At 35.0% G+C, this 72,089-nt stretch overlaps 4 protein-coding genes across 4 annotated transcripts; 3 read left to right on the top strand and 1 right to left on the bottom strand.

Annotated features, from left to right (window-relative positions):
• The first annotated feature begins 15,155 nt into the window (after positions 1-15,155).
• Positions 15,156-26,695, top strand: LOC149940295 (nose resistant to fluoxetine protein 6-like). The gene is made up of 8 exons (XM_090179211.1): positions 15,156-15,171; positions 16,025-16,121; positions 16,189-16,301; positions 18,587-18,748; positions 18,828-18,921; positions 25,101-25,266; positions 25,427-25,506; positions 26,566-26,695. Exons 1-8 carry the CDS (start codon positions 15,156-15,158, stop codon positions 26,693-26,695), a joined length of 858 nt encoding a protein of 285 aa, XP_090035337.1.
• A 2,633-nt stretch (positions 26,696-29,328) lies between these two features.
• On the bottom strand, positions 29,329-30,140 carry LOC149940294 (uncharacterized). The gene is made up of 4 exons (XM_090179210.1): positions 30,032-30,140; positions 29,719-29,979; positions 29,499-29,664; positions 29,329-29,438 (listed from the first exon to the last, which is right to left on the bottom strand). The coding sequence occupies exons 1-4, from the start codon at positions 30,138-30,140 to the stop codon at positions 29,420-29,422; spliced, it is 555 nt and encodes a 184-aa protein (XP_090035336.1). The 3' UTR covers positions 29,329-29,419.
• Positions 30,141-32,661: 2,521 nt separating this feature from the next.
• On the top strand, positions 32,662-33,382 carry LOC149940293 (nose resistant to fluoxetine protein 6-like). Its single transcript, XM_090179208.1, has 3 exons — positions 32,662-32,733; positions 32,802-33,131; positions 33,194-33,382. The coding sequence occupies exons 1-3, from the start codon at positions 32,662-32,664 to the stop codon at positions 33,380-33,382; spliced, it is 591 nt and encodes a 196-aa protein (XP_090035334.1).
• Positions 33,383-59,321: 25,939 nt separating this feature from the next.
• Positions 59,322-66,668, top strand: LOC149940292 (E3 SUMO-protein ligase ZBED1-like). The gene is made up of 6 exons (XM_090179206.1): positions 59,322-60,767; positions 60,825-60,948; positions 61,080-61,485; positions 64,160-64,163; positions 64,240-64,296; positions 66,273-66,668. The coding sequence occupies exons 1-6, from the start codon at positions 59,322-59,324 to the stop codon at positions 66,666-66,668; spliced, it is 2,433 nt and encodes an 810-aa protein (XP_090035332.1).
• The last annotated feature ends 5,421 nt before the right edge of the window (positions 66,669-72,089 follow it).

Here is a 72,089-nt window from a genome sequence, read left to right as displayed (position 1 = left end):
TTAACTATCATCACATATTTTATTTGAATTTAAAAATCGACTTGATGTGGCCCCGTCAGATCGATTTGTGGGCCCCTATTTGAACACAAAAGTAGGCTATAGCTCGTGTTGCCTACCCCTAACGCCGCTCCTGACTACCTACACCGGGATTTTAATCACAGTGAACGACGACAGAGTTCGTTTACGGTAAATCGCGAAGAGCAAACATTTTAAAAATTAAACTTCACATTTGACGGTATGAACAAGTTAATAATAAGATTATTTTTAATGTATATGTAAAATATAATACAATATCTTTGCATATAACCATCTTCGATTTTGTCCATTGTTTATGACATCGACAAAAATAACCATATCATCAAATGATCAAGCTAATTGCGAAGATTCACGGTTTTTAAATAATAGTTTTTTTCAGAAAAAAAGGGAGCGGTTGGAATTAATATAATGGCCAGCCTGTGCCAATATTAAAACTGTTTTAGTTCCAAATTGAGGTAACTCGATTTACGCGAATTTTCTTTTTTGCCGTTTTTCAAACTTCTTTTACACTAGAAATATAAATATTACAAATGGCGGCCAATGTATAGTTACAAAGTTATCGATTATTTTCCATTTTTAAAAGCATTACGTTATAATTTTTTTTCAAATTTAAATAATATTTTTTAGATACCTGGTTTTGAAACTAATAGCGTTCTTTTCGTTTTTATTTCACACCGAATTTTAGTAATAATAAAAATGTTTGAATAATTCTAATGTCTAGTTTGTGCGGGTAACAAAAATCAACAGTGAAGAAGTTGTCAACGATCACCGTCAAGCTCAGCATGTGGGGAGTGGGGACCCGCTGGCTGCCGGTGAGTATGAACAAGGAGGGAGGGGGGTGGCATTACCAAGGTAACCTATTTAAAGTTACTATAGACAGTAGGCTATAATCACTATGCTGTAAACATCTGTGTCGCGCGAAAGCGATCCAAATGTAACGACTGACGATTACGATAAAAATTACATCAAACTTCCGAACTTCAAAAGGGCGTTATTTTATTTCTTGGGGGGGGGGGGATTTCTATTTGAACTTGTAATAACTTACACACAAATATTTTCTTTACATTTTTCTGTTTTTATTGCTTACGATGTTACACTTTATATACAATATTGGAAATATTTCCATAATTATTTAAATCTTCGCTCTTGCTTGATACCTACAAAGATTCTCAAAAAAAATTGTGTGGAGCGTGTCATTTTCGCCTAATTTGGTTTGCACATGTTTCTTAACAATGAAACGAAACTAAAATTAGTTACCGCCATACGCCAAACGAGGAGGCAATGAACACCACTAATGCCCCACAATGGAACATTTTGAAAAAAAGGATCCACCGTGGAACTTCGTATGTCATTAGAAAGTGTTCATCTTGTAAAATACGGAACAATTAAAACAGCGAATATATTTTAGTTTCAATAGTTCAGCATTTTAGAATCACACAGTCTAATGGCCTTTAAAAGGCCTTTTTTTTTGCCGACTCTAGCGTGCTCCAATGGTAAATTGTCCACCTGCGTAAAATAGTGAAAAATATATAATATACGCAAAATGTTTTAATTTCGCGTGTTTTCGGAGTACTTACATATTTGGCTCTCCAACAACCTATACACCCTGTACGTTAGTAGCTGGGCAACATGTTCCAACGTAATATTGCCCCGCCGATATCGAAGAATGGCTCCCGCGATAGAAAACATTATTTCGACATCGGCGGAAGAAGCTGGAATGGAAAGCACGCGCTTTGCCAACTTCGCCAGGGTGGGGAAACGCTTCTGGTTAAGTCGCCAGAAGTCCAACACGCTGACATCTTCCTGATCGCATATTTTCTCATCTAAATACGCGACTAATTCTTTCTCATATTTAGATGAGTTTCCTCGCTTTTCGTAGCTATTAGCCGGCGCCATCAGCAGCGGAAAGCGAACGGATTTTTTCTTGGCCGTTTCGATTTGGAGGCTTTCGTCCACGATGGTGTCTTCCGCCGAAATTGATTTTATAAACTCCAAAACAGTGTCGGTGGCTCTCTTTACAAACCAATTGAGTTTCTAAATCGGGCAATTCTGCCGAATCATCCGAAGGATTGCTGTAGATTTCTGTATACCAACAAAAACGTTTTACATAATGGTTTAAAAATTTGAACGAGAAAAATTCTAATCATAAATATACCTTGAAACACGGTGGTTTTTTGCCAAGGGTCCAAAATTGCGGCGGCGATAAACTCCTCGTCACTAATTTCTTTTTTAAATCGAGAAACCAATTCCTGGAGTAATTTCATTTGAAATTCCTTCGGGGAAGGCTCCTCGATCGCTTGTATTTGAAGGAAGATAGTGATTAGTTGTCCTATAACTAAATGCGAACTTGGCCCGCTAGTTTGAAACATTTCAGTGGCCACTTTGACTGGTTTTAAAAGAACCAAAATGTCTCTCATAACTTTGGCGTGAGCCAACGATGGTATTTCGAGACCCTTGGGGCATTGTTTCGCCTCTCGAGCGTCCAAAATAGTCTCCCGTAAAGCTTTAAGCATTCCGTCCTAGAATATGAAACAAAAATATGGTAACTCTCACATAAAGCGGTTACCGCCGTTTTTAACTTAGGTAACTTTAATGGTTTCCAATGGGCTTAATGGAATGATTTGAGGTTTCGGTAAAGAAAAAGCCATTTTTAAAAAATGATTTTATTTACCTCAGCCAAACGCTCCATCGCTAAATAAACCGCGTTCCACCGAACGCCACCGATGCTTTTAACATCCATGTTTTTGGGTGAACGGCTCTTGAATGAAAAGTTCCCCCAATTCAACCGATTGCTCTGCTTCGGGCAACGAGTCTACCAAATATTGTTCGGGGTTGAAAATTTGGTTTAGCGAGTTCCAGCCTGTAGGAGTATATAAAATATCTAATTAAATTTATGAAAAATGTAAGTGAAAAAAAAATGAAATGAAAGCTACCATCATCTAAAATAGGAGCGTAATTGGTAGCATTCAGCTGACTGTCGCTATCGTCGTCGCTGCTGCTTATTAGGTCATCGGCGAATTGGGCCTTTTTTCCAGCCTCGGCTGACGGCTTCTCAAGAAGCCCCGTGACGGTCCAATTTCCATTGACCACGTCCGTCATATTCAACGCTTTAGTGATATTCTGCGCATTGTCGGCACATACGCAGGATATCTTAAAATAAGTGTAAATTAAAATGAGTATTAAATCAAAATGAAATAAGTACAAAACGTGTACTAACCAAGGAAGGTTGGAGGCCAACCTGATTTAAAATTTCCAAAATCTTCTTCTTGATATTTTCGGCGGTATGACTACCGGGAAAATGACCGAAAGCGAGGAGAAGGTTTTTAAGGGACCAAGCAGCGTCAATAATTTGTACTCTAATGCCCATGACGCATTGCCGCATTCTGCTACTCCAAAGGTCCAAGGTGAGGTGAACCTCTTTTGGTTTCAAGCTACTTAGCAAGGTCTAATAATAGATTTTATTACTACCTATAATATTTAGATTACTGTTAATTTCGAATGATTCCAACTTACTTTCATTTTGGGTAGCAGAGTGTTTTGGACGGTTTTCTCCAAACCTCTCACCAACGTCCCTTTTCCCTTCCTGACCCAAAATCGGTCCTACAGCTGGGAGCGGCGGCGGCGGCGGCGTGACCCTATCTAATATTTCATTGCCACATATGTGAGGCCGCGCCGTAAGCGAAGCTGAGGTTAGAGAGAAAACACTCTTCGTAACGAGAGCGAACCGCCCCAAAGTGACATGGCTCTCGCTCGCATTGAAAACGCTCTCTTAAAAATCGACTACTCATGTTCACGCGAACTTTTAGGATTATTGTAGTTTTCGCTGTTAGCAAGCTAAGTAAAATATATTTTTGTTTGCTTACTTTTTGAGTAAACGTGATAAGGATAAGATTTTTTATCTTAGGGCCTGGTGCAGAGACGTTTTGAGATTCCTGTTAATTTTAACAGGATCGCAATTTAGCGATTCAGATTTAGCGAGCTGTTTATTTTGCGATCCTCGCAATCGAAATCGCGGTGCAGAGACGTTTTAGCGATTCCTGTTAATCGACGACGCTGTTATTTTTACCAATTTTTATTTCCAAGTGACGGACCAATAGGAGAGCTCGATTTTTGACGCAAAAAGCTATCACGTGGTTATGGTTGGCTTGACGATGAAATCCTGGCTCTTCTTATTAATAATTTTCTTACTCTAATTTTATTATTAGGTTTTAGAATTTTTATAGTTTAATCCGTTATTTTATTAAAATATATTTGTATAATATAGCCACGAATGGAAAGCAAATCAGTTTCTGAAAAATGAGAGGTTATCCAAAATCTTTTTTAAAGCAATAAAATGGTGCACGAAAATTAGTATCTTCTGATGATATAATTTTCTTACTCTTATTATTTATTAAATTTGTTGCAGTTTAATGATTTTGTTATTTTAAAAATATATTTTTATAATATGGTTGGTACACCAATAAATTAACGAATGAAAATAAGATTCATTACTATTAAAGGTAACATTTTCCGAAAATAATTCTGTGTTAGAAAATGAGCCGTATCATTTGGTTTTTAGAAAAATATTTATTTCAAAACTTAGCTTATAGCAATTAAAATAAATCTAGTTATAACATACATCAATAAATAAAAAAACAGCAATTTCTAGAGTGTACAAAAATTGGTAATAGTCTAAAGCAATTTCTAGCGAAATATCCTATATTGATCACACTTAAAACAATGGTCCTGCTTTTTGATATAAATTGTTGTTCTACCTAATTATCTGGCATTTAAATAGCCTAGTCCAGGTATAAATTGTAACAAATGATATAAGCGTGTAGAATTAACTGACAAACACTTTTAAGGTAATACCGAGGGGTCGGACATTTACCAAAATCAAGTACTTTGTCTAAAATATCTCATGAAATCCCAAAATCACTTCAAAATGTAATGATAAAATCGCCAAAATCTCTACAAAATCCCACCTCTGGTTGAAAAGAGCCTAAGCTATAAAAAACCCGCCAATTAAATCCGTACAAATTGCATACGTGCTTCTTCAAAGACGACCTTCTCTAAACATTCTCAATTCGATGATCCCTGCGATAAAAATAAATATCGCTTCATTTTTCACGACAGCAGCAAAAAAATTCTTTTTTGCTTCTTAAACCAAGAACGTTTATCGATCAAGGTTATCTTTTATATATTTATATGTTTTTATCAAAAGACAGACGTTTCCCGGCGCAGGCTTAACCTCTTTATTATTTCAGTAGTTAAAAATGATTTCATTCGATACAAAATGTTCCAAACACGCACACACACTGACCTTGCGCTTCAAATTCCGAAATTTATATTGAACAAAGACTGACATTTTTTTTCTAATAATATGAATTCCTTCCGAGATAAATCCAAAAGGCAAAGTTTAATTTCTTCTCTAGCTATAGCCATAAGAGTATAATATTGTTTAATAAGTGTGACACTTCCTATTCTTCACATGCAAAAATTTTACTGAGAGCTATTCACAAGACAGACTGCATTACGGGCTTCGTCGCCGTTTTGCGTTCGCTTGCTCCCGCGTCACATGTAGCTTTGACAGTGCTTCGCTGGGGGGAGATTTTCGTCTGTTGATGACGTCACTTCGTTACTAGCTCTCGGTAAAATTTTCCCCAAACTTATGGAACAATATTATAGACTTATGTTATAACTTTTTATATCTGAAATATTTTTAAGTATCAAATTTTGAGCCATCAGTTTGGTCGTGATGTATCTTGCATACTAATTTTTTTTAAAGAAAAATTAAATAATAATTAAATTACTAAAACCTGTTTAATTTTTTCCCGAACTACTTTTCTTTTGATTTTACAAAAATTCTGCCATAAAACGTTTGCCCAACATTAATTTCAGAAATTAACGGTTCGTTCTCTATGTTAAAGGTGGAATGTGTTGAAAACTGACTTACGTATGTTTTATATTCGTAACTCTGTAAATGTTTCATTTAAAATTTTATCTAAATGGAATAAGAATCCAATAATTTCTTGAACAACACGCGGGACAAAAAACTCCCTAAATTTTTTTCTTTATTATCAGTATATTTAAACTTGTAAATTTTAAATTTTCAGTAGGAACTTGACCATCGTTTGTAATGTTGTTGTAAAATGTATTTCTATTTTATTCATTGTTTTTTAGTTTTGGGGGTTCTCTCCGAGTTTACGGTTAGCTTAGAGTTGGCTAGTAGGATTAATAATACCAACTTAAGAAACACTTCGCAAAATGTTCTCGACAACACAAGTTTGCTATTTACTGACTTTGTGAATGAAGCGAAAGAGCTGACTGTGTTGGGAATGTTGTTGAAGAGTGCGGGTTCGTCCCAAGTGCCGGAGATATGTCGACTTTCATTAGGCCTCCTGGTGGCGGGGCTTCGAGAGGTTAATGCAAACGCTGTAAAATGTGAGTTAAGATGCTTTTGAATTACTTATCATAAAGAGGTTTTGTTGGGTTACTTGGTAAAAAAGTATTTGTAATAACGCTTTCGGCTGCTTCAAACTGGAAAAGATTTCTTCCAGCAAATCCGTTGTTGTGTACATCCATAATATAATAAATCAAATGAAAAAAATAAAAAATAAATATATATTAATCTTAGCATTTACCATAATTACTTAAATTTATATCAATTTCACTATCCGTCCATTTTTTCTCTTTAAAAACAAATTCCCTGTCAATGTTCCTCTCCGGGGAAAAAACATAATACTTTTAATAAAAACGATTTTAGAAAATTCAAATTTTAAAAATAAAAATAAAGAAGTGTTTTAAAACTTCGGTAGAAAATATTTTATTGAAATTTTTATTATAAAATAATTCCATTCATTTGAAAATTTCTATATTCGATATCTTATTCAAAATGTAAAAAAGGTAACCGAGCTAAAGCTAAGAAGCTTATCCATTATTGAGCCTGATCTCTTTTACCCTGCTGTTGAATTGTGTTCGATTTCACGTAACTACCTTTCTTTACCTCAGCTCATAAATAGTGGTAGGCGTAAGCAATTAAGCATAGTATGATAATTATGTACTTTCTTAATATCGAATCGTTCTTGAAGTTGTGGATGCAACAGGGAAGATTCCGGCGGGAATTGCGCTGGGCCATTTCACTTTCCTTGGATCTTTCGATGAGTGTCTCGATGTTGATTATCCTGGCGGCTCAACTTCCCAATTCCACGGGAAATACTGTAGTGTTTACTTCGAAACTGGATACAAAATCGCCGCCATGGTAAATTAAATGTTATTATCTCCTATTGACAAGATTAAACGTTTAAGTCTTACCGGACCGTCGATTCGATGACTGCTTTTGACGTGTGTTTTATTTAACTTCATTAAAACGGCTAAAATAACAACTACTAGGTTTCTGTACCAAATTATAACCTTGGTGAAATTTTCAAATGTCGTTGGAACTCTAACAATATAAGTATAGAATCTTTACACTAAAAGAATCACGTAAAAATATCTGAGCATAAAAGCGGGATTTCAAAATTTGAACTGTTGATCATGGGAACGCCATCTATATTTTGGGAAAAATACTGACTAAATAGATATTATATTCAATCCGCTCTGTATGATAAAATTTCTAATGCTTGTAGCTGTAACATTAATAAACTTATTTGCTTGAATTTCGATATCAGATCCTCTCAAAAGGATTCTTTTCGAATAGCCAAGATTACCTGAAGTTCCGATGGGACGTGTGCGTACCCAGCACGTGCCAAGAAAAAGACATTGACATTTTGCTTTCCACTTATTTCAAAGGTTAGACCATATTATTGATAATTATTCCTATAAATAATTTCAATTATATGAAATAAAAATAACGTATTCATGTAGATATAAACTTTATTTATTTGTTTGCTTCACATATATAATCAGGAAACTATAGAGATATACACTTTTAATGTCTAAGGTTACGAAAGCGCGTCGAGAAAAAGGCGGTGCTTAACTACGTCAAGCGTAAGAGCATGGAACAAGTAGAGAAGGAACGGTGGCCAGAATAGGAAAGCCTGTACCGATAATGTTGTTGTCTTCCCTCATTTCAACCCCTTTTTGGTTAGGGCCCTCCGTCCTTAATGCGCATTATTCGACGCGCACGACGTTACGAGGCGGAGTCTAGTCAGCTGTAATCATTACAATATATCTTGCGTGTGTTTGTGACTTTGTGTTGAGCTTCACAAGGCGCAAAGGCCTAATTTATTTAAAAAAAATGAAATAGTTTTAAGTTTAGCTTATAAATAATTATCTACAATGGTAAACTCTAAACAAAATATACCTCTCCTCGGAAGAGTTTTTAATTTTCGGTGAAGCATAACTGTATCCGTGGTTCTGCGGTAGAACGCTCACCTGTCGTGCAAGAGGGCTCGGGTTTGAATCCCGGCTGATTTAAAAATTGTACTACACCCAATGACAAAAAGAGGGCGCTTTTGGAAAAACCTTTTCCCTGATTCTAAGAAACTGGGTAAGCAGTGATTACCCTTTGCCCCGAAAATGCGAACGCGTTCGCAGGCCTGACAGACAGACCCACCCACAGACAGACAGACAGACACGGTGGTTGTATAACCCCTCCTAGGGTACAAAGTCCCCTCGGAGAGGTAAACATGTTGTTACACGGGTTGTAAAAATAGCAGTAAGTTTTACAAAAAAAACTTATATGAAGAACGTTTCCTTTTTAACATTCCCTAAACCTAAGACGAAATATGAGAAATGCAAACTATGGATTCAATTTTCACCCTACTTTTAGAATTGATGTTTCCTTCTTATATATTTATTAAATATAATTTATACATATTATATATAATTTATACATATTAAATATAATTTATACATATTAAATATAATTTATACATATTAAATATAATTTATACATATTAAATATAATTTATACGTATGAAATATAATTTATACATATTAAATATTTTATATTTAGATATAATATATTTTAATATATATTCGTATTTTGTATGTTTTTGCATTTTGATTTAAATCAGAAATTTAATTTGTCCTAAACTACCTAAGCCATACACATGAAAAATATCCGTTAAAATTTTAAAAACAGTACGCAGTAGATGACCAAACAAATAAGTTGTACCGTACTAAAAAGCATTGAATACGGACATTCAGACCAATAACATAAGGTAGGTTGCGCGTGAGGGTTGCGCAAACGAAACTTGATGCCTGGTAAAAGTATGGGGGAATGAACAACAAGTCAGCCCAGGCCGTAATATTTGTTCCGCATCAGTGTATTCGAGTGGGCAAACCCATACACCCTTAGTAGACACAGGTAGGCTAACTAATACAAAAGCTGTTGAAGCTATGTGATTTCTTATCGTTTGATATATAAATTGCCATCCTAAGTTAAAGAGTGGATGCCGCCCACCATCGGGAGACCCGGGTGGGAAAACTGATATAAAAGCTGTTGAGCACATGTGATTTCCTATTGCTTGATATATAATTTACCATCATATGTTAAAGAGTTGGCACCGCCCACCCTCAGGATACGCGGGTGGGCAAACAAATACCAAAGATGTTGAGGCTATGTGATTTCCTATCGTTAGATATAATAAATACCATCCTAAGTTGAAGGATTAAAACTTGGGCGCCACCCACCCTCAGGATTCGCGGGTGGGCAAAGCAATACAGAAGCTGTTGAGGCCATGTGATTTCCTATCGTTTAATATATAATTTCCCATCCTATGTTAAAGAGTAGCCACCACCCACCCTCAGGATACCCGGGTGGGCAAACCAATACAAAAACTGTTGAGGCCATGTGATTTCCTATCGTTTGATATATAATTTACCATCCTATGTAAAAGAGTAGCCACCGCCTACCCTCAGAATACCAGGGTGGGCAAACCAAATTATCCAATACAAAAGCTGTTGAGGCCATCTGATTTCCTATCGTTAGATAGACGGAAAGTATCAAAGGTGAAATAGGTAAGCAAAACACGACAAACATAATTCTTTTAAATTATTGAAATTAGTGGAAATATGATTTAAAGAAATTCTTAAACTGCCATTCAAATGTGTTTATTTTAGGAAATTTAAATCAAACCTTTGGGTAGTTTAGGCACCAAAAGTCATGTAAATTCGGAAATTCATAAAAAAAATACCCATTAATGTAATTTTGCAGAACAGAAATTAATAGAATATGTCATTCTCGAATTTTATATTATCTCGGTGACTAAATTGGTATATTCTTAGAGCTGATATTTAAAATGGATTATTAACAACTGCATGAATCAGATTATTGCAAGAATGTATTTATGTACTAAGAATATGGCAAGACGGAGATTCTGTCCCCATGGTCGCATACTTTGCAGCTTAAGGGCCTGTTGCAAAAGCCCTAGCCAAAGTGCTAGCCCATTGAATTTAACATGTGCGATTCTAGCAAAGCAGACTTTTGCAACAGGCCCTAAGTTTCGCTGCTTTGGGTTTTTTGGTCTCACTCTTTCACGTAGACGCGAGCGTAGACGATTCCAATCTTTTACTTTTATTGTTCTATCGAATGAGACCAACTTTTTTTTCGGTCACTCTCCCTTTAATAAGAAAGTGCCACACTTGTTTATTACTTCTGGCCACACACGGTTTCGATAAGAAAGTGCCACACTTATTTATTACTTCTGACCATACACGGTTTCGATAAGAAAATGTATAGATATGGTGAATATATCACTAGATTGGCAGACGGGTAGTTTTTTCGTATATAAATTGTAGATAAATAACTAGGTTGGAAAAGTGTTAAGCTTTACGTTGTGCTTACGTAGATATATGCCTAACTTACACGTGCTCCTGCTATACCGTATATATTTGCAAACAATATCAGTAGATTGGTAATTGAAGTTTCAAAAAGTGGACAAATAACCAGTGGCGTAGACAAGTGAATGGTTCCTTTTAACCCTCCCTTGGGCGTATCTTTGACTACGCAAAATTTGTATCACCTTCCTTACCCCCTCTTTACTTTCAGCGGGTATTTTTGAATTATGCGTACTTACTGATTATACAATGCGCTTATTAAGTTTAAATTACATTAAATCATATGGTATTAAGCTGGTATATGGAGTGTAGTAAGGAGTTATTTTTCGTGTATTTAGAGGTTAAATTCCATGCATTAAAAAATTATTTCGGGTACATTATTTTTTTTTGTTTGTCAAACGCTTGTTTTTCGTGCACTAATTGGTTATTTTGCGTGAATTAATTGGTTATTTTGCGTGCATTAATTGGTTATTTTTCATGTAGTTAGGGATATTTGCCGTGAATTAATAAGTTACTGTCGTGCATTAATTCGTTATTTTGTGTGAACTATTTCGTTATTTTCCTTGTAATAAGCGATATTTTCCATGAACTTATTGATTATTTTCCTTGTATTAAGCGATATTTTCCATGCATTTATAGGTTATTTGTCGTAAATTATGTTAGTAGTTTTCGTGTATTAAGCGGATATTTGGCATACAATAAGAGGTTATTTTTCGAGTAATAAGCTTTTATTTTGCGTGCACGAAGATATTATTTCGAATACATGAATCTATTATTTTGCATGTATTAAGCTTTTTTTCGTGTATAAAGCGGTTTTTATTTATGGCGTACTGTTTTCCGAAGGATTGTTTGACTTTCAAACGCTGAAAAGGTCTCCATTTCAAGATTTCAAAAGCATTTTATAAATATATTTTTGAAAATTTCTTTTCTTAGGTATATTTATTAATTTAATGAAATTAACTACAAGTATATCTTTAATATTAATATAGAATTTCGTGGCGTATGTCCTTCAGATACATTTTGTAAGATAATTGGGCAGTATTATAGAGAATGGAGATCTATTGAATGAATACTGCATTGAAGAGATAAAAATCGTTCCTTCGTCATATGTCTTTCATATTCTCTAAACTATCTTTTCCCGTCTTATGCATTCTAGTCCTAAAGAAAATGGAAGTTAAGAAATGCACTATTGAAAAAAATATTTATCATTAAAACACATAATCAATAAATGTATTGTATCCCAAAAAATTTATACTATCTAGTGTTAGAGGAAACCTCATCGTGCAATGTGTACCTTTTCATCACATAACTAAAAAATAAACAATTAATGCACGCAAATAGCCAATTAAAGCACCCAAAATAGCTAATTAATGCACCCAAAAAAGATAACTTTTGCACCAAAACCAACTAATTAATGCACGCAAAATAATTAATGTATGCACGTAAAATAACCAATGACTGCACACAAAATAACCAATTAATGTACTCAAATCAAACAATTAATGTACACAAAATAACCAATTAATGCAACCAAAATAGACAATTAATACACAGAAACTAACTTATTATTGCACACAAAATAACCGATTGACACACAAAAATTTGCAATTAATGTACACGAAATAATACCTGGATTCACGGAAACTAACCGCTAAATACACAAAAAAATAACTCCTTAATACACGCAAAATCGCTGATTAATACGGTATAATTTAAATAAAAAATACGGTTATTGTTTTCAAACTTAATAGGCTCTTTTTTAATCTAAATGTACGCCTAATTTAATACTTAAAAACTACGTGGTGAAACACGTACTAACTGGTGACATGATCATCGTTTACCAAACGTGTTTCGTATACGTTTTAGAAACCTCGTAAAACACGTAATATGTACGTGATGGTGCTACCTGGGAAAGTGCCACACTTATTTATTACTTCTGCCCATACACGGTTTCGATAACAAAGTGCCACACTTATTTATTACTTCTGACCATACACGGTTTCGATAAGAAAGAGCCACACTTAGTTATTACCTCTTACCATACACGGTTTCGATAAGAAAGTGCCACACTTATTTATTACTTCTGACCATACACGGTTTCGATAAGAAAGTGCCACACTTATTTATTACTTCTAACCATACACGGTGGCCCTTAATGGGTCAGGGTGTGCAATAACTGATGGCTTTACCGGTGATTCGGGATCCGGCTCTCGTAACCCATAAGTGCGGTGGCGCACTGGGAGATGTTAGCTCTGGTCAAATGGTCCTATCTCCACCTCCGACTTCGGTCAGGAAGGGGCTGGATACTGGGTTTCAGCCCAGGCTAACGGAGAAAGAAAGTGCCACACTTAATTCTTACTTCTGACCTTTGCGACCGCTACGAGGTAACTGATTTCTAGTTTTCTTCGCCACATCTCTTTCAGAGAGGTTACCCTTAGACTTCTCTGCAATCAGAGAGCATATAATAGTATATGCTCTCTGCTGCAATGTCGAACGGTTCTCTACCGTTTTTACGGGTACTACTAGCTTGTACCGCTATTGAGTAAACGCAAAATTTCGTTGCGACCCCCATGAAAGAAATGCGCCCCCCTATAGGGCGGGCACAAAATAAAAAGTGTTCAAGGCTAAAAGTTCAAGCGTAGAGCTCGAAGAGGACGGCGTAGCTCGGTTGGTAAAGGTATCGGTTTTGGAGATTACGCGGCTAGCAGCTATCTGGGTTCGAATCCCGGTGTCGTCATTAATATAAATTATATAAATTATTTTTCGCAGCTCCATCTACCATGTCGTCGCTTTTCCACGTCAAGCAAACAATAACAACAACAACAACAACAACAACAACAACAAACACTTAACGACAAACCGTGCGTAGCAATAGTCCCACTTCGATATACAGGGTGTCCACTAAAAAATTAACCAGGGCAAATATCTCAAGATCTGTTTTAGGTACGATTTTGAAATTGTCAAATCGTATAAAAGATGTAGGGGGAAACCTAATGCGAAAATGTCGATGACCTGGAACCATGTCTTCAAGTTCACCCAAAAACTAACTCGACAACCGTTAGTGTTAGAAAGTTGGTTCCAATTATAAAAGTGTTCCATGTGCCGTTTTAAGTACAAATAGGTTTGACCTGATTGGATTTGACCAATAGGAAGCCGAGAAATGCTAGATGAAAAACAAGAAGGTCATTAAGTTGATAACGTGTCGAAAGCGAGGTTCGGGAGCTGATAACTCTAAAGATACTCGTGTTAGAGTACTGAAATTTGCTACACATCCTCATCAAGATTAAAGGTTTTTAGTTTAAAAATTTCAATGACCTTGAACCATGTCTTCAAGGTCATCCAAAAACTAACGCGAGAACCGTAAGTTTAAAAAGTTGGTTCCAGTTAGAAAAGTGTTCCACGTCACATTGTAGGTCTAATTAGCTTTGATTCGATCGAATTTGACCAATAGGAAGCCGAGGAACTGTTTTTCAAAATCACAAAGGTCGTTAAAATGAAAATTGAAAGAAAACGCACATAACTCGAAACCAATTCGTGTTACATCGAAATTTGCTAGACAAACTCATTATGGTGGAAGATTTTCAAGTTTGTAAAATTGGATGTCCTTGAAGACGTGGCTTAAGCTGATTCAGGTTCAAGTTATTTCTCAGGGTAATTTTTGAATGTCTTTGAAGACATGGTTCAAAACTACTTTGACGAGAGAGTGGTGATTAGCAAATTTCCTATTGAAACCTAGTTTCTAAACCCAATGGATCGTCTTCAAAGACCTACAATGTGACATGGAACACTTTTCTAATTGAAACCCATTTTCTAACACTTACGGTTCTCACGTTAGTTTTTGGATGACCTTGAAGACATGGTTCAAGGTCATTGAAATTTTTAAACTAAAGACCCTTAATTCTGATGAGGATGTGTAGCAAATTTCAGTACTCTAACACGAGTATCTTTAGAGTTATCAGCTCCCGAAACTTGCTTTCGACACGTTATCAACTTAACGACCTTCTTGTTTTTCATCTAGCATTTCTCGGCTTCCTATTAGTCAAATCCGATCAGGTCAACGCTATTGGTACTACGAAAGTCACGTGGAACACTTTTCTAATGGGAACCAACTTTGTAACACTTACGGTTCTCGAGTTAGTTTTTGGATGACCTTGAAGACATGGTTCAAGGTCATCGACATTTTCGCAGTAGGTTTCCCCCTACATCTCGTATACGACTTGAAAATTTCAAAATCGTGCCTAAAACAGATTTTGAGATATTCGCCCTGGGTCATTTTTTAGTGGACACCCGGTATATATCTCGATGTGGAACTAAAAAGGGGAATTTCTAAAGCTTTTTGCAACAGGTTTTTTAACATGAGGCCGCCGTATGGTAAGACGAAACACGACATTTCAAATCCAATGGCGCGAGGTTTGACGCGAAAAGAATGCGTCGTCATGGTAACAAAAAGGTGATCTTCCCGTGCAAAAAGGGGTTATAAAATGACGGATTTGAAAACCTCAATTTGTTATCGTACTTAATATTTTTAAGTAATAATAATGTTCTTCGCGAGGTTTCCTTTATTTTTATGGTTATTAAAGCGATAACCAGTTAAGCTAATAATATAATAACCATGACTAGGCTTAATGACGAGTTTTCGTCGAATAAGGGTATCGAGTTTTCCCGCTTTAAGACACGCCCATTTCTACGAGCCTCATCACGGCCGTAAAAAACCTTCCTTAGACATTCCAAGTGTATACCTATATAGTTTCCTGATATAATCTATTAAAAATAACATTAAAAATATAATCTAAATTATGTAAATAAATTTATAATTTAAAATGTATATTATTATAGATATAAAATTTATAATTTAAAATGTATATTATTATAGATATAAACTTTATAATTTAAAATGTATATTATTATAGATATAAACTTTATAATTTAAAATGTATATTATTATAGATATAAACTTTATAATTTAAAATGTATATTATTATAGATATAAACTTTATAATTATAGGTATTATTTTAAAATTTATTGTAATAATAATCAATTTTAGTTATTTAGTTTATAATTAATAATGATAACAATAATTATAAATTTAGATATATTTTTGATAATTAATAATTATTAAATAAAATTATCTAAAAATAAAATACATTAACTTAAAAAATATTAATCTGAGAAGTATTGCTAAATATTTAAATAAGTTATTATAAATAGTTCATTTTTATACAGATTTTTTAAATTTGGATGAAACCGAAATTAAAGTCTTGGTTGGAAAGTGCACATCTGAAGGTGCTCCGAATTTGACAGTAAACCAGAAAACAGCCTTGTAAGTTATAAAGCCCTACATGGACTATAAAGTAGAAATGTGGCTCCATCTTTTCATGCATTTCTAGGGTAATATTTGCTCTGTTAGGAATTTTGTTAATCGGAGGAACACTGTTTGATATTCTTTCCAAAATTACCATGATGAGTTCTAAATCATCCCATCAGTCAGACATTGGAAAAGGTTTGGAGTTTTCGAAAAACTATACTAAAACTATAGCAATAAAATAAATCTACAGGGTTGTAGCTTCTTAGCCGTTGATCTAAGATCAAAGTGTATTATTACTATTAGCAATAGGTTTACTCCATTTTACCTGAAATGCGGTGCGATTAAACATTTTTGTATTAACCGTGGCGTATTAGAAGTTCTACTATTGCCGAACATAATTTATCTCCCAGACAAAAATTGCCATCTCAATATTCTTCTAATGTTCTTCGCTTGAGACATGTATCAAGAAAAATTGTGCGAAGTGAAATGAATTAGATATGTTCAGTAACAGTCATCCGATAGAATCCGGTTTCGGAGATAAACAAGATGTCACGACCATTTAAGAACACACAAACCCCCGATATATTATATATTAATTTAAATATTTAATTTAAATATTTTTTTCAATCATCTTGTACATAATCCTTATCTCAATCACTTTTTCCTTTAAATTAACAAAGGCCGTAACCATTCAAAAGCCAAAGGTAATTATAACTCACAGAAAGACCCATGACCACTCTTTAGTAATCTCCCTGTCGCTTAACATCAACAACAATTTATAACCCTGTTCATTAATTTGACCAATATTTAAATCCCCCTGTACATTAAATTTACAAGCCTACTCAGGAATCCATACCTCTACTTGGAATGCTTATCCTTACGTATCGCTCATGGTAAGATAAATCTGACGGCCTTGGCCCTGCCTACGAGAGACAAAATCCCCTCTGTGCGTGCTCCTTTCCCACGTAGTTGTTTGTTAAGTTAACATAGTGACGTCAAAAAACCGAGAGCCACGTCGAGACGAAAATCTGCATTCCAAGTAGAGTTATGGATTCCTGGCGTACTAGAACAACCCAATTGTAAATTTCACCAAAATACCAACCGCCCTGTAATGTAACTTAATCACCCTGGCCTTTAACATAACCAGGGAACTATTTCTTAACGACCTAAGTGTTACTTTACCACAAAAACTTTAATTACAACGCTCTATCAATCACCTTTCATTATGAACAATATTTGAATAACCCTGTACATTAACGTTATAAGCGCGCTATAACAACCTGAAAGAGTTTAACTAAAAGCAGTGTGACGTCCAACCGGAAACGCGAAAAAGCGCTCAGTAAGAAACCGACATCAGCGCTTACCCATCCGTTAGAGTGATTCAATGTTAGTTTAAAGTTCACGCTCACGTTGCAATCGCTTCTGTTTTCAAGAACACTTGTATTTTGCGCTTGGAGTGTGCGCTAGTGAAAACAGATTGGAACCCGCTTCTAGCACTGATCAAATCCAACTAGATATTTTTACGCCAAAGCGAAAATTTCGCGCGTGACGTCGGTCCATGTGACTTCAGTCAGCCAATGGGTATGTAGTATGTGGTAGTGTTGGTACCGAGGCTTATCACACTATTGTACGCTGTTCGAAACAAATAACAATGAGTTCCACCACCACCAAATTAACAAAAAAGCAACAACAAATTGATGGCAATCAGGATAATTGTTCAAAATTTGGAGAATACATCGCTGCTATGGAACGTCGATAAGCAATTAGTGAAATAGAGGATTTTTAATTTGAAATAATTTCAGCATTGATTGTTTTTATACCTTCTTTTATTGTTTTTGGCTTTGATATTAACAAAAGTTTAAGTAATAACATTTTTTTCTTAATCAAAAGACGTCTGCGATTCGGAACCGCCATATTTATTTCGGCAAAAAAATGGAAAAATCTCAATCTTTTCTTTTTCAAGCTACAAAGGTCCATGAAAACCCGGCTTTAGGGCTCGCGGTGGAGTTTTCTTTCACGTGGTTTTCAGTTGAAAAACGTTCACGCATAGCTTGTAAGCATTCACAATGCATTTCGCGAAATTTATTTCAGAAATGCGTAGTTGAGAACATAACCACTAGGAGGTGCAGATTTTGAATACCTACCTCTTAATAAAGGGTATGTGATCGTAAACAATTTGGCCTAGACCTTTGCTTAGATCACAAATTAGAGTAAAAACTCCAATTGATGCCAGGAATACGTTGCTCAGCCAATTAAAAAATATTGCATTATCGCGTATGATATACATACATATTCCTAGCTCAGCTAAGCTAATACCCAAGAACCCCTTTAACCTGAAGGTTGAGAGCCAGCAAACTCAACGCACAAAGAGTGCTTCAAAGTTTTTACCCAGTGCCATAAGCTGGGATCGTACCGGTTAACAGAAGTGCTAACCATACTGGTTATTTTGAAAGTTGTAATAATAATTATTTCCAAATCAGCTGCTCAAGTTCTGTTGTGCTTCTCTCTTTATTCGAATGGCTTGAAACTGTTGAACACCAGTTCACCGTCTACTCATTTGTCGGCAATAAACGGACTTCGGTTTCTCAGTATTTCTTGGATTATTGCGGGACACGTGGTTTTCTTTTCGACACCTTCAATTGGTTCGTATCTAATCTCCCAAATCTTTACTTCCTTCTTTTTTATTTCTAAAATCATTTTATAAATTATGAAAATTAACAGGGAATCAGAAGAGAAGTGACCAGTTGGAGAAAGAAATAGTTTTTCAACCATTGGTCAATGGCAGCGTAGCTGTCGACACTTTCTTTTTCATCAGGTAAAGCTCGATTTAGAATACGTGAATAACAGTAGCATTTGTTTGTGCTGTTTGAAGATAAGTGAGCGAAGCTTCCTTATCTCCAACTGAAATAAAGAAATGTTCGTTCGTTAGTTGGTAATTTAGTAATTTACGACCGTCGGCAAAGAAAACGTTAAGAGAAATAAATCAAATTGTAACTATAGCTAGGCCTACACAAAAGCTGCGTCCCGACTAAGCCCCAAATTTAAAATTCCACCTCACCTGTTGTCCGAGATATTTAAGGATAATAGCACGCAAGTAGAGGGGAACCTTAAAATCCGCAGTCACCACTCGTTAAATAAAGTCGTAATTTTCGTGAAATATGATGTTAAATCTAGAAACAATCAATCTTTGAATGTTCACGTGCAATTTTGTTGGTTTTTGAACTGATCTGAGTGCTAAATATGCATTCTGCGAGCCTATAAATAATTTCAAATCAAATTTCGTAGTAATTCATTACTTCGTTAAGCGTATATATTTAAATGGATTCGACAGTTTCAACTTACAATGCTACCCATAGCACTAAAACGACACCGAGGTCTTTTTAGAGACAATTACACACTTAAAAACAGGGTAAAAATAGTCAAAAGTCATATTACCATTTAATCCTTTATTATTCATTTTTCAAAGGGAAGCCAACTTTATAATAATCTATGAACTTCATAGCAATATTAGTACATTCACAGGTGTGAAAAGGGTGTTACTAGCACCCACTGCGGGCGCTCAGAAGGTTATAAATTTATTTACTTCAGCAAAGGGTTGCTAGAGACAATTTAGTTCAAGTTACGGTTCTAGATCTTTAAACAGCATTTGCTCTATACAAATTTGTTAACAGTTGAAATGTTTTCAGTGGTCTTCTGGTAACTTATGTGGTAATAATTCTACACAAGAAATACGGTTACATCAATTGGGTTCTATTTTATGTACATCGAATATTCAGGTGAGTATGAACAATTACTTAATTATCTATTCTCTCAAACCAACAAAAGTGGTTTTAAAGACCTAATTTTGATTATATATTTTACCAAACGTTTTATATAATGTAATATAATATAAGAAAATATAATGTGATGTAATATATATATATATATATATATATATATATATATATATATATACAATATATATTTTTATATATATAGATATAGATATATAGATATGTATATATAGATATATAGATATATATAGATAGATAGATAGATATATAGATAGATAGATAGATAGATAGATAGATAGATAGATAGATATAGATTATAGATAGATAGATATTTATATATAGCGAGATAGATAGATATTTATATATAGATAGATAGATAGAGAGAAAGATATATCGAGAGATAGATTGATAGAGAGATAGATAGATAGATATTTATATATACATAGATAGAGAGAAAGATATATAGAGAGATAGATTGATTGAAAGATAGATAGATAGATATATGTAGATAGATAGATAGATATAGATTATAGATAGATAGATAGATATTTATATATAGATAGATAGAGATATAAATTGATAGAAAGATAGATAGATATTTATATATAGATAGATAGATAGATATAGATTATAGATAGATAGATATTTATATATAGATAGATAGAGATATATATTGATAGAAAGATAGATAGATAGATATATATTTATATATAGATAGATAGATAGATAGATATAGATTATAGATAGATAGATATTTATATATAGATATATAGAGAGATATATTGATAGAAAGATAGATAGATAGATATTTATATATAGATAGATAGATAGATAGATAGATAGATAGATAGATAGATAGATAGAGAGAAGGATATATAGAGAGATAGATTGAAAGAAAGATAGATAGATATATATCAATATATAGATAGATAGAGAGAAAGATATATAGAGAGATAGATTGATATATAGATATATAGATAGAAAGATAGATAGAAAGATATTTATATATAGATAGATAGACAGAAAGATATATAGAGAGATATATTGATAGATTGATAGATTAATAGATAGATAGATTGATTGATAAATAGATAGATAGAGATAGATAGATAGATAGAAAGATAGATATAGATAGATTTGTATATATATATATAGATACATATACATTTTACAGTTTATATTACATTTTACAGTTTACAGTTTTTTACATTTTAAAGTTGAGCTGTAAAATGTATTATCAACTGTAAAAGGTAATATAAACTGTAATCTGTAAAATGTAATATAAACTGTAATCTGTAAAATGTAATATAAGCTGTAATTTATAAAATGTAATATAAGCTGTAAAAGGTAATATAAACTGTAATCTATAAAATGTAATATAATCTGTTAAATGTAATATAATCTGTAAAATATAATATAAACCGTAATCTGTAAAATGTAACATAATACATTTACTGATTACTGATTACTGATTACTGATTATATAACAGATTACTGATTATATAACAGATTACTGATTATATAACAGATTACTGATTATATAACAGATTACTGATTATATAACAGATTACTGATTATATAACAAATTACTGATTATATAATAGATTACTGATTATATTACAGATTACTGATTATATTACAGATTACAGATTATATTACAAGTTACTGATTATATTACAAATTACTGATTATATTACAGATTACTGATTATATTACAGATTACTGATTTTATTACAGATTACTGCTTATATTACAGATTACTGATTATATTACAGATTACTGATTATATTACAGATTACTGATTATATTACAGATTACTGATTATATTACAGATTACTGATTATATTACAGGTTACTGATTATATTACAGATAACTGATTATATTACAGATTACTGATTATATTACAGATTACTGATTATATTACAGATTACTGATTATATTTCAGATTACTGATTATATTAGTTTATATTACATTTTACAGATTATATTGCAGTTAATATTACATTTTACAGATTATATTACATTTTACAGATTATATTACATTTTACAGCTTATATTACATTTTACAGATTAGATTACATTTTACAGATTATATTACATTTTACAGATTATATTACATTTTACAGATTACAGATTATGTTACATTTTACAGATTACAGATTGCGTTACATTTTACAGATTACAGATTATGTTACATTTTAAAGATTATATTACATTTTAGCGGTTACAGTTTATATTACATTTTACAGATGATATTACATTTTACAGATAAAATTACATTTTACAGATAATATTACATTTTACAGATAATATTACATTTTACAGATAATATTACATTTTACATATAATATTACCTTTTACATTACCTTTTACATTACATTTTACAGATTACAGTTTATATTACATTTTACAGATTACAGTTTATATAATATTTTACAGATTTGTTTTTTTCATAATAATCAGCTAGGCTAATACCCAAGGCACCACCTTAGGCCTAAGTCATCATGCGACTTTTGAAGCCCTTAATTCAGGTGGCAGGGTTACAATGTATAGGAGGGTGGTGGCAAGCCCTGCATGCCACGAGATCGAGCCAACAGCTCCCTACACTAACTATTACCGTTAACCTAGACAAGTTTTTATGGAAGGGGAAACCGAAGAACTATGGGGAAAAGCCCTTAATTCAGTTGGAAGAGAACTTGCAAACTCAACGCAGAAGGAGTTGTTCCGAGTTTCCACCCAGTGCCACAAGCTGGGATCGAACCCGGCTCCTCTTGCTGCGAGGCGAAAGTGCTAACCACTCCGCCACTCCACTAAAAGATTACAGCTTATATCACATTTTACAGATTACAGTTTATATTACATTTTACAGATTACAGCTTATATTACATTTTACAGATTACAGCTTATATTACATTTTACAGATTACAGTTTATATTACCTTTTACAGATTATATTACACTTTACAGATTACAGATTATGTTTCATTTTAGAGATTACAAATTATATTACATTTTACAGATTACAGTTTATATTACCTTTTACAGATTATATTACATTTAACAGATTACAGATTATATTACCTTTTACAGATTATATTACACTTTACAGATTACAGAGTATGTTTCATTTTACAGATTACAAATTATATTACATTTTACAGATTACAAATTATATTACATTTTACAGATTATATTTCATTTAACAGATTACAGATTATGTTACATTTTACAGATTACAGATTATGTTACATTTTAAAGATTACAAATTTTATTACATTTTATAGATTACAGATTACATTAATATTTACAACTACTAAATTAGCCTTTTGAGAGAAAATATTAAAATTAACTATGAAAACAAATATATATATAAATATTGGGGTTCTGAGAACTTTGTATAATTTCGAAACAGAACAGCACTGATCTCGTGAATTATGCGTCGTTTGAAAACAGCAATATTTAAAATAAGATAGCTGAAGTGCAAATCGCTAACAGCTTGCCCAAGCGAATACGTTTCTTCTACTAATAAGTGTGTTGTACATGGGAACAACTTGACAAGTCATTTTCTACGGCAATACACACGTTTAGCCAACCCTGGAAATCGTGTGGGATTAACTTGTAGGTGTGTAGACGAACGTTTATTCTGTACAATATTCACTCCTACAAGTTCCCCGTTCACGTTTTCGAAAGGATGGCTTAACCTGTCTATTGACTTAAGGAATCACATCAGGTTTATTTCAGTTTAAATTACATTTTACAGATTACAGTTTATATTACATTTTACAGATTACAGTTTATATTACATTTTACAGATTACAGTTTATATTACATTTTACAGATTACAGTTTATATTACATTTTACAGATTACAGTTTATATTACATTTTACAGTTTAGTTTATTTTACATTTTACAGTTTATATTACATTTTACAGTTTATATTACATTTTACAGTTTAGTTTATTTTACATTTTACAGTTTATATTAAATTTTACAGATTATATTACATTTTACAGATTATATTACATTTTACAGATTATATTACATTTTACAGATTACAGCTTATATTACATTTTACAGATTACAGCTTATATAACATTTCACAGATTACAGCTCATATTACATTTTACAGATTACAGTTTATATTACATTTTACAGATTACAGTTTATATTACATTTTACAGATTACAGTTTATATTACATTTTACATATTACAGTTTATATTACAATTTACAGATAATATTACATTTTACAGATTACAATTTACATTACATTTTACAGATTACAGTGTATATTACATTTTTCAGATTACAGCTTATATTATATTTTTCAGATTACAGATTATGTTACATTTTACAGATTACAGATTATGTTACATTTAACACGTTTTCGAAAGGAAGGCTTAACTTGTCTATTGACTTAAGGAATCACATCAGGTTTATTGGGTGCTTGATCGTAGCTTCGTAGGTATACGTCATAGCTAAGCCCCGCCTTGAAATGGCCGGCATGACAGTAATTTCACATCACAGAAGAGGTTAACAGCAATATTTAGTGTAGGGAGCTGTTTGCTCGCGTGGTATGAAAGGCTTTCTACCACCCTCCTACACATTGTAACCCGGACACCTTTTTATGGCATTAAAAATCGCTAGATGACTTGGGCCTAAGGTGGTAAATTGGGTATTAGCCTAGCTAGCTGATTATTTTCTATGATTTATTTACGTTCTTTGAAAAGGCTATATTTCCCATTCTAGTTTGGAAGGTTTTTGATAATTTCAAAATGTGTACGTCTGCGACTGACATATGGCCCCAAAGATGATACAAATCTAATACTCGAAAAGTTGTAATTTACAAAGTTATGTTTTCATCTATAGTCCTAAAACTTGTTTTGGCCCAAAAGAGTCTTTATTCTCAGACAGCATTCTAAATCAATAGACATCAGGGTCACCGTTAAAAAGTTGGTAGCATCATTTAGTCTTTTTATTTTATATTTACATGGATTTTTATTGGCTACCATAGGTACCCCATTTCTTTTCTCCATTGTACGATAGATAGTGCCTAGTTAAAGAGCGAATTTTAAACTTTTAATATATGATTCACGGTATCTTCGACAGACGTCGCTTCCGACGCAAAAATGTATTTGTGAACTAAATGGCAATCGAATAATCCTAGCTTCATACATTCTCGCAACTAAATTAAAACCTTATTTTCCCTTTTATGAATCAGGTTGGTTCCTGCACTCGGTGCCGTGATTTTGTTCTCTTTCATATTCCCGCTGCTTGGTTCTGGTCCAATGTGGCACGATGCGGAACTCAACAAGTACATCGACTGCGAAAACAGCTGGTGGCAGATGCTGTTCTTCGTCAACAACTTTAACGAAATCGGAAACATGGTGGGTATCAGAATGTTCTCTGGCGTTATTATAACGTAAATAACATAAATTTGGGCTTTTTTGACCAATTTTCTAAGCGTTAATTTTCAATCATTTCCATGATATTATTTTTATGCGCTATTCCGGTTTCAAATGAAATGATTTAATTTCTTGTTCTTAGTGTTTAGTACACGGATGGTACATTTCAAACGATATGCAGTTCTACATCATTTCCCCAATAATTCTCATTTTCCTCATAAGGTAAGTGTTTCAATGTTACAAACGAACAAAAAGACGCTATTTATAATATTGGATCAATTAGGCCTGAGTCACTATTTGTCGAAAGTACATCTTTTAATTAAGATTTTGTTTATCACCGATCTATAAGTGGAACGTCAAAAGGTGGGGGAAAACATTTTAACTTTAGGAATCAATCTATTCGATCTTTTAATATAATGAACCACCGATGATCTGAAATTAAAAGCGAAAAGGTAGTGACCTCCATCATGTTTTGTGGCAGAACTGCGGAACCCTAGAAGTATTTAAAGATATTACTAATGTTACGATTAATTGAGACCAAATTAGCTTTAGTTAGTAAAAGAAAGAGGCGAAACTCGGACTGAAGACCCTTTTTAGTCAAAAACGAATTATCAAGTACAAAAAATAATCACAATTTTGAACTGTAGACCGGTTTCACCCTATTTAGGCATATCACTACGGTGAAGGAAATCTGGCCTGCAACTGAGATTAAATTGAAAACTAATGTTTTTAATTCTTTTCCGATTTGAAGGCGTATTAGGTCCGAGTAACTCTTAAGTTTTGTGATACCTTAAATTCTTCCGCATTTAAGATTTTGGCTTCTTATAGGATGCACTTTTCAATTCGATCTTAGGCATGGAAACACTTTCATCTGCCGGTACTTCTAGTTGCAGAGATCAGGCAGACAAAGACCGCGTTAAAACCTTGAGTTTCGAACAGTGCTGTCAAAGAAAAGAGCTTCAAAGATTGAATTGACGTTATCCATTATTTAAAATATGAACTAAATGACAGAGGCGACTTAATGTTTTAAATGGCAGAAAAGTCAATAGAACGCCAAAAATTTAGTTTCTAACTTTTAAAAATTTTTGGAAAACATAGTTTACGCCAATTTTTCGAAGTAGTTATTTTAGATGTAAAATCGGCATTTATACTAGAATTTACAACGAGCTGAAAATTTTCAAAATTAGCGTTTACTAGGTTTATCTTCAATAGAAACCTGATTTTAAATTTCAGTGGTAACAAAATTTTACATGAAATCCATTTGGCTAAAACATATTTCAGGAAACCTAAATTGGGTCTTGCGTTGAACTCCGCTTTCCTTTTGGCCACAACTGCGACGCCGGCAGTTTTGGGAGCTTACGGCTTCTACCCACCGACTTTTTTGATCCTCGATCCAACTGACGAAGGGTGAGTACCTCCACATATATTGGCAACGTTTGCTCAAAAGAAAAGATGTAAAAGCCTGTCATTGTCCTGCGAGTACACTTAAAAAGGCCGAATTGAACATCAATAACTATAAAATTATCGCAGATATTCTTTTTCCGTTTTTTTTTAATGTGCACCGCACCCAAATGGTTTGGAATAGAGGGGGTACTCGATTTTGCCTATTATAAGAAATATTTTTGAAAACTACAAATAAATGGTGGAAAATAACAACGAATCAGAGGGGACGGTTGTCTCCATAGCAAGGTCCGGGAAAGTGACTAACTTGAGCTAGTATTATCCTGAAGCAACTAAGGGCCGATTTCAGCCCCTTGTATCTTCTCAACCACTAGGAGCAGGGCCGTGCAGAGGGGGAGGCAGGGGGGCAAAATCCCCAGGGCCCGTAGCTGTAGGGCCCATCGAAGAAGCTTAAGGGGGGGGGTGCAAATCAAGATAACTTGGGGGAAGTTTTCAGGGCTCAAGGGGGGGTGCAAATCGAAGGGGCCCGCGAGTAATTTTGCCCCGGGCCCCAATATACCTCTGCACGGCCCTGTCTAGGAGTAGAGAGACAAGCAATATACCATTGGAAAGACCAGGCGCATACGACAAACATACAATAAAACTATAAATCTAGGGCTATAAATAAGTCTCAGTGCCTAACCGTCGTCGAGTTGATGAGGATAAACCTTAGCCCCAACCACAATATTTTATAAAAATTTTGAATTGCGTCCAAACAGAACCTGTTTGTTTCCGTGGTTTCGTGTCTCCGCTATATCTAAAAATGTATTAACAAAACGATTTAGACCTAAACTATAGAACGCTTCGTCACGTTTCAATTTAAAATAGTATTTACGGTTTTTAAAATATTTCATTTGCTTTCACCGAAATTGTAAGAGAACCGGAGAATTTTCCCATGTTCGACTATTGGTTGTCTGTCTGCTATTCTGTTTATAGTGCAAAGGCTTAAGTGCCGCTCGTTTGTAAATCAGCGTTTAAAATGTCAGATAGTGATTCTAGCTCAGAATCTTCTTATCCGGAAATAAGCTATAATGATTCAGTTGAGGCATTTGCAATTTATGAACCTGAAATGGACGATGAAGATGGAGTTGGGTTTAGTGGAGAATCTGATAGTTCTGATTCGGGTAACGAAGCCGAGGAAGTATTTGGAATTATATCAATTTGAACCACTTGTCCCTGAAGAACAACAATATAATCATGGTGATGAAAATCAGGGAATTGCACAAGTATTAGTCGATGTACAACATCCTTTGAACAATTCAAACTGGTGAGATTTTACATTTCTCAATATTTAAATTAGAGTTACCTTAAAGCTTGTTACCAGAAATCTCCAGTTTTAATACTCTTGTAAATTTATAATTTGAGATTCTCAGAACGCTGATTTTTATACTTCATTTGCACTATTGAACTAATTCAGTCTACATAACAGGTGTAATTGTGAAAACTGCTTCGTAATGCCTACGATTGAAGAAAGTTTTTTTGTCGAGAATATCCACCAAATCCAAAAATGATGGCCAAGATTGGTGATAATCAATCGAGGGACTAACCACTCTTAGAAAATCTGTACACCGGATTACGCTTAGATTACCACTGCCAAAGGCAGGGACTTCAAAGATTACGCGTAATCCCATTAGTACAGTCAAAGGTACGGCTCTGTACACCGATTACGCGGAGTGATCAGCCCCTCGTAATCAACGCATTATTGAAGTGGAAACATTAGAAGATATTTTAAGGCGAAATATCTTGGAAATTTTACGAGACGAGTTTGCGGAAAATAATTTTGAACCAGATCCAAACAATGTAAACAAGTCAGTAACCATAATATATAATCTCAACGCGATGTAATAATTTATTATTTAAATGTATTGATAGAACCTACAGATATATTGTATACAGACTTTTTATACGATGGGTATACAGAAAATTAGGACGTAGAGTACGAAGACCCATACCTAGCTGCGTCGTAAACAGGGTTCGTTGAGAATTTCCATCAGATGCTTACCATGGATACAGAGAAGGCAATGTACCTTAATAGTTCAAATTTAAATACTCAGAGTATTTTAATTTTACTCCCAACTACTTTGAAAATCAAAGATATGATAGAGATTCATGAGTGAACCAGACTTTATTTTAGTTGATTCAGAAGATTTATTTTGTGTGAAAACTAATATTGGTGAAAATACCACAACGAAAGATTGTAAATAATGATGAGTTATTTTTGTTATACAATCAATTTGACTAATTTATTAAAAATGTGCAAATTTTAAATGAAAATAATATTTTATAATTTAAATAACAAAAATTTAATATCTTTCAAAACTGAAGAGTCAGCAAATCTATTTTGCGAATCTTCTTGCACCCTGGTACGCCTTCACAGCTTCTTGTTTGTCCGGATGTTTAAATTGAGAGGCTAATGGTTTTGGATCAGATGGTTTGCTTTCAAATGATTCTCTGCGAGCATCTTCATATGATTTGGAGGACTTTTCAATTAATTTAACAAAGAGCTTGTCCACATAAAAATTGTAACATTATTTAATTACTTTCAAAATTAGACGCCCATCTCACCATATGTCGATACATCCATAATTGGTTTGACGAAATATTCCCCCTTATTGGCTTTAGGAAAATAAACATTCCATTTGAGACTGCCATCTGCTTTTGTAGCTTAAACTTTCTCAGAGATTTCATTGTAATGTTACGCTGCTAATAACATTCTGCAATTTAGAAAAGTAATTAAGTTTTCAGAGTTTCCACAAAAATTGATTTTTGATTACCTGGCCTGCATTCCGAGATATGAATTATGTGTATTCTTTGGCGCAAAATGAATAACAACTGAATTGTAAGCTTTTACACTTGATGTTTGTGTTTCAGGTGATATTTGAAGTATATCCTTTTTGTATCCATTGACAATTTTTGAAATTTTTTCAAAAACAGGAGTTCCTAAAAAAATTGTTTTTAATAATCAGTACCGGAAAATTAATTATCTATCCGTACCTGGAATAAGCCAATTTCTCTGTTTGCCATCTGTTTCAACGTTACCGTGTATGCATTTGGAAAATGGTTCACCGTGTCCAGAATGATTATTTGTGACATGACGCAACACTGATAAATATTTCGCTTGAATCAATTGCGCAACTCCATCACTTGATGTTGCACTCCAGTACATATGATTTTGAATGCTTTTGTTCCACTGATTAAGTTCCGAAAAGTTCTTGATTTTGGCCGCAGTATTAATTTTTTGTTTTAAAGGTGAAACTATTTAAATGAGAATACTACGAAGTAGAATTTAGGAAAAAATTAAACTTACATTTACCCATATGCCAACAATCAAAAAGGTGGCTTATATTGGGATAATTCTTCTTTAAAAAATAACGGACTTGAACATGGCGGTCTGTAACTATAGATTCAATATCCATCTCATTTTCCACCAGATATTTTAAGCCACGAGTTAATCCCTCCAATTCCATAGCCACACTATTTTTTACTTCATTGCTCTATCAAAATTTAAAATAAAATATGTAGAGAAATCTATACGATTCTACACAGTTTATGAATAAACCCCTGGAAGTACACTGGAGTCAGCCGACTTCCAGTAATCAAAACAAGCACGTATCCATAGACTAATAAAGCTACGCTATGTAGATAGTAATGTCGAATACGGCGAATCGTTCGCCGCGATGCCAGCGCCCCTATACTGTCTAGCTCTGGAAATTATTAGTTTTTTTTTACAATAAAATAAGTTTTTCGATTATGTTGAAATTTTTTCAAAAAAGGACTAATTGTTTAGGCATATTAATACATATAAATGTAAGTCTATCCTAGATTTTAAGCTTCTTTCATTTAAAATATGTGTAGCAGTGACAAGCTCTATAAAAGTTGATCAGGTCTGACCGATAGATAGCGCCACCGCCGAAAACAATCAACACTTTTTTAACATTAGCATTCCTATCTATATAACGTAGACTTATCAGTCTATGCACGTAATAAGACATAGGAATTCGAAAAAATTTCTTCACTTAAAATCTGTTTAACTTCTTCGCTACAATTTACGCTTGATATTGGAGAGTAAAAATCTGTTTGACAACCTTTATCACACATAGGTATGATTACTTGACAAGCTATTGGTTTAATTTAACCAATAATTAGTACCTATTTTATATGCATACCCTAAAATAAATACTAACCTGTGTTTTTTAATCTTACGGCAACCTGAGTTACTCTGTCCTTGTAAAATCCCAAAATTTTAGGAGGAATTGTTTGAGTTTGAATATTTTTGTGGAAATCTGTTCCGTGTCAATAAATAAAAGCGACAACGTTTTTTTAGTTGAAATAACGCGAGAAAACTCTGGTCAAAAACAGGGGAATGTGGAAACGGAAATAGCTCAAGAAAAACAGAAGTATAACTACCATTTGGAATAAATCTTCTATCCCTTTTTTTTCTCTTCACGAGAAACGCCCGTAGTTTGACTCGGCATAGGTGCTTCGTAAAACGTCCTGAAGGTGGCTCGTCGACAAAATTATTGATTTTATAAATTAAATTCAAATTTGATAATTAATATGAATATTTGATATAAATACATTTTTGGAATGATAATTTTAAGGTCTACATATGAAAAAGAAACATATTATTATTATATATGGAATTAACCCTTTAATATACATTATCATGTAATAAGAAAAGCTTGTCATAACTCCCCCAATATTTATTTAGCTGAATAATTTGAATACATATTCAATATTACTTTTATTTAGCTGAATAATTTGAATATTCAATATTATTATTGAAATACTACAAGACGTGCCAGGTAAGAAATTGTAAAATGGTTAGCGTACTTTGAGAATCTAAAGTCATACAATTTACCCCTACACGTTTGTTTAGTATAGTATAATTTTAACTATAAATCTACCGGGATGGAATAGTGGTTAAGGTGGGGTGGCAGAGTAATAGTTCTGGAACTACAAAAATATATGAAATCTGGCCAAAAACCTGAAGGTTTAAATTCGCAAGATCCTCTGTCCAACACTACGTCCGAATGTCTCAGCCAATGAACGTAGTGAAATCAAGCAAGGTCTTAATTTAAAAATATGGACTAGTTCTATATGGGCCTGTTCATAACTCACAAAAACTATTTTGCAAGAGCCTCTCCTCCCAAAAAGATTTCTCGGTGTCTGAATCGCTTGTGTACCACGTTCTGGGAATCATTAAAAAATTAAAATTATTATCAGTTTATTTCAAAAAAAGAAAAAACTGTTCAAGAAAATATTACTCAAAATTGTTAAATCTGTTTTCATTTAGACACTAACAAGGAGACTACCCAAGGTGTTACACACCAATTTTGTTCAAACCCGGGGGATTGGTAGACCTTCATGTAACTTGAAAAATCCTAAAGGGATTTTATTCAATGGGCAACGGTTTTGCCATGGCAACGAAAAATGTTTTTGACAACATAAAATAACATGGGATTTTGACCGGTTTCCCTGTGAAAAACCATTAAAAAATTGATTTTTATCAATTTTTTTTTATAATTTTGGTATTTTATTTTTTTTTTTCAATTTTGTAAAATGTTTCACAGGGAATCGGTCAAAATCCCATGTTATTTTCAATGGGAAAATTTTAATTTTAAGTTGTCAAAAACATTTTTCGTTGCCCATTGAATAAAATCCCATTAGGATTTTTCAAGTTACATGAAGGTCTAAAAATGCCCCGAGTTTGAACAAAATCGGTGTGTAACACCTCGGGTAGTCTCCTTGTAAGTACACTAATTGAATTTATGAATATTCTGTTTTTCTCGAAAAATTCTTTATCCTCGGATTTGTCATATTCAAATATTTCTTCAAAACAAATAATAACGTTCAGAATTACAAGTTACTCTTTGCTATAGGTTTAAGGAAGCTGAACGCTATATTTATGATATATATTTCAAACCATATTGCCGAATGGGTCCTTACTGCGTTGGAATATACGTCGGTTATTTCTTGACCAGAAAAACGACCTTTCAATTTAATACGGTAAAATATAATGGCATGAACTGTTATTTTAGTTTTCCGTAGTGTAATTGCCATTCCATGTTGAACAGAAAACGAAAGTCATTCTTTGGTGCTTGACAGCGGTTTGCAACGTGTCCGTCCTGTTCGGGACCTACGAGTGGAGCGGGGGAAGCTCCTACGCCAACGCAGCCAGCGTCCTCTACATGGCCATTCACCGAACTGTCTGGGCTGCTGGCTTGGCCTGGCTCGTCGTAGCTTGCGCCACCGGAAACGGCGGAGTCATCAACTCGTTTCTCTCCTGGAAGCCATTCGTGCCTCTCGGCCGACTGACTTACGCGGTTTATCTCACCCATTTAATGGTTGTAATCGCTTTTTTTAATATGGGCAGAAATATGATTATCTTCACTGGTTATTTGGCCGTAAGTTGCACTCCTAAGTTAAATCAATCTAATCAGTAGTTAAAAGAAAATATTTGTTACAGGTTGTCTCGATTTTGGGATTGATTGTGGTTTCTTATCTGGTGGCGTTCTGGGCATCTTTGGCTGTTGAAGGACCGTTTCTTAATTTGGAGAAAATTTTAATTAGTTTAAAAGAAAAGCCAGTTGTTGACGAGAAAGCGACCAGCGATTGTTACGCGGAAAAGAACGGAGCTTACGATACAAAGTTTTAGAACAGGTCCCAGGATCTGAACATCGATAAAATTTAGCCAATTTCTCCAGATTTTTATGGATCTAACGCAACTTTTCTTAATTATACCCAAAATGTTTGAAATATTTACAATTCCTTTGAATTTGTTTAATTTTTATAATTTCAATGGCGTTCACCAAAATTTACCTAATTTTACTCATATTCACAAAATTTTACTTATATATACCCAATTTCACTCATATATACCCAATTTTACTCATATATACCCAATTTTACTCATATATACCCAATTTTACTCATATATACCCAATTTTACTCATATCTACCAAATGGGATTCATATATACCCAATTTTACTCATATCTACCAAATGGTATTCATATATACCCAAATTTACTCATATATACCCAATTTTACTCATATCTACCAAATGCTATTCATATCTAACCACTTTTACTCATATTTACCAATTTTGTTTTATTAACCCAATTTTACTTAAATTCCTCAATCTACGCAATTTTCCTCATATGTACTCAATTTTACTCATATTGAACTAATTACCTTAATTAAAACTCAATGTAACTTTTACCTTAAGCGAGTTTCAAGTTACACGAAGGTCTACCCCCCCCCCCCCCGAATTTGGACCAAATCGGAGATAAACACCTCGCTATAGTTACCTTGTGATAAATTGATTGTTACGATAAATTTAAGCGTTGCTGAAAATTCACCTTACCATCTGCCAGCAGGCAATCGATTTTTATTTCTTCTTCACCTTCGTTCGGTTATAAACTCGAGCCTGATTCGTCTCATCTGAGTTATTTTTACAAAGAAGTAAAATTCATTCTTGATTTTTTTAAGCTCAAAATTACGAATGATTTGGCAATGTGGGTTCGATAAAGTTTGTTGTAGTGCATTTTTATATCGTGTAAACGGCCTCTCATCAAGTTCTTGAACCATTGGGTAACAACAGAAGTAAATGAACCGAAGTTATCGAAATAGCGGTCCGAATCGGAGGGCGTTTTCCTTATGAAAATGATTACAAAATCGAGTCAAATAAAAGCTAATTTCCATCCCCGTCTTTAGATAAGATACATTGCGCTTTGAAATTGTGGGTATAGCTACTTCTATGCTAAAAAATGTTCTAAAACAAAAACTTTTTTGTTGGCCTAGGAGCACGTAAAATTTTAAATTCGAGGTAAAAATATAACTTCATAAGGAAAACGCCTCCAACATGGGGAGTATAGCAGTCTGATAACTTGGGTTCATTTAATTTTGGTAACAATGGTTCTGAAAGGACCTGATATTAAAGTATCTCGCACAATTGTAATAGGTGTTTCTATAAAATACGGGAGGCCATGTGATAATGTTTGGTCTACGTCACTAACCTATAGCTCTTGAAATTAGAAAGTACGCGCTGCAGTCGCAACATCCTTCAAAATCCAGCCGACGCGCAAAACTCGCGTGCAAGTAAAGCACTTATCAACTTGCGCTCGTAATGCAGATAAGTAAATTTTATACCCCTATTTTTTGTTATTATTTTTAAAGAAACACATTTTATATTATTATTAAATAGTTTGGGTAAACAAAGTAGTAATTACAGGTTAAAACCTTTAAGTCTTCCTTATGATATACACGGTATCACAAAACAACAGCATTATGCATTTCCCTGATATCCAGGCCTTTTAATTGTTGAAATTAAGTTTTAGTTTTTGTCAGAGTAATAAAAATATACTTAAGTTGAAAAATAGTTGTGCTATTTAATATCTTTTTAAATAAATCGATTTTAATGATTTAGTAAACTACATTCCCTGTACATATCGCCAGAAGCCAAAAAAAACCACCGGAAACGTTTTAAGATAACTGCATAAATATATAAGAAATATCCCATTTATTTCCATTTTAATTTCGAATGTAAATTATTTATTCATATTACAATAATAATTGGTTTTATTCGTATTTGTATAATTATAAACAATCATTTAATTTGTAAAAATGAATGAAATTTATAATTTCAATTAAGTTTCAAATTTAAAGTTTAAATTTATCTGAAACTTACAAGTTGAATTCAATTGTCTTTGAGTGATTTGAAAATAATGACTGGAACAGTACTTACACTCGTTTGATTCCGAATCATTTTGTTCGTTAGACTTTCCAGGTAAATATAGAAATTAAAACTCTGTAACATATTATGGCGTTTTTTTAAAACCAAACTTGTCCTAATTGGTCCTACCCAAATAAACAAAGCACGAATTTTACTTGTTAATTTTGCCATGTGATAAATACATTGGCTAACTTTATCTTGAATGCTTTTGATATTATTTTTAATTTACCTTAAATCTAGAGAAATTATTTTTGAAAAAAGAGCTAATTCATTAATTGTATTAGCTTGTATTTACGCTGGCATATCTAATAAATGAATTATCTCAATCAATAGATTGTATTATTTTCTGATCTATTGACTGTCAATTTCAATTTCAATGTTTCACGGTCATAAGTTAGGGCAGCACTTTAATCGCCGCTTAGAAATTGTGACAGTTGAAACATCGCATCAGGTAATTAGAATACTAGATGGTACGTCTGTGAGAAAACGATGTCAAGTGTTGTAAAAACAATGTTAATTTTTCAATTTATATTAGTAGTGTTTATAATAATTTATGAGTTTTTTACCTTAAAAAAAATGTGTTAAAATATTTTTCTGCAAATTTGTGTGTATTTTTAAAATGTTATTTGTTAGATGCAGGAAATTAAGTGGTATAATTAGCTTTTGTTTTTCAAGTATTTTGGTATTGTATTGCCTGCTAGATCCGAGTAGAGGACATGAGCGAGACGTAGATGGAAATACCTTGTTCGCATCGCGCGCGGTTTCATATGGGTAAGGGCTGGTTTTCACTAGGACAAAAACGCCACAACGGCGAGAGTCGACGCAAACATTCTGGATTCAGGTCGACGTTCACAGTCGTGGCGTTTTTGCCCTAGTGAAAACCAGCCTTGAGGGAGCGATGGACAATGAGGGATTACACTCTATTTGTTCTGAAAATATCGTTAATTTCGAGGTTGAAGTTGTTAGTGTGCTTTCTTGTTAACTTGGTTTTAAGAGGGCGACCGCGATGGGGTAGATGATCTATTAAAGACGAAATATTTCCATTACAAATTTACACGGCAGATGTTCCACTATAAGATTGGAGTCTGTATATTATCATTGCTTTTATTCCATAGGCACATTTACGACCATAGATTTGAGAATATCCTCAGTAAATGCGGTTTTGAGGAACTGATTTGTGCTGTGGATAATTGCTCCTAACAAAAGATCTATATCGATATTTGTTAAGAATTGGTATAGCACAGTAAGAATGTGTTCAATTTTTTAAAAAGGTTGTTCAGTGAAGCGGTTGGAAATAATGCTATTAGGTGGGTTAGTGGTATTTGCAGAAATGCTGCTAGGAGTGGTAGTAGCCAACGGGGGAAAATGAGACCCATATAAGTAAAGTGACTTAGATTAATTAATTAATGATAGATTTTGTTGGCTTTTGTTTTGATTGAGTTGTTCTGGGAATGAATACGCAGTATCTGAAGTTCAGTTATCTTTGCCGGACAAGTTTTGGTAAACCCTACAATTTACACAAAAGGGAGAGTTTGGGCATTATTCGGTATTTGTACGCTGTTTGACAGATATATCACATAAGGAAAAATTGGAACAACGATGGATGATATGTCTAAGTCTGCGAAAGTTGGCAGATTCTACAGAGCTACGTTAAAATTTGGTCACATCAAAGCGACGGGAAAATAACTTGACCACTGGTGAAGGTGACATCGTTAATTCTGATAGCTATATTCACCGACGCTTCTCGCTTTGGAAACATTGTATTTAATTTCCAGCAGGTCTTGATAAATGTCTGCCGATGAATGATAAGTCGACATTTTAAATTATCCCTCTGTTTTGAATGTTAATTTGCATACCCGTTATGGTACCAGTCACATGGAAATTTCCCCAGCTTGGATAGATTGCTCAGCGCGTCTGTTTAGCACGAAGAGGATGTCTTAATAAAGAGATCGTCGCATTTTAAAATATCGAGCTCTGCAGTAACTCCATTGGTTTTTGTAACGATTTGACTGATTTTCTTTAGGATGAATTTGAGATTGTTTATATGGAGTAGAACTGCACTGTTAGAAACAAGATGTACGACGGTCAGAATACACACAATCCTTCTAATGTGTTAAGTTTGTTTGAGCTATTCACAGCAACCTGCAACTCCGGTATCACAACCAAAATATATCTACGGTCACACATATATACATATTTACACTTATTTGTTACTTCTAGTCATACTTTGAAAGCATCGAAGATTCCTTCGATCAGAGTCACTCTTATTGTTTACTTCTGATCACACCTATTTGTTACTACTAGTCAGCCGTTGAGTGTCACACTCATTTCTTCTGGTTAATAATAATAATAGTAATAATAGTAATAATCAGCTAGGCTAATACCCAAGGCACCACCTTAGGCAAAGACTAGTTCGTCAGTTTCATACTTATTTGTTACTTCTGATCACACTTATTACTTCTGGTCATACGCCGAAGACTAGGTCGATCAGTGTCATCCTTAATTGTTACTTCTGGTCATACGCCGAAGACTAGGTCGATCAGTGTCATCCTTAATTGTTACTTTTGGTCATACGTGGAAAGCGCGGCGCACTCTGAACGGCCTTGAAAAACACCAGAGGGAAACGGGCGCGTAGACCTCTATAAACACGCGGATTTACAATGTTGGAAATGGCGTGGCTCCGTATACGCTGCCCAAAAAACCTTACTTAGAATTAAAATTAAGGAACGTATTTGCAACTCTTGGTTATATGTAAACCACAGCTATTCAAAAATATAACGTTCATGAAAATCGGACTTAAATTAAGGAACGTTATGCCGACTTTCAGGCGGAAATATAAGTGTCACACTTATTTGTTACTTTTGGTCATATTAGAACGGCCTCCGATAAGTGGCACACTTATTTGTTACTTCAGGTCACACGTTGTAAGCATCGCGTATTACTCCGATAAGTGTCACACTTATTTGTTACTTCAGGTCATACGTTGTAAGCATCGCGTATTACTCCGATAAGTGTCACACTTATTTGTTACTTTGGGTCATATTAGAACAGCCTTGGAAAATGCCAGAGAGAAATTCGCGTAAAGTCTCTATAACCACACGTATTTCCAATGTTGGAAGTTGATGGGGGTACTTATACGTTGTCCAAAAACCTTATTTTGAATTAAAATTAAGCAACGAAATTGCAATTCTATGATATATGGAAACCACAGCTATTCAAAAATATAACTTTCATGAAAATCGTACTTAAATTAAGGAACGTTATGTCGACTTTCAGGCGGAAATATAAAACCACGAACATTGGGGTCCCGTAAATAACCCCGATAACAATACTTAAATTTAATATTTACTGATATAACCGACGTGGTAGTTCAAATGAATCCTAACCTATCCAATAATATTTTTTTTAACGTTACCGGACTTAATTTTTAACAATATATCAACCACACAAAGCCAAACTACCGAAAACGGTAAATTGGGCAAATGCCCAACTTCTTGTGCTTCGATTTCAAAACTTTATGAAAGGCTATCAATGGCGATGTATGTACATTCGATATCATTGACTCTTCTAGCCCTAACCGTTGAAGAGATATGCGCGACACGGCGGCATCGGCATCGGCTACACTGTACGTGAGACTAATACACACAAATCCTTAGGATTGTGTGTAAAAACCGACCTGAGGTAAACCAATTTTGCAAGCTTTTGACCAACTATGCACAATTCATAAAACGCCATTCCAAGTTTGCACGCTAGGGAACAAATCTGCATACATCATACAAATACTGGCTAAATTTGCGTACATCCGATCTAAGTTGCACGAAACGTACCAAGGTTGTACTTTTTCGACGAAAATTGAAAAAATAATCATGGCATGATTGAACGGTAAAATCCGAAGTGGCAGGAAAATAAATAACCGGCCAAAGTTGCACATATATGACAAAAGATACAAACTTATTTCCAAATTTCGATCAAAGGTCAATAAAAATGAGATATCAAAGTTGGGCGTTGGTGAGCAAAACTGAACAAATATAAATGAGCTATCAAAACTGGCGCTAGTGAGCAAAACTAAACAAATATAACAGAGCTACTAAAGTTGAGCGCTACTGTCCAAATCTGAACAATTATAAATAAGCTACCGAAACGGTGCTCTAGTGAGCAAAACTAAAGAAATCTAAATGAGCTACCAAAGTTGGGCGCTGCTGTACAAAGCTGAACAAATATAAATGAGCTACCAAATCTGTGCTTTAGTAAGCAAAACTAAACAAATATAAATGCGCTACCAAATCTGAGCTCTACTGAGTAGAACTAAACAGATATAATTGAGCTACCAAAGTTGGCCGTAACTGTTCAAAGCTGAACAAATATAAATGAGCTACCAAATCTGTTCGCTAGTGAACAAAACTAAACAAATAAAAATGAGTTACCAAAGTTGGGTACTAGTGAGCAAAGCTGAACAAATATAAATGAGCTACCAAATCTGTTCGCTAGTGAGCAAAACTAAACAAATATAAATGAGCTACCAAAGTTGGGTACTAGTGAGCAAGCTGAACAAATATAAATGAGCTACCAAGGTCATTTCTCAATCAGACTCCTACGTTTCATTTTTGCTGGTATAAATTTTGTATTAACCAAATTAATTTTCAAAAGATGTCACGGACAATTCGGTACACACAATCCCGCTGATGTGTTACGAATACAGTCTGACGTAAAACTTCCCCCTGTAGCAAACATAGCACCAAAAAGTGTCCAACATAATATATAATCACAGCCCGATATAAAACATTCACCCTGTATCAAAATTAGCACCTGTATTTCCAGAAAGTCTCCAACATAGTAAATAATCACAGTAAAAAACATTCACATTGTCCAAAAATTTGCGCTCGAAAGTTCTCATCATAGAGAAATGCGGGAAATTTTTAATTCAATAAAATTTGGATTGCACCCCATTGAAAAGTACAAATGACCAACTTCTTGTACTTCGATTTCAAAATTGTTAGCACTTGCAGCTAGGGTTTAATATTCCCGATCGATTGACGTATCGTTTCATTTTATAAAGTAAACGATTCACGAGTAGTAGCGCAAAGTTGGTTTAAATTTGAATAGCAAAGAAACGTGGGGTTCCACTAAATTGGGCAAATGATCAACATCTTTGCGGCCCATTTAAAAATAATTAACAATGGCGACGACGGTATTCTATCTCTAATCGATTGGCGTATCGTTTGATTGTGTATCGCAATCCCAATATGCATAAGGACTGCGTGTAAAATAGGTAATCAGTTTAATTATATAAAATATAAAAATAATTTGAAACATAATACCTTGTTTTTAATTTGTCTCTTACGTTGTATTTAAAATTTTAATTTCCCGCCAAAAAATTTGGGTACTATAATTTGGACTGAAAATTATAATAAATAGTCTTTGGAATAATAAATAGATTTTGGAAATCTGGCAACGCTGTTGCTAGTGTAGAAAAGCTGTTTGGAGGTAATGTCACCATGGACTAATTAACAACAGGGACGGTCCGGTTCTATAACATTTCCCTATAAAGACCCCATAAAAAAGTGTTAACGCGTTTAGCAGCGTTGCCAGGCAAATATTTTTTATCCTGGTGATTCAAACGTCATAAACCGGATAACGATTTTTGAAATTTCGCCATCTGTCGGGATATATTTTTAACGTTTTTGTGCTTTTAGCGTCTCTGCCATTTGAATTTTCGGATTCTTGTTAACAAAGGAAGCCTTAAACGTGTATTATATCGTTAAATAAGTATGAATATTGTTATTATTTTAGAATAGTATTAGTTATTATTTTATTATAGTATTAGTAAGTTAATGTGTATGTTGAAAGGGAAAAATGAGAACTAAAATATGCGTGTATAAGAAATGTAGCAGTGATTCTCGCTATTTAGAAAAAGACTACATACATGGGGTGTTTTTCTTACCCTTCCCTAAAGCCAAAACTAATTTCGATAAATGCAAAAAATGGATAGCATGGTTAGGCAGGGAAGACTATCCTATTGAGAGTGTAAACCGCAACACTTATTTGTGTTCCAAACATTTTGTTGGGGGAAATGGCCCAACTACACATTTTCCAGACCCAATTCATCAGCCATCTGTAAGTATTAAGCTGTGAAGGCTTAGTTATTTGTTTTCTAAAATTTAAAACTAACAATCTTCCCAAATGCTAGGAATATATTTCTATACTTAAGTCACCCAGAAATTTATTGGACCCTACTCCTAAAGTCACAATTGGCTTACAATTAGATGTGTTGGAAAACATAGAAGTTGAAAAACCACAACTAGGCAGTAAAATTAAAATTCGAAAATTAAATTTCAGGAAGCGGTAAAAATTAGACCAGTTATACCGGGTGAAGGTGACTTGTCTATAGGAGAAGATTCAATTTCCCTGTCAATGGTGAGCTCCTTTCTTGAAATAGAGCTGAAGTTATTAAGGTTCTATTACACTGATGAAAATAATTTATTTTCTAAGAATGAATCTCAGACTGCCATAATATCAAGTGTGAATCAACCACCAATTTGTAGTACTCCGCTGAAGATATGCAATAACAAACCTGAAGAACAAATTAAGGCATCAGTCATTCTCAAAGTATTCGAGTGCTATATAAAATGTTTCTTGTTTTTAGACTCTTTACTTATTCCAAATTTTATGTTTTTAATAAAGGATCAATCTGGGGTGAATTTGGGTCAAGCTACCAACTTTTGTTCAAATGATGAGGAAATATATAAGGTGCTGTACTATTTATCACCATTTTGTTTATCAGTCTCTAAATTACTCCTCTCTCTCTTGTCAAAGGAACCTGATGATCTACAAACAGCACTTCGAACACTATGTTTTCCTTTCGGCTGGAATGCAACTTTCTTCCCAGAAAATGCAAAGATCTTAAAAATAAATGAAGCCACTGGTTGTACAATGTATGCTATAAACATTGGGGTAGACAATTTCATGGCTCGCTATGAAGTTGAAGGAAAAGTGTTGAACGAAGACTTAACCAAAGACTTGCCAATGCAAATTAATTCTATTGAGCTACTGAGAAAAGCCATTTTCACTCTCTCAAGTTGGAAACGTTGTACCGGCAGTCCAAAGGCTAAATTCGTTGATTTATTTGACCATCGCAGTACAAAAGCTGGTTTCAAGGATTCCTTAACAGGGGCAGTCCACAGCGAGAGATGTTGTCTGATGGTAAAAAATACTAGCAGGGACCGGTGCTTTTACTGCACCAAGCAAAGGTCTAGTTTTCGAGTGGTTATTTGTAGAAAAAAGTCCAAATCAAACCCTGGAAAACGCTTCCACAATTTGAGCAAATTTGAGTTGGTAGCAGAATTGAATGAGTCCAAAACCATCCAATCAAAACTCACTACAAAGCTTAAGCGTTTAAAAGCTAAGATTGAAAAGATAATCTAAAAACATTCTGCAGATGTAGAAGAAAACAACCATGAATTTTTAATGAACATTCTGGAGAAAAATTTAGAAGGACAAGAAAAGAAAGCAGATTTCCAAACAATGTTTTTGAAGACTCAACTCAGATGTTGCGGAAGAAAAAACATGGCAGACGTTGGCACCCCTTAGTAGTGCAATGGTGCTTATTTTTGCACTAAAAATCACCTAGCTTGTACAGGGCTTTGGACAAATCTGGGATTCTGAAACTACTCTCTAAGAGCACTTTAATGAGAAATGCTAGTGATATTGGTGGTAAACCTGGGTTTCACGCAAATGTGTTCCAAAAAATTCAAAGCGACTTAAAAAAACTCAGAAATGAATCTCATCAAGAATATTTCACTTTAGTCGTTGATGAGATTAAAATCTATGATGATGTGGTGTACCGGGTCGAGAGCGGCGAAATGGTTGGGTTTTAAAATTAAACGATACTCAAGATAAGTTTATGGCATTGGAATCAGAAACATATAAAGAGAAGCCTCTAGCATCGCATGTGCTACAGTTTATGTTCCGTTGAATCACAACATCATATCAATATCTCTTTGCGCACTTTGCTGCAGGTCACTGACAGCAGAAGCCCTGGATTCACTCATTTTCGAAGCCATCTGCAAGTTGGAGTTATGTGGAATAAAGATTTTGTGGGTAGTCGGAGACGATGCCGCAACAAACCGAAAGTGTTTTGTGTTGAACGGAGGAGAGGGGGGAAATTATTTTAAGTGCAAAAACCCATTCACAACAGAGCAGAGATACCTTTTTCTCTATTTGATGTGCCGCACCTGATAAAGACCGTTAGAAACTGCCTACTACATAGTACTGACGATTGCAAATACAGACTAATGAACATAAATGGCGAGAACCTTGTATGGGACACTATTAAAAAAGTTTTCAAATTGGATATGGAGCTACACAAATTAACTGCGGACCATATCAGAGTCGAAAATAAAATGAAAGTCAAGCTGGATACACAAGTTATTAGTCAAAGTGTAGCTAATTGCATCAAACAGGAATTTCCCAGTGAATATCTGGAGACTGTCCGCTTTTTAGAATTATTTAATAAGTGGTTTGATTTTATCTTCTAGAGGGTGTTCATTCCAAAAATCCCAATCTTCACCCATTCCGAAAGGCTGATGATCCAAGACTCAAAGTAAATATGCAAAATTTGAAAATTTGTACTCTTTGGTCCGCTACTAACATCCCAAATCATTTTCAGTGGCTTAAAAACGAATTTCTTTCTTACTTGGACGAATGGGAGAATTATGTTGAAAGTCAGGTAGTCTCAAGACTTACCAAAAATAAAATGTTGTTGTCTCGAGAAACCCTTTTTGGATTGCGTCAAACAAGTATTTAACATGTTCTAGCATTGATGTATTTAGAAATCTTTTTTCGAAGTCCCGTTGAAAAGAAATTTTTAATACAACAATTTTGTCTAACAAGTTTTAATTGATAACATATTTCCAGGTCAAAGTGTAATCTATACTGTATTTGTATTACTTTTAACAAATGTCATGCTGGAAGTGATACCTTTCATGTTAGATAAAGGTGCAAAGTTTGTCCTGACAACTCACTTGAACCAGGAACCGCTGGAGCAATATTTCAGTAAACAAAGGGCGGCATGCAGAGCTGGGTCACAACCAAGACTCTACCAGTATTCCAGGACAGCAAAAGTGTTGCAAAATCTTCAGGAGGGAAGAATAGCTTTAAAGGAAGCTAAGGGTGCGAATACTGAATGATATGGCTAGCCATATTAAATCTTTCAATCATACTTTTAAGAGAGTACCAGGTACTCTATTAGACATTAAAATTGAATTTTTTAACTAAATACCTTCAGTTTATTTGTCAATACATAAAAAAATTTCATCCAACTATCTATCACAGGATTGCCCATAGTAAATATCACAGGATAGTGTTAGGAACTAATTAATCAACTTAGCTTTAGGAACTGAGTACTCCACTTACATGTTTATAAAACAATGTTGTGTTTGGCCAGAATTTCTTTTTCAATTTTTTTCTTTAATTTCTCTTTTGAACCGAATTTTGTGGTAAACCTCATTTTGGTGATTTCTTCCTTTTTTAAATTTCTTTAGTATTAATGAACGTTGACATCACAATTTTGAAGATTTTTCCTCCATCTACCAAACTGACATCTACATCTGCTAACAAATGATAAATAATAATAATAATCAGCTAGGCTAATACCCAAGGCACCACCTTAGGCCTAAGTCCGAGGGGGTAACCACTTCGTGTAGTAGGTGTACACTTCTATTTGTATTACGAATAAATACTACAAATTACTTTGTAATATGGTGAATTATTGTGTTATACGGTGACTTACCTTGTAATACCATGTAATACTGTGTAATATCACGTAATATAATGCGCGTAGTAAGTGTAGTACGTTGTCTATTAAGATGTAGTATTATATAGTGCATTATTGCATAATATTTCAAACTCATGTATTACCAAATGATTTTGTGTAATATTGTAAATATAGGGGAAAATACTATTCAAATTCGATTTAGGAAAGACAGAGGGAACATAGGAGGGAACGAGTGGAACTCTGAGGCAAGGGCGAAGGTGGAATTCCAGGCGGAAGTGAAGAGGGAATGGTGCGTGGGGGACGACGACGTTTACTCGCATAGCCCGATCGGGAAAATCACCGATGGTCGAGCCGATGGTATGACGTTGTTTATGCCTCGGTTTACGCGTACAACAAGTTCCGACAACAACTGAGACAACAACCCATCATCCCCCATTTTATGGAAAAATTAGAAATGGGAATGGATTAGTTCCCGACGGTAGTTCACTCCGATGGTTTGCTCGCTTTAATTCCTCGGTTAGCGCTTTTTCCGAGGCTTTTTCTCGTTGTTTATCTTCAAAGAAACTGAGAGCGTATGTCGAGCGAAGGTATCGTCGTATCGTCCGATCGCAGCAATGTGTGCTGTAAACTCAGTAAGTTTTAATTAATGTTATTTCATCGGGTTAATCCGAGGCTCGGGGTCGCTCTCGGAGTCCTTTTCAGGCGTCATTTGATAGATATTAATTATCTCTACCTATCTATGCAAGTGCTGAGCCGCGGATTTAAATCAAAGGGGTATTTCTCTCCCCGATTGGGAATTTCGGCGTATAGGTTGCTATCATTGCTATTTCGATATTCGATTAAATGTTATTTTAAATAACGCTAGTGGTAACATTAGGTCTTAGGAGAAGGCTACTATTTTGGCTGTGCCATCTTGTTTTACATTATTTATTTCTGGTATTACCAAGAATGTAATTATTTATATTAGGAAGAATGATTATGTCGCTATAATCGGCGGGCACGTTGAACGCCTTACCTGCCTTCGCGTGGAGTGGGGGCAAAGCAAACGTCACCAGCCGAGACCGCGTTTGATTCCATCGCGTCGAGCACGGCCAACTTTGATCTCTCGCGCTACAGCGGCGAACCCATTCGTCGAAATTCCGTGAGCAAAAAATTTCCCCCTATAAACTGTACTATAACCTGTAGGAGTTCAGCGCCACCCTCGTTTGTATATTGGCTTCAATGCAAAAACTATTCTAAAAATAATATTCCGCTAGGGGCGCTCAAATCATACACATATCTTTTGCTCCTAGATTAACATAGAAACTTCAACGAATTGGTTGGCCGCTGTAGCACGAACAGCGCGTGATCAAAGTTGGCCGTGCGTCGAGTGACGTAAATATTACCCACCAATGAAATACCAGGACTTTTGGATTTATTTTAGGCGGCGTAGCGTACTGGGGAGACCAACGGGTGGATTGAGAGAAACGCTAAAAAACGTCTCGACGTAGACATTATCCCTAGGTATAAATAAATACATTCTACTGCGTAATACCGTTAAATTCCTTTCAGAAATTGTAGTATAGTGTAATACTGTGCAGTAGCTGTAATACTGTGTAGTAGCTGTAATACGGCGTAATACCGTGTAATTCCGCGTAGTACCGTGTAATACAATGTGTAATATATGGCAGTATGGTGTAATAAATGGTAATACAATCAATATTCAGTTATACGTGTAGTACAAGTAATATTTCTGTAGTACCAAGTAATCTGTAGTCCGGTGTACACTATAAAACCTAGTGGTTACCCCCTTTCCAAAAACGCCAACGCCGCTAATGGTCTTTTCAAACACTGATGTTTTAAGCGCCAATGTGACTGTTGAAATTTAAGATGTATCGTTCGATGTCAAACATGTTCCTGATGCGGTAACTTCGTTAATTTCCGGATTCTACACTTTCCAAATTGAATATCATGCAAATCTACAGAAAACAATGGAATATATTCAAAAAGTTATCTATAATATTAGCGCGGAAAAAATTTCTGTCGGTGTAACCAATATCGTAAATAAATTGAGCTAAATAAAAAGCATCTAGTCATTAGCTAATGTGGTTATTTATAATAAGAGACTTATGCTTACGTTGGTCGGAATCCTTTTCTAAGATGGTTGGAATCCTTTCCCACAATGACGGGTTTCCGTGCAACTATGGTCGAAATCCATTCCGAATATGGAGGGTTTCTGTGCAACCATGGTTGAGATCCATTCCTAATATGGTTGGTTTCCGATCATCTATGGTCGGAATCCTTTCCTACAATGGTGAGTTTCCGTGCAACTATGGTTAGAATCCTTTCCTACAATGGTGAGTTTCCGTGCAACTATGGTTAGAATCCTTTCCTACAATGGTGAGTTTCCGTGCAACTATATTCGGGATCCATTCCTAATATGGTTGGTTTCCGTTCAACTATATTCGGGATCCATTCCTAATATGGTTGGTTTCCGTTCAACTATATTCGGGATCCATTACTAATATGGTTGGTTTCCGAGCCACAATGGTCGGAATTCTTTCCGAATACGGTGGTTTTTCAGAGCAACAATGGTCAGAATCCATTCTTACAATGGTTGGTTTCCGTGTAACTATGGTTACACCAATTTCAGCCAACTTTGAACACTGAAATCTTTGTGCAAATTTGCCCAAGGTTAAAAGTGCGTACACTGAGAGAAATTTATATTGTATGAATTACAGAAAATATCTGGCAAACAATCATTCCAGAAATGTTCTGATTTCTTTACAGACATTTCCGAAATAAAGTTTTACAGTAACAAACTGATTTTTTAACAGATAAAAACCAAATTTTCACTTACAGATTAATTATGTAAAAATTACAGATATTTTTATTGTAAATTTCACAGAACAAATATGTTAAATAAAAATGTAACTTTTTTTTAAAAAAGTCATTGTTCTGAACATATTAAAGAATGTTTTGTTTTATTAACTTAACAACTTGTGTTTATATAAAACGTACTTCTGTAAATTTGGCATACAGTTCTGTAGTACGTCTTATGTGTTGCAAAAAACGGAATTCTGTAAACATTACAGATAATTTCGGTAGAAAACACTTAGCCCAGATTTTCTGAAATACTTTGAATTCGTTTTTTTAAGGAAACTTCTTTTGAAAAACGGACATTTCGTTGTGATAAAGAACCTAAATTCTGCAAATATTACAAAATATTGGATACAATTTCGAAAAAATCATTTATTCATGAGCCAATTTCTCAAAATTACTACAGTATTTTACTTTTAATTCAAATCCAATCATATTGGAATATTTTGTTTATCAAAACAAGGATCTTTACGTTTATAACCTCTTTCGGATTCTCTGGATTTATCTTTGCGATGCATCTTAGTTTCTATAATATTGAAAAGAAAATTAGTTAAACCTTGCCCTCAATAATTTATGTTTAGTAGCAGAGTCAGCCCGCATTCAAAGAAAGGACTTATTATACAAGAAAAGATTATTCCCTCTAAATGTTAATCCGGGTTGCCACAAAGTTTTCATTTTAAAATTCCCCGACTTTTCCAGGTTTTCCCGGACAGTCTAACACAATTTTCATGGACCAATCAGTAGCGTAGCAAATGGGGCGGCCCGCCCCGGGCGACACTTTTCACTTCATGGTAACTGAAGCGACGGTCAATACTTTGAAAATCTTTGAAAACTATTTCTATGTATTAAGGGGCCGGCAAAATGTCTAGCTACGCCACTGGGACCAATGTACCTACTTTTATGAAATAAAGTTCAAATCTTATAGTTAAATTAATTTAAGTGAAACCATAACTTCTTTTGAAGTGGTAATTAAATATGAACAAGAGCACATAATATGCTGACGTTAGAAGGCTATAAATAAGTTAAAGACAGTAAATCTAATGCATGTGGTCACCGGCCAGTGATGGTCGTTCTTCTACCCCTGTGAGAACAGGGTGAAAATCTGAGAGGAGGTGAGAGGAGTTTCACAAAGTACGTGTTTCAGAGAGAGGAGATTGAAAGGAGGGATTTTACGACTTCCATAAACGGAAAAGAGTGTGAGATGAGATCAGATTTTTCAACAAAACTAGCGGGAGTGTGCGCGAGGTTAGATTAATTAGCGAAATTCGATGAGAGGAGATGAGATACAAAATTAGTTTACGGTGGTTAGAGGAGATGAGTTTGAGTTTAAAATTTTAGAAACGGGAATGAGGTGGAGTGAGAGCTATCACGAAATTTTGAAAAATGCCCATCACTGCCTAAAACTGACGCAGGGTTCATACAACCATAGGCAAACCGATTTCCCTGATATTTCCCGTTTTTCCATTGATATGTGGTCGATCTCGAGTCGAATGTTCATTAAACCTTTAGCATAGGCAAGTACAGGGAGTGTCACACTTTTTAGAAATTATTTCACTTTTGTTATTACCTATAATGATCAGACGGCGTAGGTCCGATGGGCCGAAGACCAACCGATCGAAGGGGTCCAACGGATCGAAAACTCACGGCCCGAAAAAAAAGGACCAACCGACCGAAATTTAACATACGTTTTTTATAGCAACAAAAGGGAAAAGGTTTCAACGGACCGAAAAGATGTATATCGTTAAATAAAAATTAAAATAACTTTTTTACTGTTCAAGTTTACTGTTTTGTTTTTTACTTCTGCCCCGAGATATAGCAGGGTACGCGAAAAACGTTTTAGATTAGATTAGTTCGGATTAGGTTAGGTTAGGTTAGGTTAGGTTAGGTAAGCGCGCGGAGCCCGCAAAGGTTAGGTTATACACGCGCGCTGAAGGCGCGTAGGCACCGTTGGATACATCCGTGACTTATATATATCTATAAAAAAAAACCTTAATTCGATGTACTAAAAAAATATATATAAAGGTGTAAAATTGGGCTGTAAACCGCACAATTGGGGTATTTTCGATCGATTGGAACTCAATGTTAAATCGTTTTCCAACGAATTGGATTTCGGTCGAATGGGCCCAAAGCAAAATTATTGCATTAAATAACTATTCTTAAGTACTATTCGAACACCGACCTTACACTTAAATAACACCACCGTAATACTTATTATACACTTCCTCAACACCCTTCTTACACTTCCTCAACACTCTACTTACACTTCCTCAACACCATACAACACGAATAAAAATACCTATACAACACCTTTCAAATACTGACTTTACACTATCTTAACACCTTTTAACCACCAGTGTTACACTTGTTAACACTACAATAACACCCTTCGAACACCAACCTTACACTTAAATAACACCACCCAAACACTTATTATACACTTCCGCAACACCCCACGTACACTTCCTCAACACCCCACGTACACTTCCTCAACACCCTACTTACACTTCCTCAACACCAATCAAACACTTGTCTAATAGTTGGTGACAAATATTTTGCGGTGATTATTTGACATCGAAAATAAACGATACAATAAGGCCTTATTAATATTTTTCTACTGTTTAAGAAACAAGTTCAAACAACCAAATTCATAACGAAAAATCGTATAATAAAAAATTTATTGTAGTGGAATAGTGGTACAATTATGAACGAATCAGTTTTCCTTTGATTAAAACTTAGCCAAATAAACTTTACATGCGATTTTGTCAAATGAAATTCAAGATTTTAACAAGATGATTAATTACTTTTCGCAATCCTCATTGTTCTTGTTGTTTTCTACTTGTGGTTCAGCGTTTAAGGTTTTGTTTTGTTTTTTACCTTTGCCCTTGCTCGAGCTTTAAATTCTATTGGTCGCTTGTTTCAACCATTCTTTAATGATCTCTTCAATATCCGTTTCCTGGGCTTTTATGTAGCAAATGTTTACTCGTACAGCACCTTTAAAATTAAAAAATTTGGGTCAATTATAATGATTTAATTAATGTAAGCAAGTATTCTTACTAATTACTAAATCTTTGTCAATAAAATCATAAATGACATCATGTAAAATACCCGGGTATTTATAACGCAGGGTAAATACCTTAGGTACTTACCCGGGTAAATACCCAAAATACATAAATACCCAGGTGTTTATAAACACCTTTAATTTCTTCTTTAAATAATTTTTAATTTATTCAATTAAGAATACGGTAATTGAAAAACCCACAAACACATCAAGTTATGCTCATATTAAATATTAATTGTTTTTTTACCTTTTTTGCAAATTTAACACAGTAACATTACATATGAGATAACTATTAAATATTATTTATTCATAATCTGGATGATCGCTTGAAAGTTCAGTCTCTGCTGCCCCTGGCTCTCCTCAGACTCCTCATCATGACTATTTTATTACCAGGCTTAACACTAACAGTAACATGAGCAATTAAGGATTTTATTCATTTCATGTGGGCCATTAAAACATTTCCTGATATACTTTGTCATTTTGTTGACATTAGAATGTTTGTATTCCTTACAGCAATATATATGAAAGTAACACCTTTATTTTTATCTTTGAATAACTCCCAGGCTAGAAATAAAATTGACTAATATAAAACTGCTTTTAAAAATGTAGTTTGCCCAAATTGCCCTACCTAATAAGCCCAAACCAAGCAAAAGATGTAGACAAGGAGGATAACAGATAGCTCCACTCGACCCGATACTAACTAACGCCCTAATCATAAAAACCCTAGTTTTGGGTATTTACCCGTGCATGGGGTAAATACCCGGGTAAATACCTATTTAAAAATACCCTACCCACTGGGTATTTACCCGACTTACATCACTAGACATCACGCAAGAGATTTTCCCATTAAAAGTATTAAATACTGAAATTAACAAAAATATAACTGCTCTATAGACTACACCACCATAACAGACTTTGCTACCATAAACAAACCTTTTTAAGGTTTTCATGCAAGAGATTTTTCCATTAAAAGTAATAAAACTGAAATTAACTCTTAATTTCAATTTCTAATCGCCAAAAACATAACTGCTTTCTAGACTACACCACGACCACTGACTTTTTTACCATCAACAAACCTTTAAAAATATTAAATACTAAAATTAACTCTTAATTTCAATTTCTAATCAATAAAAATATAACTGCTCTCTAGACTACACCACCATAACAGACTTTGCTACCATCAACAAACCTTTTTTAGGTTTTTATGCAAGAGATTTTCCCATTAAAAGTGTTAAATACTGAAATTAACTCTTAATTTCAATTTAAAAGCAACAAAAATATAACCACTCTCTAGACTACACCACCATATCTGACTTTTTCGCCATCAACAAACTATAACAAGGTTTTTAAATAAACATACATGTAAGTAATAATAAAATTGAACTTTTGCTTTAGTAATTAATCCAACCAATCAATGACTTATTTCAATTATTAAAAAGCATGAAAATATATTTACCTTAGTGCCATGAAATATGTCCTTTATGTATTATTTAGCGAATGTTACCATGCGGTCGGACAGGAAATTACAAAGGCTTAATGGAAATACACCAAAAATTAATTTAACCATAAGAATATAACATAATTTATAGTTTAATAAAAAGGCTCATGCCTACCTTTGGTGAATTCCTGCTTGAAAGATTTATCATAATATACAAATTTTTATACTATTAATGAAACTAATACACCGACCGAATTTATCCTGTTCTGTCGCTTAGCAGAGAAAAGTAAAATGGCTACGATGGTACGTACGACCACCGCGCGGCGTCACTCTCGTCGATGTTGATTGACTCGTTGTTGTTCATTTTTACCTCTCCGAGGGGACTTTGTACCCTATGAGGGGTTATACAACCACCGTGTCTGTCTGTCTGTCTGTGGGTCTGTCTGTCAGGCCTGCGAACGCGTTCGCATTTTCGGGGCAAAGGGTAATCACTGCGTACGCAGTTTCTTAGAATAAGGGAAAAGGTTTTTCCAAAAGCGCCCTCTTTTTGTCATTGGGTGTAGTATAACTTCTTAATAGGCCGGGATTCGAACCCGAGCCCCCTTGAGCGAAAGGTGAGCGTTCTACCGCAGAACCACGTATACAGTTACGCTACACTGAAAATTAAAAACTCTTCCGAGGAGAGGTATATTTTGGCTTGCCAACTTGTTAGAAGCAACATTTGATGTAATAGACTAGTTAAGATACTCGTCTAATGATTGACATTTGACCGGCACGGGTTCGAATCTTGGCATTGAAGTTTGAGGAATGTAATTTTCATTTTTGGTGTTAATTTGTTGAGGTTACAGTATTAAGTGGTCAATAATTATTTATTTAAACGATTACATTGTTCTCTGTATTTTTTATTTTATAAGAGTAATTTTTAATTTAAATTTCTTTAATCAAATTAATTTTACACTCATTTTTAAATATATAAATTTTATACGTGATTTGTACTAATTATGTTTAGTAATTTATTTTGATATTTTTTTAAAGCATTCTTCTATTAGACTCTATTACAAAAAGGCATATTTTCGCGGGAAATACCGGGTACCTCAGATAGTGTACTATATTTACAAGATGGAGTGATACATTACAAAAGTTAAATTCCGTGGTATATCTTCCATTCACGCCTAGATCACGTGTAAATTTGATTAATTAATTTGATTTCATGTTGTAACCCAAATCAACACGTGTAGCTCACGTGTCAATTTACACTTATTTAATTTCGTGTATGGTAACCCAAAGCAACACGCGTAGATCACGTACACATTTACAGTAATTTAATTTCGTGTATGGTAACCCAAATCAACACGCGTAGATCACGTATACATTTACACTAATTAAATCTCGTGTGCGGTAACCCAAATCAACACGCGTAGGTCACGTGTAAATTTACACTAATGTAATTTCGTGTTCGGCAATCCAAAGGAACACGTGTAGAACACATGCGTATATTGTGAACACGTGTATTCCATTACATTTACCAAATATCCATGAAATTTACACGTGGCTTTGCTACTTGGGTAAGGGCCTAAAAAAACTAGATACTTAACACTGACATAAATATATAAAAATTCTCAATAACTCTTATTTAACAGCCTGAATGAAAAACAAAACTTTGTAAAATAAACATTAGGTTAAAAAATTACATTTCATAATATCTTCGCCTATGATAATTTAATATGTACATAGATAATTAAGTGCCTTATTAATTATATTTTGTGGGGTACACTAAGCAAACACACCCTCCTGTAGACCATTTTGCAAACGTGAAATACTATATGGCGTTGGGGTTTTATTTTAAACCAGAAAAACCCGTGCAGACCACTTGTATTTGAATACCATTACGTGTACGGTAACCGAAACCTACACGTGTAGACCACGAGTATTTGTGTACGAATTTCGTTACGTGTACGGTAACCGAAACCTACACGTGTAGACCACGAGTATTTTTGCACGAATTTCGTTACGAGTACGGTAACCGAAACCTATACGTGTAGACCACGAGTATTTGTGCACGAATATCGTTACGAGTTCGGTAACCGAAACCTACACGTGTAGACCACGAGTATTTGTGCACGAATTTCATTACGTGTACGGTGTCTGAAACCAACACGAATTTCGTTACGTGTACGGTAACCGAAACCAACACGTGTAAGCCACGAGTATTTGTGCACGAATTTCTTTACGTGGATGGTAACCGAAACCAACACGTGTAGGCCACGAGTATTTGTGCACGAATTTCTTTACGTGTAAGGTAACCGAAACCAACACGTGTAGGTCACGATTATTTGTGCATGCATTTCTTTTCGTGGATGGTAACCGAAACCAACACGTGTAGGCCACGAGTATTTGTGCATGAATTTATTTTCGTGGATGGTAACCGCAACCAACACGTGTAGGCCACGAGTATTTGTGCACGAACTTCATTTGATGTACAAAAAACCCCAGAAACACGTGTGGACCACGTATTATATTTCTCCACACGTCTGTTCCACTATAATAAACTTGTATCCACCAAATCTACACGTGCTGTTGCTACCTGGTTAGTATGTGTTATTAGTATTGGTTAATTTAACTGCGAGTTATGGTCAAATATTTGAATTTTTGGGGCCGCGAAGCCTTCGTTGTGTGTAAATTTCAATAAATCATAAAACGCCCAATTTTACAGCTAGAGGGCTTACATTTTGGGAATTGTCATTATTTCAAGCTTACATTCACACAATAAATTCATGTAAAAATCGGTGCGGTAGTGACTCCCAACCTCTCGATTTCACATGGAATGACCCCTGGGCTTGTATGACGATTTTCATAATTGCATTTCTACCTGCTTACCTGTTATTCGTTCCGGATAATTTCCCCGATGTTGAATTTCGAAATTGACCGAAAAGGCTCTCAATAGCGCTACCATTATTTCTTCGCTTGGAAGTTGCAAAATATTAAAGCTCTTCAAGGCCTTGTACGCAGTGGGCTTCTAATACATACAGCTAACGCTAGTCTGTATATCCATTGACCAGACATTGCCGCAACTCCCTGTTGAAAGTAAATTCCTTTTAACTATGATTGCCATTAATAAAGTTAAGTCTGATTCGCATGCGTCTGTGATATTTCAGATAGGTCCGGTATTTTGTGCAATTGAATTTAAATAAAAAGGTAGCTTTGTTCCTAATGTCATTGATGTCAATTTTAAATTTTAAACTTGCTCCCTGCGACATAATTAGAATTTTCGAATTTTGTCCTCGATCAGAAAAGGTTGACCCCTGATTTAAGGCATATACCTACAGTTCTTGCGAGAATAATTAAATTGTTGATGCGTATTTTACCACTTGTAAATAATTTAATGATTAAATATAAAATTCATACAATTAATTTTTATGGCTTATTTTAATTTGAATGCACGCTGCGCAGGCCTGCACAGTTATTTTTAACATGTTCAAAAAACAGCTAGTACATATATTTCTTATGGAATTGTGATATCAGTAAAAGATAAATTAATAAAATTCCGATCAGATGTTATTTTAACAAGTAAAGATTAGCAAATTCCGATTGATTTAAATTCTGATAAAAAAAAATTGATTTAAATTCTGATCAAATAAAATTGATTAAAATTCTGATTAACTAAAATTGATTAAAATTCTGATCAAATAAAATTGATTAAAATTCTGATAAAATAAAATTGATTCAAATTCTGATAAAATAAAATTGATTCAAATTCTGATCAAATAAAATTGATTCAAATTCTGATCAAATAAAATTGATTCAAATTCTGATCAAATAAAATTGATTCAAATTCTGATCAAATAAAATTGATTCAGATTCTGATAAAATAAAATTGATTCAAATTGTGATCTTATAAAATTGATTCAAAATGTGATCTCATAAAATTGATTAAAATTGTGATCAAATAAAATTGATTCAAATTCTGATCAAATATAATTGATTCAAATTCTGATCAAATATAATTAATTCAAATTGTGATAAAATAAAATTGATTAAAATTCTGATCAAATAAAATTGATTCAAATTCTGATCAAATAAAATTGATTCAAATTGTGATCAAATATAATTGATTCAAATTGTGATAAAATAAAATTGATTCAAATTCTGATCCAATAAAATTGATTCAAATTCTAATCAAATAAAATTTATTCAAATTCTGATCAAATAAAATTTATTAAAATTCTGATCAAATAAAATTTATTCAAATTCTGATCAAATATAATTTTAAAATTTTTCTATCAACTTGTATTTAATCCCATTAATTTTTATCATATTTCGATAAAATGACATATGATCAAGTAAGATTTGAACCAATTCGGATCAAAGTTTGATCAAAAATATTATATTTTGTTAAAATAACATTATTTTGGATAACATTTTGATAAAATAACATTACTTTTGATAAAATTTTGATAAAATAACATTTTATCAACCATTTTCGTAAGGGATGCTTTCATCAAACATACAGTTTGTTTAAACAATAGATATAACGATTTTTAAATAAATGATTAAACTATAAGTTAATAATAAATCATTTGTAAATAAATAAATAACTAAAAATGATTTAAGAGCTTTCTTAATGTGGTATTACTTAGTTGAAATAGATCTTTTTTTGGTTTATACATATAATAAATTGTAACAATTATATTAATAATAGTTTGGTATTTGAAGTCGAAACAAATGTGATAAATATCTATTAATCAGGATTTGCAGAGGTTTCCGACCTCTAAGAGACAAATCGCGACGTGTATAACCGTCAAGAAATCGCAAGTCCTACTTCAAAAACAAGACTCATTTTATTAAAGCTGAATTCATCAATTTTATCTATTCATGAATCTCAAAATAAATATAAGATTCTGATTTGTTGATTCGAGTAAAACGTTTTAAATTAATCCCCGATGGATATTAATATTGTTTTAATTAAAATGCGAATTTCAGTCTAGCCTAGATTATTGGTCGACACCTCAGTTTCTCGTATTCTTCTACAGGTGATTTAAAAAATGGAGTTAAAAATGTTGTAATGTATTGTCCTTGTTTTTTAAAGAGATTTAAATGTAGCAAGGATAAAGCAGAGTTGCGGCTGTACATTTTCCGATAGGGAACTTCACTAACGACGTAAGAAGAAAAAATTCAAAAGTGGACAGGCCTATCAGTCTATGTTTATGACAATGTTTATAAAATAAATGACTTATTATCTGCATAAACTTACACCTGTTGAAAGTACTCCTGAATATAAGGGCTCATCGAAAGAAATGATTTATTCACTGGAATGCAGAAGTAGTTAGTTCTCATATTTATCTTCGAGAAATAAAGGTTTTCCCTTAATTCATAAATTTTTTTATTTCCCATTCGTAGTGCTTCGCTCAAAAGCCAATCCAAGTAAAGACCATTTATGACCAGTGTTTCCAGAGCGCACGCTTCCATACCCCTCAATATCAAGTAGGTCCATGAGGGTGCAGAAGCTTCCGCTATCTTTTGAGACCAACGACAACCAATTTTTGGTTTTCAAGTTGAATGCAGCCTAGAAAATCATAAAGGATTTTAAAAGTTACGGAGCGACACTTTAGAAGGCCCCGAGTAGTTTACTGTCAATTTCAAGGCTACACTTTTGCTGTTACTGACTGTAAAATGTGGGTGGTGTGTAGCTTCTAACAATACATCAAAGTCAAAATTCTGAGGTGGGATAATCCTCAGAGTTTCGAAACAACATTAATGGTTTTCTGGAATTCTGCTATTTATAGCAAAGTCAACAGTAGATTGGTTGTGCCCTTTTGGAGATCATCAGTTTTGTTTTTAGGCTATCCTTGTAAAGTTATTTTTACCTCTCCGAGGGGACTATGTCCTCTAGGAAGGGTTATACAATCACCGTGTCTGTGAGTGTGTCTGTTTGTCTGTCTGTGTGTGTGTGTCGGTCGTACGAACGCGGTTTCGGTGCAAAGTGTAATTACTACGTACTCAGTTTCTCGAAATCTCTGCGTTCACAGTTTCTCGAAGGGTTCTTTTGATAACAAGTTGGCAAGCCAAAATATACCTCTCCTCGGAAGAGTTTGCCCTTGGGCGTATTAATTACTGGACACGGCACTCAACGATACACCGCCATATTCGTATCGTCCACTTAAAATCGAGATCGCTGTCCTATCCCAACCGGTAGAATATTTTTATTACAAATTTCAATATCAATAGAGCAATAAACTAGGGCTGTGCGAGTACTCGAAAACTGCGAGTACTCGGTCTCGAGTCCGAGTCGAGTACTCGGACTCGGACTCGGACTCGAATATTTTAATTTTTATTACTCGAATGGACTTGCGAGCCGTTCACCGAGTCCCAAAAATTACTCGCGAGTCCGATTTTTTTAAGACGAGTCCGTTATTTTCCACCGAGTCCTAAAATTACTCGCGAGTCCAATTTTTTAAGACGAGTCCGTTATTTTCCACCGAGTCCGTCATTTTATTTGTTTATTTTTTTGTAAAATTCCCGTATTGGCGCTGCGGTAGCGTTAACGCAGTTTGTTTAGTCAGAGGTCACATGACTCACATGGATAGTTTGAGCTACGGTTTTAGTTTTGGTTATACTTTTAGTTTCGGTCCTGCAGAAGTGGAGGGAAGACAGAGTCAGATCTTTGGAAGAAGTACTCCGGGCTCCCGCTTTAAGTTTATTCTTTATTCAGATTTTCAGTGGAAAATATTCAAAATATGAGTAAAACATCGAAGAAGAAACGTGTTTTTAATAATACTTTTCAAGAAGAAATTTTAGCTCCTGATGAATATTCCAATTCTTCTGAAGAAAATTATCAGTCCGAATTTCAAATTGACGTTGAACAACTTCAACTTGACGAAATTGACAATTCTAATGGAGCCTTGACAGAAAATTCAATTGAAACTAGCGCGGTTAAGAAATGTAAGTCTTTGATTTGGACTTATTTTGACCCAAGCCCTGATGGAAAAAGTGGGATGTGCAAAGTTTGTAATGTAATTATTAACTCGAAAATGGGAAATACAACTAGTATGAGGAAGCATTTGAAATACAAACATTTTGTTGAGCATATCGCATTTATGGATCTTGAGAAGAGTTGTGACACAAGTCGACAAAGAAGTATTGACTCATATACAATTCCAACAATATACTCTGTTAAGCACCCAAAAGCTATAGCGATAACCCAAAGTATTGGTCGTATGATCCCTTTGGATTATCAACCGTTTTCCATAGTAGAAGATCCAGGTTTTATCGATGTATTATACAATTGCGATCCCAGATATAAAATTCCCTCAAGAACAACTTTTTCCAGAAATATAATTCCAGGTCTACATGTTAAGATGATGGAAGACATAAAAAATGACTCAACCACGGCTATTAAAGATAATGTTGAATCACTATCATTCACAACAGATTTCTGGTCATCGAGGGCAATGGACTCGTACCTGAGCCTTACGTGTCATTTTGTAACAGGCAGTTTTAAACCAAAAGTTTTAACGTTAGCTTGTTTACCATTTCCCCAAGAGCACACTGCGGATAATGTACAAGATGCAATAGTTGACTACCTTCAAACTTTAATATCTCCTGACGATTTAAAATCTATTCCAAAATATGTTGTAACAGACAACGCTGCTAATTTGAAGAAAGCAATAATACAATCGGAGTTCAACCATATCAGTTGTTTCTGTCATACTCTTCAACTGGTAGTGGAAGGTGGTATTGAAAAAATTAGCAAGGATGGGGTAAATGTTAAAGATCTATTAACCAAGTGTCGAGCCATTGTAGGCCACTTCAAACACAGTAATGTTTCTAACAGCCTATTAACTCAAGCGCAAGTTGAATTATTTGGAATAAAAGAATCTCAAGCGAAGAAAGTCATACAGGATTGTAAAACCAGATGGAACAGCCAGTATTTCATGCTAGAGAGACTCCAAGAATTGAAACAAGCAATAAATAAAGCTTTGAAACAGTCAAAGTTCAACAACTATTTAACATCATATGATTGGGCCTTAATAAAATATATAATTGAAATTTTACAGCCCTTTGAAGTCGCAACTAGGGACTTGTCAGCAGATCTTTACCCAACCATGAATTTGGTATATCCAGCTTTGCACTACATTGAAAATGAACTAATGAAACAAAGTTCGCTACCTCAAATGCTAGAAGTAAACATTAGTAAAATCTTTCTAGAAATTTTAAAATTAAGGTTTCCTACTTATAAGACTGAAAAGTTGTATGTGCTATCTATGATATTGGACCCAAGAATTAAGACAGTATTATTGAGAGGTGCTGAAAACAACAACCGCACAGCAGCAATGCTACTTAAAGCTGAATTGCACCCTTCTGGTAACTATTAACTTTATTAAGTATTAAATCTATTAATAAATAATAAAATTCCAAATTAGCTAAGTAATGGCCTAATACGGAAGGCACAACTGTAGACGTAACTCTTAACTACTTGCGTTGCTCTCTTACAGGTACAATAAACGACGCTGCTCATGAACCGTCAGCTCAAGAAGATAATGTGAAGAGACCTAAAAAATCAGGCATATGGAAGACAATTGCGAAGAAAAGCAAACTGGTGACTAGTCGTGGAACTGGGAACAGTTTAAGCGACCAAGTTAATGAGTACTTGGAAGAACCCAATGAAGACGAAGAATGTAATATATTGGAGTTTTGGAAGGAAGAAGCATTGAAATTTCCTGATATCGCAAAAATTGCCAAAAAATATCTGCCTATACCTGCCTCTTCAGCTGCAAGTGAAAGAATGTTTTATTCCACTGGAAATGTGGTTACAGAAAGAAGAGCATCACTACTCCCAGAAAATGTGGAAAAGTTGACACTTCTGCATGAAAACTTTAAGTTAAAACGCCAACTTAAGAAGTAAATAACTAAATACTAAATAGTTTACTAATAGTAAATAATATATGCTTAGAAATGAACTTTATGTTAAAAAAAAGTTAATTTTAGAAAACTTAAAAGATTTAAGTTTTCTTTTAACTTAGTTCTGTAACTTCTGTTATTCTTTTTAAAATTAAACTGACTAAATAACTATTCAGGGACAGTTAGTGAATAGTGGAGTGAAATGGTTTACTCTACTCTAACCACTTTATTAAGAATTTAAAATTATTTAAATTAAGTTTACTTTTGTTTTAAGAGATTAAAAAAATAATATCAGAGAGAATGTGATATATTGAATTCTATTAGTTTAAAAAAATCAAATTTAAAAGAAAACCAAGAAGCCAAGAACCTTTCAAATTCTAATTTCTAAGCTACTGTATTTTGTTGGTGAATAGTTCTTGTAGTAACCAAAAAAATCCAGATTCCAGATATTAAAACATTTTTGAAGAAAATTTTAATTACTTAATTTAGTAAATTAGTAAAATTACTTATTGTAAAAATTGTAGATAAGTAAATTAAGTATTTTAAATATTAATTACTGATTTAATTTTGGGATGATTCTGACTTTTTAGCAATATAAGGCTTAGATAGGGCTCAACAGAAAATTGGGGACTCTGAATTAATTTATGACTCGAATTGGACTCGCGAATACATTTAAGACTCGAATTGGACTCGCGAATACATATAAGACTCGAATTGGACTCGGAATAAATTTAATGCTCATACTGGACTCGTTCGGAAATTTAAGACTCGATTATTGCTCGTGGCTAATTCTTAGGGACTCGAAGACTCGAATGAGTACTTGAAAGTGGGACTCGCAAATTGGTGAGTCCAAGTTTTTGGGACTCGGACTCGACTCGAAATCCAAAAAAGAGGACTCGCACAGCCCTACAATAAACCAACTTTAGCCCTAAAACGTTATTAAATTAATTAGGCAAAAAAATGAATAATAGAAAATACAAAATTAACAATTATTAGAACGCTCAAGAAACGTAAAATATATACGTGCGAGAAACTATTTTAAAGACAAAAAACCAACCCATTGCATTAAAGCTCTTATACCCTCGAATATATACGGAAAACAATCAAATATATACGAAAAAAAAAACTATAACTGAAAGCATTAATTGAAACTGCGTGGGCTCACCACGACCACCCAACGAAGCCGGTAAAATTCAATGCAAATAAATAAAACCGTAGACAACTAGACATTAATTACCCTTCACATCCTCAACACTTCCGAGAAACGAAAGAAATATTTAGAATAACTCAACCAAGCAAAAAGTTCATTCAAATAACTAGGAATCAAGAAAATGTCATTCCAAATACCCACAGTAACAAAAATTGTAATAGCAGAAATAAGCAATATACAAATGTATAATAATAACCCAAACAAACAACAAGGTAATTCAAATACTTAAAAATCCAGAAAAAGTCAATCCATATAACCACGGTAATGGAAATTGTAATAGAAAAACCAAAAACCCCTTACTGTTAACAACACACAAAAAACCCTTAACTGAATAGTGAAGGCTAAACAACAGCGCGTATATCAATAAAAATAAAACCAACGTAACCACATTAATCAAAATGTATCACACATTTAAAGCCGATAAGAAAACACATAAAACAAATTACGAAGTTACGATTACGGTAAGCAAAACGAAAAGGCATTAGAGCGCGACGTATACAATGACCCAATTCACTTGAAAAGTGAAAACTGATAGACAAAAAAAAATCTAGACCAACCAAGGATTCTAACCTTTGTCCCTCTTATCTCAATATCTCTGCCGACAGCGCTAAAACAAGATTTGACCTTTGTAATTTCATACGTAAAAACTTCAAAAACTATTAATATACTCTTCCGCTTAAGCTGAGCTTATAATTTTCAATGAACTGTAATATGTATCGGTGGTTCTGTGGTAGAACACTCGTCGGTAATGCAGTAGGATTCGGGTTCGAAACCCGCCCGATGCGATTGCTAAATGGTACTATGACCTATACCGTGAACGTTTGGTGAATACCCTGCCATTTGGACGTTGAGACGTTTATCGTAACCCTCAGCACTCGGTCCGTCCCCAACGTTGAAGATTCTTCACGTGCAATCGCAATTCGTAAAAGAAAATTATAATATACCCAATGACCAAAAGAGGGCGCTTTTGGAAAAACCTTTTCCTTAATTCTAAGAAACTGCGTAGGCAGCAATTACTCTTTGCTCCGAAAATGTGAACGCGTTCGCAGCTCTGACACACACACCCACACCAACACACATCGACAGACACGGGGATTGTATAACCCCTCCTAAGGGACATAGTCACCTCGGAGAGGTAAAAATATGTGAAAGATAACCTTGATCGACAAACTTTTCTGGTTAAAGACGAAATTAAGAAACTTTGTTGCTGCCGTCGTGATAAGGTCGTCTTTGTAGAAGCACGTATGCGATATGTAACAGTCATTAAACATAAGGTTTTAATTGGCGTTTTTTTATGGTTGAGGCTCTTTTCAACGTGGTTTGTCTAGTTACCTTGAAACAATGCTCATCAACACGTGCGGTTTTCCGGTACAAAATGATTAAATTGAGAAGCCAAAGGTAAAACACTGGTTGTTTATTATGATTACATTATTAATTTATAAATACAAATATTTATTTTTGCAGATGGGTACTACCGAATGAACTTATCGCACATCAATAATACAAAGTCATTACATGTATATTTTGCTTTATATCTTTGCAAGTTTGGTCCTGGTGTTTTAACCCACAAGGCCTGGGGCTTAAACAAACTTCAATACAAAGTAAAACCGTAATGTTTTTTTTATTAACTGGCACTAACAACATTTATTTTTAAGGGCCAACGTGCCTATGGAGTATTAGAATATAATTTTAACCTGCTGCCGCTTGCATAATTTTCGTACTTACAATTGGCAAATAATTAAAATAATAATGATTCAAAATGTATAAAGCCAGAACACTAAGCTCAGTTATTACTAGATTATTATTACTATTTCTACTGAAATATTTGCAGATTTTTCACAGCAAGCCCCTATTCAGATGTAAATACTACCAGGTAATCCTGGTTCATTTTTAAGAATGTCTGTATATTATCCGACACCAGTATTGTTATTTCTTGCATTATGTTGTTCCACTTTTTTTAATTAGGATGATGAATTTTTGGGGCTACTAAAGCAGATTAACCACGAGTGCATTTGATGCCCATAGAATATTCTACTCGTGGTTAGGAGCACTGCTTTTACGTAGCTGAAGCTCTTCACATTTTGGTTGCTTAAGCTGGGAAATAGAGGCTTCCACTGCCCCGCAGAATATGAAGGGTCTTTCGGTGTCGAAGGTCTTTGGCCGACATCATAAGTTTGCTCTAAAAAAATATGAAAGGTCTTCATCAACAATTTTTTTATTTTTGGCCCCATAAAAACAAAGTCGAATTGAAAAACAATAATTAAGTGCTAATGAAAATATTTCACAAAACCGAATTGAGACAAAAAATTTATTTCTCAAATTTCTACATAATTTTCAAACAATTTAAAAATAAATTTATTTTACTAAAATGTATTTTTACGATTTAGAGAAAAGCCTGTAGGAATGGCAAATGAGGGAGGAGTTTTCATTTTCAAAAGCGGATTTAAGGGCTCTTGGTGCCATCTCTATAGGAAACCAATTATGGGGACATCAAAGGTCTAATTCTTTCCATCGTCTAGATGTGTACAGAGATGGGCACTTGTTTTTCCTATCTATCTTTTTATCTCTCAAAATCATCAAGATGGCGCCAATATCACTATCACGATCAATAATTTATAACCCCGCAACACTGGCGGCTGAAGGGCCGGGCAACCCGGGCAACTGCCCGGGGCGCCGGTTTGAGAGGGGCGCCGAAATTGAGTTGCGCGCCTTTTTGGTTTACCAAGAATTGGATTTGTTTTGAAAAATTTTAATGAAACCATAACATAATTCGAAAAATCTTTAGCTAATTAGAATTACATATCGCTTTCCCAACGAAAATGCCCAACATAGTCGATGAACGTTTTTTCTCTACTATTTATTTTACAATTGTAAATTATCCATAAATTTACAGTGGATAGTTCTGACAGATAAAGCATTTTCCTGGTATTTGCAATACAAACCAGGGTATATAATATGAAGAAGAAAAAGAATAGAAGGCAGCCCAAAGGAATACAGTACTTCAATGTACTTGCTTGCTATTTCGTTTTCGTTTATCCAGCAGGCCATCTTCAAGAATTCTATTTGTTTTTTATTCTCTTATGAACCGGCATTCAATCTTCTAAAATGCATTTAAACCGTTTTCGATGGCTAGTTCCAAAGCAGTCTATCGGTACGATTTACTCTGTCGTGTGTCCGTGGTTACGGTAAGTTCTATTTTACGAGTACGCACAGAAAGCCATTTATTAGTTTTAGTTAAATTGTTTTAGTTAGATAGATATTAATTAGAGTCATGTTGAATTGAATTAAGATGTCTAAGAAAAAGAAGAATTCTGGTTCTTTTTATAAAAAAAGGAAATGCAGAGAAGCCGTTGAAGCAAAAAAGCAAGCGACAGCTTCAAAAAAGTCCATAAGTGTAGGCCTTAAAAAATCCCGCAAAATAGTGTTTTAATTAAGTTATTAAAGCAATTAATGTAAGGAATAAAATAATTAAGTTTACTAAGAACAAACCGTGAGTTAAAAATAAAAATATACATAATTATTATCTTTAACTCGCGGGTTCTTCGTAAACTTAATTCTTTTATTTCACATATATTAGAGTTCTAAAGTTCTGAAGTATTTGAATTCCGACAAAAGGCGATGCTCATCACGTCAGAGTAAACGAGAAGGTCAGCTTAGAGCTGAGCTAGATATTTCACGTGAAGTTTACGCGGTTTGGCAGGGACTTCAGGTGGTCCGGGAGAGAGTTCTAGTCCTTGATGGAGGAGGGAACAAATGCGTTCTTCCGAAGCTTAGTTTTCAGATAGGGGATAACATAGGATTGACCGGTTTTCAAACCGCGGGGGCACGCATCCACGATGATATTGTATGCGCGATTGCCAATTGGCGAAAGCGCCCCATTCGCTTTATGGATGATGGAGTTTATCGCCACAAGACGTTTGATGCGGCGACGCGACGCGAGAGTGGGCCAGTTAACATTCTTAAGTACTCGTGAGATGCTGATGTCCCACGAGTACCCGACCGATGTGGCAAAACGGACGGCCTTTCGTTGAACCATTTCGAGTTTGTGGGTTTCCGCCGCGGTGTGTGGGGACCACACGGCTGAGCAGTACTCCAAAATCGGAGTGACGTAGGTTTTTATATGACCAATGCCTTCGTGTTAAAGGAGCAGCCGTGGAGGGTTCGGCTGAAGAAGCCGAGAGCTCGATGGGCCCTAGATACAGTCATAGAAACGTGGACATCCCAGGAGAGCGTGGCAGTAAAGTAACACCGAGATACTTGAAATCTTGAACGTGATCGATGGCCGTGCCTTCAACTTGTTTCCCGAAGGAGGTGGGTTTAAACGCTGGGCGGCGAAGGCTTAGCACTTTGCATTTTTTGGAGTTTAGTTTCAGCTTCCAGTGGCAGCTCCAGAGCAGGAATTGGTCGAGGTCCAGCTGCAGGTTGTCGTGATCGCCAGGGCAGCAAATTGCTCGAGGCAGGGTGACGTCGTTGACGTAAATGGACAAACGAGAGAATACACCAGAGCCTACGTCATTGGCATCAATTGTGAAGAGAAGAGGGCCAAGTACTGAGCCCTGTGGTACGCCTGAAGTGACGGGATACCAATCTGACTCGGCACCAGGAAGGACTACACGGAACTCACGCCCCTCCAGGTAGGAGGCTAGCCACCGTAGAGTGGGGCCGCGTACGCCGTAGCTATGTAGTTTCGAAAGAAGAAGCTGATGAGGTACCGTGTCAAATGCCTTTCTGAAGTCTAGGAAGACCACATACACTTGGGGGGCGGTCTCCAGACCGGTGCACTAAGCGTCCACGCTGGAGTGGAGCTGGGTTTCGGTACTGTAACCGCGGCGGAAGCCGTGCTGGGCTGGAGTAATGGCATTATGGAGCTCCAAGTGGGTGGTGACGGAGGAGGTGACAACGTGCTCAGCAACCGTTAGGGGTTGGGCAAACCGGGAGATTTGTCTGTATTCCTCAGGATCATCTGGGGGCCCTCCCTTTGGAATCGGCGTTACATTGGCGCGCTTCCAGTCCTGGGGGAGTGTGGCTCTGGAGAGCGAGCAAGCAATCATGTCCTCCACCGGAGAGGCCAGCGGTCCCGCGCAACGTTTTAGGATTTCCGGGTGAAGTCCATCAGGCCCTGGCGCTTTATGGGGATTTAGCTGCTGAAGGAGCTTTAGGATTCCCGTGTTGAGATTGTGATACCTTCCATAGGGGGGCAGACCGGGGGGAGGAGGGGGACACCGAATGAGGATGAGATGTTGCGTGAGGGGTGTGACGTAAGACCGCCTCAGAGAGGGTAGCCTTAAAAGTGTCCCACTTGTCAAACATATCCTGGTTTGGGTGGCACAGTAACTGGAGCTGACCGGAGTTAGCTTCAGTATCCGCTTTGCCGATCGCTAGGCAGGTGCGGGGGGGGGGCAGTCTAGGTGGTGAGGGGAGACCCGGCAGAGTGAATTGAAGGAAGTCGTGGTCCCCGAGACATGGCTGGGCGGTGTATCACGTCGCCAACAACTCCTGCGGGAGACGAGAGCGCAAAGTCGAGAATGCTTTCACAGGAAGACGTAGTTCTGGTAACACTAAGAACGTGCTTTGTGTAGTTGCACGAGAGCACAGTGCACAAGAACTTCGAATCGAGAGTTAAAGGGGTTTCTAACAGATCCCAGTCTATGGATTTATAGTTGAAATCGTCAACTACTAGGATATCAGAGACACCCTGGGACAGCTTTTCAAGTAAGGGGTTGACCCGGGCAGAATACGACTTATTGGACGAGGGGGGACGATAGACGCAAGCGACCCTCAGACATTTGGAGCGCATAGTAAGTCGCACTACAACTGCCTCAACGGTATCCTTGGAGCGCACTGGATAAGATTTTATGCTATTGGCGACCGCGATCAGGACACCACCACCGTGTCGATTTCCAATTATTTCCGAGGAATTTACGAGGAGTCCAGTTTTGTCTCAGTTAACGCGACAATAGCAGGGCGGAGAGCTGAGAGGTAACCTCAGAAGGCTGGGATTTTATTGCAGAGCGATTCCATGTTGGCGTAGAGGAGAGACCGTCGAGACCGTCGGAACGGTCAGGCCAAAGAATATAAAGCCCCAGGAATGGAAGGTGTTGCTCCGTCTAGTGGAACTTTTGCGCCTCTCGTTTTTAAAGAGAGACCGGGTTGCGTTAACCGTTTCCGGTTACTCTGATTTGCTTTGCCGGAAGTTTCTAACGCAGCCATAATATCAATCCTTCCATTCCTGGGGCTTTATATTCTTTGGTCAGGCCGATACGGTCGCTGAATTGGAAGTGGTTTTGGCACTGATACTATTCAGTATAAACATTATAATTAAGGTATACTAGTCTTGTCACCTTACCTAGTGTTTCAAGCTCCATGTAAAATAGCTATGTACCATAAAGAAGGTATTAAATATGTTTACACAAAGTATTTAAAAAGTGATTAAAGGGATTATTTATTGTTATGAAAACCGTAAATTTATAACACGGACATAGTAATGTTTTTTACGGGGGGGGGGTAGTTTAATTTAGTTTAATAATAATAATAATAATAATCAGCTAGGTTAATACCCAAGGCACCACCTTAGGTGGCCGGGTTACAATGCGTAGGAGGGTGGTGGCCAGTCCTTCAAGCCACGCGAGCCAACAGCTCCCTACACTAACTATTACCGTTAAACTCAATAAGTTTTTGTGGAAGGGGAAACCGAAGAGCTCGGGGGAAACTCCTTAAACCAGCGTAGAGAGAACTTGCAAACTCAACGCAAAAGAAGTTGTTCTGAGTTTTCAAAATAACAGGGGTGCTTAAAATCCCCCTTGCCCGGGTGAAAAAAAATTACTTGAGCCGGCCCTGCCCCGCAACGTTTCAATATAATTTTCAAATCAAAGATGAATAGCTTAAATCGATCAATTTTTTTCCTCTAAATTTTTTTAATATAGCGCCACTTTCACTATTCCGATCAAATTTTCTAACAATACCTCAATACCCGATCAATTTTTTTTTCTAAAAACCCACAAAGTTTAAAAATCAATTTAAAATCAAATCTTAGTACTTCCTACCTGATGGGTTTTTTACCTTTCAAAAATCTTTAGAAAGCACCACTATCAAATCCCTATCAATTTTTATCCAGGGCCCTTTAAGTTACATATCAAGTAGTAAGTTATAACTTATGAAAATAATTTTTTCCTTTTAAACAAAAATTCTAAATCTGAGACGAGTCAAACGACTTCACAATGGTAGGCTTTCCAATTGCAGGGCGAGCCACGTATCCTAATCTCGCGAATAATGTATGGTTTGGTTTGGTTTTAGTTTTATTTACCGCGCCCTATAGAAATTTCTAGAATTTGTTTACAGTTTACACAAAAGATGCAGAGTTCCGTGGCTCTCGGCTAGCCCCCAAACCCACGTGACGACATCGAAAGTTCGAAACCACCAATCAGCAATCACTGTAGTTGGCGCCTTTTTTAGGACACAGCCAACTTTAATCTATAGTGCAAGATCGAAGTTGGCCGTGAATAGGATAACGTGTGCGTATGTACGAGTTACAATAAAACCTTGAACCTTGAACTCTGCTTACCCCTTTTTTGTCAGCCCCCATATTCCTACTGGCATCACGGTGGCGCGTTTGCTAGAGAAGGCGAAAATAAAATTGGTATCTCTTCTCGAACGTTAGTGAGGGGGGGGTTGAAATGAACAACGCGTCAGAAACAAGTAGTGCAAATTTATCCTATCTATTATTTACCTCTCAAATCTTATAGATAGCGCCAATATCACTATCGCGATCAATTTTTTTTTAAAACCCCGCAATGTTTAAATATCAATTTAAAATCACAGATGATAAACGTTTCTCGATCAATTTTATTCCTCTAAAATGTTTTAATAAAAAGCCACTATCACTATTACGATAAATTTTTCTATCAATAAAAATCCGTGGAATCACAACCAATCAATTTGTATAGAATTTTTTGGATTAAAAATCGTAACAAAATTGATAGAATTATAAGGTATCTTTCGGAAATCGATTAAAAAAGTATCAGATTCAAAAAAGATATGATAGTGCCCATCTTTGGATGTGTATGTTGGGAAAAGGTTCCAGCTGCCTAGTAGCTACTGATAAAACTGAACAATCACCCGTTCGCTACTCCTATAAGTTCATATTTCTTGCTAGAAATTAATTCCACAATTAAAGTAAATGAACTAAAGAATATTCTTTACTTAACGGTAACTTCACGAAGCTCATTTTCCGTTTTCCCCGGGTAACTGAGTGGTCCAAATTGGCTGACTTCTATGTAAATTTATTTCAATAAATTGTACAGTTAAGCTGAATATGTAATAAAGATGCTTAACTATATTTTGAAGCTGTTTTAAATTCAGACCAGCTTTAGATTACTTAAAATGGTAATTTTAAATTATTGTTATTATTATAAAAGATGGTATTGTTTCGTAACTTTTCCTTTTTGGTTTCAAAATAGATGGCGTTAGAAAAGTATTGGATAAAAATGCAAAATAAATGGCATTGCAAACTTACTTACCTAAAATTCTGCTAAGATTTAGAGAGCATGGAATTTGAAATTTTTAGCAGTGGCGTAGCTAGAAAAATTGGGCTTTAATGCTAATTTCGCTTCTGTATTTATTTTCATTTTTTTCTTTTTCCACTGAAAAACCTAACGATAAGTTTTTTATAATTTCTGGATAACGTACGTCATTTATGCAGACTTTGAGACTCTTCTCCCTTAATTGACAACTTATATGCCCGTCTCGTTACTTTCATCCACCAGCATGCTCTTCACAGTTACGTTGTCGTCGGTCCGGATGGAACACCATCCACACCGGTGACGTAAAGAGGAAAATATGCCACGGAGAATCCCATAGTCGAAATGGCGATTCTGACAGAGAGAATCATGGCGAAAGAACCGATGAGAATAACATGGGTCGAGGAAATTGCGTTCTTCCAAGGGTTAAGCTATTTCGAATGCGGTGACGCTTTTACGGAAAAGGTCTACAAAGTCCGCGATCACGACCGGAGCGAACCGTGGTGCAGCGCACAATTCCTGCAACCTCCAGTTGAAACTTACCAGCCTTATCCCCGTCTTCATTCGCAACTTTCATATACAGTTTGGGATTTTCTGACGTTTTTATTTATTTATTTTTAGCTATGACGTACATCTGATCATGGATAAAACTGGTCTTATAAAAAACCAAGACATTAAGCCTCCCTAAAATGGTTTTCAACTAGTGTATTTTTCCTTTTATAGGTGAATACCACGATTTTTACGACCAATCGTGGCTGAAGTATTTGAGAGCTACCGCTCTGTGTATGGAATATAAGTTAGACTGTGCACACGCGTACAACGGCCCCGATTTCGCTTTAGGGAGAGTGTCTTGTGCATGACAAAGGTCAAGTTAGATC

This window comes from Leiobunum rupestre, chromosome 6, assembly GCF_980474605.1.
Source record: "Leiobunum rupestre chromosome 6, qqLeiRupe1.1.hap1, whole genome shotgun sequence".
In the NCBI taxonomy this organism is placed as follows: domain Eukaryota; kingdom Metazoa; phylum Arthropoda; class Arachnida; order Opiliones; family Sclerosomatidae; genus Leiobunum; species Leiobunum rupestre.
The sequence above is the reverse complement of the archived record's forward strand: the minus strand, read 5'-3'. Positions and strand labels throughout refer to the sequence as shown.

What these genes read in the sequence shown, in the direction of transcription:
- LOC149940293 (XM_090179208.1), top strand. Translation starts at nt 32,662, where the DNA reads ATGGGTCCTTACTGCGTTGGAATATACGTCGGTTATTTCTTGACCAGA. An exon ending in CGACCTTTCAATTTAATACG is followed by an intron (nt 32,734 to 32,801) that starts GTAAAATATAAT and finishes CATGTTGAACAG; the next exon opens with AAAACGAAAGTCATTCTTTG. An exon ending in TCTTCACTGGTTATTTGGCC is followed by an intron (nt 33,132 to 33,193) that starts GTAAGTTGCACT and finishes TATTTGTTACAG; the next exon opens with GTTGTCTCGATTTTGGGATT.
- LOC149940294 (XM_090179210.1), bottom strand. Translation starts at nt 30,140, where the DNA reads ATGGATATTGAATCTATAGTTACAGACCGCCATGTTCAAGTCCGTTAT. An exon ending in TTGTTGGCATATGGGTAAAT is followed by an intron (nt 29,980 to 30,031) that starts GTAAGTTTAATT and finishes TCATTTAAATAG; the next exon opens with TTTCACCTTTAAAACAAAAA. An exon ending in GAGAAATTGGCTTATTCCAG is followed by an intron (nt 29,665 to 29,718) that starts GTACGGATAGAT and finishes CAATTTTTTTAG; the next exon opens with GAACTCCTGTTTTTGAAAAA.
- LOC149940295 (XM_090179211.1), top strand. An exon ending in GTAAACCAGAAAACAGCCTT is followed by an intron (nt 16,122 to 16,188) that starts GTAAGTTATAAA and finishes ATGCATTTCTAG; the next exon opens with GGTAATATTTGCTCTGTTAG. An exon ending in ATTCTCATTTTCCTCATAAG is followed by an intron (nt 25,507 to 26,565) that starts GTAAGTGTTTCA and finishes AACATATTTCAG; the next exon opens with GAAACCTAAATTGGGTCTTG.
- LOC149940292 (XM_090179206.1), top strand. Translation starts at nt 59,322, where the DNA reads ATGAGTAAAACATCGAAGAAGAAACGTGTTTTTAATAATACTTTTCAA. An exon ending in CGCTACCTCAAATGCTAGAA is followed by an intron (nt 60,768 to 60,824) that starts GTAAACATTAGT and finishes CCTACTTATAAG; the next exon opens with ACTGAAAAGTTGTATGTGCT. An exon ending in AGCTGAATTGCACCCTTCTG is followed by an intron (nt 60,949 to 61,079) that starts GTAACTATTAAC and finishes GCTCTCTTACAG; the next exon opens with GTACAATAAACGACGCTGCT.